This window comes from Coregonus clupeaformis, chromosome 12 (assembly GCF_020615455.1).
Source record: "Coregonus clupeaformis isolate EN_2021a chromosome 12, ASM2061545v1, whole genome shotgun sequence".
Taxonomy (NCBI): domain Eukaryota; kingdom Metazoa; phylum Chordata; class Actinopteri; order Salmoniformes; family Salmonidae; genus Coregonus; species Coregonus clupeaformis.
In genome coordinates, this window is record NC_059203.1 from 29,632,244 (window position 1) to 29,704,332 (window position 72,089).

Here is a 72,089-nt window from a genome sequence, read left to right on the forward strand (position 1 = left end):
ACATAGACACACGGACTTACGAATAGAGTAGAAACACTCTACAGTACTGTGATATGATGTGTTGCCAATATCAATACATTCATTAAACCTAGTGCCATGGTTTATATGTACATTTCTCAGGCCAATTCTTTTTTTTACTACTGTAAATCAAAAGTGTAATTAGCTACAGAAATATCTTCCAATATTCAGACGTACGATTCATCTGAGACCAGGGCCCATATTCAAAAATCGTAGAGTAGGAGTGCTGATCTAGGATCAGGTCCCCCCTGTCAATATATTCATATTCATTATGATGTAAAAGGAAAAACTGATCCCGTGTGGTGCTAGGATAACAACCTCTCCCTCAACGTGATTAAGACAAAGGAGATGATTGTGGACTACAGGGGAAAAAAGAGGACTGAGCATGCCCCCATTCTCATCGACAGGGCTGTAGGGGAACAGCTTGAGAGCTTCAAGTTCCTTGGTGTCCACATCACCAACAAACTATCATGGTCCAAACATACCAGGACAGTCGTGAAGAGGGCACGACAAAGCCTATTCCCCCTCAGGAGACTGAAAAGATTTGGCATGGGTCCTCAAATCCTCAAAAAGTTATACAGCTGCACCATCGAGAGCATCCTGACTGGCTGCATCACCGCCTGGTATGGCAACTGCTCGGCCTCCGACGCAAGGCACTACAGAGGCAGTGTCAGAGGAAGGCCCTAAAAATTGTCAAAGACTCCAGCCACCCTAGTCATAGACTGTTCTCTCTGCTACCGCACAGCAAGCGGTACCGGAGAGCCAAGTCTAGGTCCAAAAGGCTTCTCAACAGCTTCTACCCCCCAAGCCATAAGACTCCTGAACAGCTAATCATGGCTACCCGGACTATTTGCATTGCACTTTTTTTCTTTTCTTTTCTTTTCTTTCTTTAAAAAACTGCATTGTTGGTTACGGGCTTGTAAGTAAGCATTTCACTGTAATGTCTACACCTGTTGTAGTCTGCGCATGTGGCAAATAAAATTTGATTTTGATTTTTGATTTTATTTTTCTGATTTTGATCAGCACTCCTATTCTGAGGTAATTGAAGACACTTCCTCTCATTCCAGGGACTTTCAATACGTTTTTCCCAGAGGGTATAGACAGACTGTGTTCTATAGCCGAGCTGAAGAATGATGCAGGAACAATGCCCTTCTATTAGTTACTGAAAGAATAACAGCAGTTATCAAATCAAATCAAATCAAATTTTATTGGTCACATGCGCCGAATACAACAGGTGCAGACATTACAGTGAAATGCTTACTTACAGCCCTTAACCAACAGTGCATTTATTTTAAACAAAAAAAGTAAGAATAAAACAACAACAAAAAAAGTGTTGAGAAAAAAAAGAGCAGAAGTAAAATAAAGTGACAGTAGGGAGGCTATATATACAGGGGGGTACCGTTGCAGAGTCAATGTGCGGGGGCACCGGCTAGTTGAGGTAGTTGAGGTAATATGTACATGTGGGTAGAGTTAAAGTGACTATGCATAAATACTTAACAGAGTAGCAGCAGCGTAAAAAGGAGGGGGTGGGGTGGCAGTGCAAATAGTCCGGGTAGCCATGATTAGCTGTTCAGGAGTCTTATGGCTTGGGGGTAGAAGCTGTTGAGAAGTCTTTTGGACCTAGACTTGGCACTCCGGTACCGCTTGCCGTGCGGTAGCAGAGAGAACAGTCTATGACTAGGGTGGCTGGAGTCTTTGACAATTTTGAGGGCCTTCCTCTGACACCGCCTGGTATAGAGGTCCTGGATGGCAGGAAGCTTTGCCCCAGTGATGTACTGGGCCGTACGCACTACAATCTGTAGTGCCTTGCGGTCGGAGGCCAAGCAGTTGCCATACCAGGCGGTGATGCAACCAGTCAGGATGCTCTCGATGGTGCAGCTGTATAATTTTTTGAGGATCTGAGGACCCATGCCAAATCTTTTTAGTCTCCTGAGGGGGAATAGGCTTTGTCGTGCCCTCTTCACGACTGTCTTGGTGTGTTTGGACCATGATAGTTCGTTGGTGATGTGGACACCAAGGAACTTGAAGCTCTCAACCTGTTCCACTACAGCCCCGTCGATGAGAATGGGGGCGTGCTCAGTCCTCTTTTTTTTCCTGTAGTCCACAATCATCTCCTTTGTCTTGGTCACGTTGAGGGGAGAGGTTGTTGTCCTGGCACCACACGGCCAGATCTCTGACCTCCTCCCTATAGGCTGTCTCATCGTTGTCGGTGATCAGGCCTACCACTGTTGTGTCGTCGGCAAACTTAATGATGGTGTTGGAGTCGTGCCTGGCCATGCAGTCATGGGTGAACAGAGAGTACAGGAGGGGACTGAGCACGCACCCCTGAGGGGCCCCCGTGTTGAGGATCAGTGTGGCAGATGTGTTGTTACCTACCCTTACCACCTGGGGGCGGCCCGTCAGGAAGTCCAGGATCCAGTTGCAGAGGGAGGTGTTTAGTCCCAGGATCCTTAGCTTAGTGATGAGCTTAGAGGGCACTATGGTGTTGAATGCTGAGCTGTAGTCAATGAATAGCATTCTCACGTAGGTGTTCCTCTTGTCCAGGTGGGAAAGGGCAGTGTGGAGTGCAATAGAGATTGCATCATCTGTGGATCTGTTGGGGCGGTATGCAAATTGGAGTGGGTCTAGGGTTTCTGGGATAATGTTGTTGATGTGAGCCATGACCAGCCTTTCAAAGCACTTCATGGCTACAGACGTCAGTGCTACGGGTCGGTAGTCATTTAGGCAGGTTATCTTAGAGTCCTTGGGCACGGGGACTATGGTGGTCTGCTTGAAACATGTTGGTATTACAGACTCAGTCAGGGACATGTTGAAAATGTCAGTAAAGACACTTGCCAGTTGGTCAGCACATGCTCGGAGTACACGTCCTGGTAATCCGTCTGGCCCTGCGGCCTTGTGAATGTTGACCTGCTTAAAAGTCTTACTCACATCGGCTACGGAGAGCGTGATCACATAGTCATCCGGAACAGCTGGTGCTCTCATGCATGCTTCAGTGTTGCTTGCCTCGAAGCGAGCATAGAAGTGGTTTAGCTCATCTGGTAGGCTTGTGTCACTGGGCAGCTCGCGGCTGTGCTTCCCTTTGTAGTCTGCAATAGTTTTCAAGCCCTGCCACATCCGACGAGCGTCAGAGCCAGTGTAGTATGATTCAATCTTAGACCTGTATTGACTCTTTGCCTGTTTGATGGTTCGTCGGAGGTCATAGCGGGATTTCTTATAAGCGTCCGGGTTAGAGTCCCGTTCCTTGAAAGCGGCAGCTCTACCCTTTAGCTCAGTGCGGATGTTTCCTGTAATCCATGGCTTCTGTTTGGGGTATGTACGTACGGTCACTGTGGGGACGACATCATCGATGCACTTATTGATGAAGCCAGTGACTGATGTGGTGTACTCCTCAATGCTGTCTGAAGAATCCCAGAACATGTTCCAGTCTGTGCTAGCAAAACAGTCCTGTAGCTTAGCATCTGCGTCATCTGACCACTTTTTTATTAACCGAGTCACTGGTGCTTCCTGCTTTAGTTTTTGCTTATAAGCAGGAATCAGGAGGATAGAGTTATGGTCAGATTTGCCAAATGGAGGGCGAGGGAGAGCTTTGTATGCGTCTCTGTGTGTGGAGTAAAGGTGGTCTAGAGTTTTTTTCCCTCTGGTTGCACATTTAACATGCTGGTAGAAATTAGGTAGAACGGATTTAAGTTTCCCTGCATTAAAGTCCCCGGCCACTAGGAGCGCTGCATCTGGATGAGCGTTTTCCTGTTGATTAATGGCCTTGTACAACTCATTCAGTGCAATCTTAATGCCAGCATTGGTTTGTGGTGGTAAATAGACAGCTATGAAAAATATAGATGAAAACTCTCTTGGTAAATAGTGTGGTCTACAGCTTATCATAAGATACTCTACCTCAGGCGAGCAAAACCTCGAGACTTCCTTAGTATTTGATTTTGTGCACCAGCTGTTGTTTACAAATATACACATACCGCCACCCCTTGTCTTACCGGAGTCAGCCGTTCTGTCCTGCCGATGTAGCGTATAGCCTGCTAGCTGAATGTTATCATTGTTGTCGTTCAGCCACGACTCCGTGAAACATAAGATATTACAGTTTTTAATGTCCCGTTGGTAGGATAACCGTAATCTTAAATCGTCCACTTTATTTTCAAAAGATTGAACGTTGGCTAATAGGATTGATGGAAGAGGCAGTTTACTCGCTCGCCGTCGGATCCTTACAAGGCACCCGGATCTACGTCCGCGATATCTCCGTCTCTTCCTCACGCGAATGACGGGGATTTGGGCCTTGTCGGGTGTCTGTATGATATCCTTCGCGGCCGCCTCGTTGAAGAAAAAATCTTCGTCCAATACGAGGTGAGTAATCGCTGTCCTGATATCCAGAAGCTCTTTTTGGTTATAAGAGACGATGGCAGAAACATTATGTACAAAATAAATTACAAATAACGCGGAAAAACACACATAATAGTACAATTGGTTAGAGGGCTGTAAAACGGCAGCCATCTTCTCCGGCGCTGATTTTTATCCTTTTTTTATCAGTAACTGCCAGTTCAGGCTATACCAACACAGAGCACACCTGCACCTGCATTTTGTGTCTGAGGTGAATTTAGCCTGATATGAAAATGAATTCATGAAGCTTTAGATGGTTGTTTGTACAAGATCTATATTCATCCTTCAATTAAGTATTATGGGTTGTATTACAGTGTACAAAAGGATCTGATGATTGCTGACCAAGGAGGTGGGAGCTCTAGCTCTATTATCCCTCTGATGACAGTTTGTGTTTTTTTGTTCATAGATACCATAACGACCCTCAGTGTAGCAGGTTAGGGTGATATGTGTTTCAAGATGTGGGCATATTATTGTTTTTCTCATGATCATGATCAGTTTTGTCATGGATTCAGCCGAGGCTGCCCCTCCTCCTTGCTCGGGCAGGCTTCTGCGTTCGTCGTCACCGGAATACTAGCTAATACCGATCCATGTATCTATGTTCGACTTGTTTTGTCTTAATTGGTCACACCTGTTTCCCATTATGTAGTTATGTCTTCCCTATTTAACCCTCTGTCTCACACTGTGTGTTGTGCGTGTTTGTTCATGTTTTGGTTGTCGTTAGTGTGCGGGTTTGTTCCCTCCCTGCGTGGAGGTTGTTGTTCGTTCTTTTACCTACGAGTAAAGTACGCCTTTTGATGAGCTCTGTGTCCTGCGCCTGACTTCGCCTACCGCATTACACTGACGCCTTGACAGAAACATGCACCATCTACATGGAGTCAGCAGGTACAGCTATGCCAGCCGGATCGATGGAGGAACGCGTCCAACAACAAGCGGCCATGATCCAGGCTCTCGGCACCGCTATGGATCGAGTAGTGAATACTATGGAGCGATGGGAGAGAGGAGGTATCCCTATACCTCCTCCGATTACACCACCACCTACACCGATGTCCATCGCTTCACCCTCTGGGTCCAGTGGGATTCGGCTCTCGCTCCCGAGGGCTTATGACAGTACAGCTGCCGGGTGTCAGGGTTTTCTGCTCCAGGTAGAGCTCTACCTGGCAACCATCCACCCGGCTCCCTCGGGATACGAGAGCGTGTCCGCCCTCATCTCCTGTCTGTCCGGTAAAGCGCTGGAGTAGGCCAACGCAGAGTGGGGGGAAATAGACACTGCAACTGTAAGCTATGCAGAGTTTACCCGCCGCTTTAGGGCGGTATTCGATCATCCACCAGAGGGGAGAGCGGCGGGTGAGCATATATTCCACCTCAGACAGGGGAAGAGGAGCGCGCAGGAATTTGCACTGGACTTTCGGACTCTGGCTGCCAGCGCAGGATGGAATGAGAGGGCCCTCATCGACCACTACCGTTGCAGCTTAAGGGAGGACGTTCGTCGGGTATTGGCCTGCAGGGACACCAACCTAAACCTGGACCAACTGGTGGATATGTCAGTTCGACTGGATAACCTGTTGGCCACCCGCGGACGTCCGGATCAGGGGCCGTCCATTCCATCCCCCAGCACCTCCGACCCTACCCCTATGGAGCTCGGAGGTGCTGCTATGAGGGAGACCGGTAGAGGGGCCGTCCCCTGCACCAACTGTGGCCGCAGAAGAGTCGAGGCAGTAGGCAGCGCACTGGTGAACCGTTTCAGGTGAGTAGGCACCCAACTCACCCAGAGCCCCCTGTTGCGCATATGTGTATTAATGTTGTATTTCCAGAGTTTTCTTCTCATTCCCACCATAAGGCGCTAGTAGATTCAGGCGCAGCTGGGAACTTTATTGATCGTCAGTTTACCCGTAGGTTAGGGATTCCTATTGTGCCAGTCGATGTGCCCTTCCCTATACATGCCCTAGATAGTCGCCCTTTAGGGTCAGGTCTGATTAGGGAGGTCACAGGAGGGGCATGAGGAAATAATTAGTCTATATCTGATTGATTCTCCTGCGTTTCCAGTGGTGTTGGGGCTTCCCTGGTTAACTTCTCATGACCCCACTATTTCATGGCAACAGAGGGCTCTCAAGGGATGGTCAAGTCAGTGCTTGGGGAGGTGGGTAGGTGTTTCCGTAGGGGCAACTACGGTGGAAAGTCCAAACCAGGTTCCCACCATGCACATTCCACCTGAATATGCCGATTTGGCTCTTGCCTTCTGTAAAAAGAAGGCGACTCAATTACCACACCATCGACAGGGGGATTGTGCGATAAACCTCCAGGTAGGCGCTGCGCTTCCCCGGAGTCACGTGTATCCTCTGTCACAGGAAGAGACGGCAGCTATGGAAACATATGTCACCGAATCTCTGAGACAAGGATACATTCGGCCGTCCACTTCCCCTGTGTCATCGAGTTTCTTTTTTGTGAAGAAGAAGGATGGTGGCTTATGCCCGTGCATTGACTACTGTGGTCTAAATCAGATCACTGTAAAATACAGCTATCCATTACCTCTGATTGCGAGTATGACGGAGTCATTGCACGGGGCTCGCTTCTTCACGAAATTGGATCTCAGGAGCACGTACAACCTGGTGCGTATCCGGGAGGGAGATGAGTGGAAGACGGCATTTAGTACTACCTCGGGACACTATGAGTACCTCGTCATGCCATACGGTTTGATGAATGCTCCTTCAGTCTTCCAATCTTTTGTTGATGAGATTTTCAGGGACCTGCATGGACAGGGTGTAGTGGTGTATATTGATGACATTCTCATGTACTGGTGCATCAGGTGCTTGGTAGACTGTTGGAGCATGACCTGCATGTGAAGGCAGAGAAATGTCTGTTCTTCCAAGAGTCCATCTCCTTCCTAGGACACCGCCTGTCCGCATCAGGTGTGGAGATGGAGATTGATCGCATTTCGGCCGTGCGTAATTGGCCGACTCGAACCACGGTGAAGGAGGTGCAGCGATTCTTGGGTTTTGCCATTTACTACCGGAGGTTTATCCGGGGCTTTGGTCAGGTAGCGGCTCCCATTACCTCCTTTATAAAGGGAGGACCGGTGCGTCTGCAGTGGTCAGCTGAGGCGGACAGGGCTTTTGGGCATCTGAAGGACCTGTTTACTTCGGCTCCGGTGCTGGCTCATCCGGATCCTTTCTTGGCATTCCAGGTTGAGGTGGATGCGTCCGAGGCTGGGATTGGAGCTATACTGTCTCAGCGCTCGGGTACGCCACCAAAACTCTGCCCCTGTGCTTTCTTTTCTAAGAAGCTCAGTCCGGTGGAGCGCAATTATGATGTGGGGTACCGGGAGCTGTTAGCTGTGGTTCAAGCTCTGAAAGTGTGGAGGCATTGGCTTGAGGGGGCTAAACACCCTTTTCTCATTTTGACTGACCATCGTAATCTGGAGTACATCCGGGCAGCGAGGAGGCTGAACCCTCGTCAGGCAAGGTGGGCCATGTTCTTCACTCGTTTTGTGTTTACTCTCACTTACAGACCAGGTTCCCAGAACGATAAGGCAGACGCCCTGTCCCGACTGTATGACACAGAGGAGAGGTCCATTGAGCCCACTCCCATACTCCCGGCGTCGTGTCTGGTGGCACCGGTGGTGTGGGAGGTTGACGCGGACATCGAGCAGGCGTTACGTACCGAGCCCACTCCCCCCCCAGTGTCCAGAGGGTCGGATGTACGTGCCGCTCGAGGTTTGTGATCGATTGATCTATTGGGCTCACACGTCACCCTCCACTGGTCATCCTGGCATCGGTCGGACAGTGCACTGTCTTAGTGGGAAGTACTGGTGGCCCACTTTAGCCAAGGACGTGAGAGTTTATGTTTCCTCCTGCTCGGTGTGCGCCCAGTGTAAGGCACCTAGACACCTGCCCAGAGGAAATTACAACCCCTACCCGTTCCACAACGGTCCCACCTATCGTGGTCCCACCTATCGGTGGATTTTGTGACGGACCTTCCCCCCTCACAAGGGAACACCACGATCCTGCCGTCTCATTCCTATGCCAGGTCTCCCTACAGCCCTACAAACTGCTGAGGCCCTGTTTACACACGTCTTCCGTCACTACGGGGTACCTGAGGATATTGTGTCGGATCGGGGTCCCCAGTTCACCTCAAGGGTCTGGAGGGCGTTCATGGATCGTCTGGGGGTCTCGTTTAGCCTTACCTCAGGTTTTCACCCTGAGAGTAATGGGCAGGTGGAGAGAGTTAACCAGGATGTGGGTAGGTTTCTGAGGTCCTATTGCTAGGACCAGCAGGGGGAGTGGTCAGGTTATATCCCCTGGGCAGAGATAGCCCAAAACTCACTCTGCCACTCCTCTACTAACCTTACGCCTTTCCAGTGTGTGTTAGGTTATCAGCCGGCCCTGGCACCTTGGCATCAGAGCCAGATCGAGGCTCCTGCGGTGGATGAGTGGTTTCGGCACTCGGAAGAGACCTGGAACGCTGCTCATGTACACCTGCAGCGGGAAATCAGGCGACAAAAGGTGAGCGCCGATCACCACCGCAGTGAGGCCGGGTCTGGCTCTCGACCCGAAACCTACCCCTTCGCCTGCCCTGCCGGAAGCTGGGTCGGTGGTTTGTGGGGCCATTTAATGTCCTGAGGAGATTGAACGAGGTTTGTTATAGGTTACAACTTCCTATTAATTACCGTATTAACCCCTCGTTCCATGTGTCTCTCCTCAGGCTGGTAGTAGCTGGTCCACTCCAGGAGTCTGAGTTACGGGAGGTTCCTCATCCCCCACTGGACATCGAGGGGGCTCCGGCGTACTCAGTCCGTTCCATCTTGGATTCGAGGCGTCAGGTGGGGGGCCTGCAGTATCTCGTGGAGTGGGAGGGGTATGGTCCATCCTCGATCCCTCCATGTTGAGGGATTTCCACCAGAGTCATCCGACCCGCCCTGCTCCGCGTCCTCCTGGCCATCCCCGAGGCCGGGGTCGGCGCACGGCTGGAGCCGCGCGTCACGGGGGGGTACTGTCACGGATTCAGCCGAGGCTGCCCCTCCTCCTTGCTCGGGCAGGCTTCGGCGTTCGTTGTCACCGGAGTACTAGCTGCTAACGATCCATGTATCTATGTTTGACTTGTTTTGTCTTAATTGGTCACACCTGTTTCCCATTATGTAGTTATGTCTTCCCTATTTAACCCTCTGTCTTACACTGTGTGTTGTGCGTGTTTGTTCATGTTTTGGTTGTTGTTAGTGTGCGGGTTTGTTCCCTCCCTGCGTGGAGGTTGTTGTTCATTCTTTTACCTATGAGTAAAGTACGCCTTTTGATTAGCTCTGTGTCCTGCGCTTTACCTATGAGTAAAGTGCGCCTTTTGATTAGCTCTGTGTCCTGCGCCTGACTTCGCCTACCACATTACACTGACGCCTTGACAAGTTTACACAAATCCCCAACTGCTTATGATGTATTCCTCTAGTATTTGACATTGTGGTGCAGTGATTGGTTGTGTCACTCCACATAACCCTGTGTCTGGCTACCATCTGGTGTGCTTCAGCAAATTGTAATACTATCAAAAAGTAAGGAGGACCAAGGCACTCTTCATATAATTAAATGCCTTTATTTGTATGGCATATGGAACATATATGGAACATCAATGGAACAAAGATTAAAAAACGGACACATTTGAAGCAGCATGGCCTTCATCAGGGAGTACAAAGATACAATGTCTTCTATTGAACAAACCATGTTCCAATCACCCTGATTGAAGAGGAAGTGGTTAGGGAATGGTTAATAGTCATACAAAGTAGTTCTACCCTTGAAAGGGAGTCAGTTTTTACATCTTTGTTCCACTGAACATGCTATACAAATAAAGGCATTTGAATTACATGAAGAGTGCCTTAGTCCTCTTTGCTTTTTGATGACCAATTTACCCCTTTTACCAAAGAGCACCTTCTATCTACAAAGACCTACTATTGTGTACACTAGCAGTGCTTCCCTTCCTTCTTTTTTTTCTACAAGTTGTAACAGAGATGTTAGACAGACTTGTAAAAGGCTCTGGTTCTAACCACTGAGTTTAAAGACGAACTCATTAAGGGTTTCAAGTGTTTTCAAGGAAACAAGTTGAATGGTAACTTATGAATTCACACAACATATTATGTCCGGTTTCCCAGAATCTCTATTGAAAATGCCTTTTAGCGCTGGGTTAGGCTTAATCTGTGTCTGGGAAACTGGCTCATTATGTCCTACCTTTTTAATACTGATTAGACATGTGAAAGAGTAGCCATTCCAAGGAGAGACTGACAAGACATGATGCCAAAGTCACCTTACCATAAACAAACATTTGAAAGGTTCCCTCGTTGCCCCCTTACGCTATTGCATTACAGTAAATAAAGAAGAACAGAATAAAACCTGAATATTGTCTGCTCCTTGCATTTCAAGGTAACACTTTATTTGGATAGTTCATCTGTAGATGCTCTACAGACTATCAGTAACATTTCAACTATCTACTAACCCTAACCTTAGCCCTAACCCTAACCTTTATTATCTTAACCCTGAACTTCACCCTTATACTAAACCTAGCTCTAAGCCTAAACTTAACCCTTACCCTAACCCTTATTGCTTTTATGACAGATAGTTTGTTGATAGAATGACCATCTGTAGAGCATCTACAGATGGACTATCCAAATAAAGTGTGACCCAATTCAAATATGAAATTGACAAGTTTGTTGTTGTGTGTAAGGTAAGACAGAATGTCTATTAAATGTGTGCCAGTTATCAGGTTGTACTGTACAACATGCCTATGCGGTAACATGAGATCACTCTGTTAGAGTGTGCCTGTTATGAGTGACTGTCACGAATTCAGCCGAGGCTGCCCCTCCTCCTTGCTCGTGCAGGTTTCGGCGTTTGTCGTCACCGGCTTACTAGCCACTATCGCTCCATTTATCATCACTCCATTTGTCTTGTATTGTCTTGTCTTGTCAATCACACACACCTGGTACTCATTCCCTCATTAGTCTGTGTATAAGTGTTCCCTCTGCCCCCTTGTCCTTTGTGAGTGATTGTTCGTTGTGAGAGTGAGTAGAGCTACTCTTTACTTGTATGCAGCCATGGTTGATTTTCCCTTGTGCTAGTTTCGTTCTGTCGCTATATGCGCTACATTATTGTACACTGAATAAACTCTTGATTTCGGTGTTTTACCTCCTGCGCCTGACTCCGTCATTCACACCTCATCACAGTGACAAGTTGTACTTTATACTATTGCCTACTGCATTCATATGTCAAATGTCAATGCCCCCTTTCCGTATGTGACATTTCAGGCAAGAAGAGAAGAGGGCTGACAGCTAGTGCCTGAGTATAAGAGTGCAACCCTTATTTCCACTTGTTTGACAGCTCAAGTAATATAGCAATTTCGTTTTTTATTTTTTATTGTTTTAAAATCATGATATTACCTAACTCATACAGCATTTTGTTTAAATGAGGGTACGAAAGTACAATTTCAAGTTACGTTTACAGCAATTTGATATTGGTGCTTTATGACTGGGGTTTCCTATGTTCCTTTTCAAGTTAGGTTATCTTTAAATGCAGGAGGTCTATTTTATGTTTACCCATAGAAGGACGTCATCATGATCCTCTGACTGAAAATTACCATGGAGATCCAGTCACTTGTTTCACTAATGTCCCGTGGTAGATAAATAATATGCATCACTAACAGTCCAGTTGTGGTAGGGCAGGCCAATGCAAACTAAAAATGTAATCTCTAATGCCTGCATTTGCAAATTTACTAGAGATAGAGTGAATACTAAAGGGATACTTCGGGATTTTTGTTCCTCAGAGTCATGTACTCATGGATACCATTTTAATCTCTCTGTGTCCTGTATGAAGGAAGTTAGAGCTAGTTTCACAAGCCAGTGCTAACTAGCGTTAGCGCAATGATTAATGCTAATTAGCAATTGCGCTAGCGCTAGTTAGCAACTTCCTTCAAACATAAAGAGACATAAAAATTGTATCCACGAGTTTATCTGACTCATTGCCAAAATGAGTATCCCTTTAATAATTGGTTGATACACAGATTCAATACCATCTGTGTCATGTTTATAACACTTACAGCAGGTTCTGTACAGTATGTGGTATACAGTATTATAACACTAAATAGTGTTGGGTACAGGCATACATTTTAAATTAAACAGATACGTTTCAATAAAAAATAAAAAAGCATACACACACAAGGAGTCAATGGCTTCTTTTTATATTGAGGGCATAAGCCTCCCTTCTTTTGTTTCACAATGATAAAATCATTAAGACAACCAAGGGCAGATGTCCAACGAATGTAAAAAACAAATGTACAAATAATTAAAGCCCAGATTTTATCCAAGGCGTCATTGAGTGTTATTGTTCATAAAAAGACAACATCGGTGGTTTTACAATCTTAGCTGAAGATCGAGGTGCATCCTTGTCCATAATTTAACACTATTTTATTAAAAGGAAATAAGACGAGTCAGACAGTACAGTCACCCATTCCAGGACTGGGGAGGAAGAGAACTACGAGACTAGAACCTTTTTTGTAATTACAGGGAGACCTTGGTCCCAGCATGACTTCCTGTCAAAATAAAGTTTAAATAAAAACCTGCCTTAGTTATTATCAGTCACATAATCCAAATTCAAACAGTGTACAGTGAAAAAAGCATTTGTCCAGGAGAGAATGCAAGGTTGAAGTCAGAGAGGACTGGACAGCAGCTTGGAAAGCTGAGACTTAAAGCTTCATTATTGGAGTTGCTTTGATTTGGGCAAACACAGAACAGTATGTAGCATCTGTAGCGTGCAAGGGTCTATCTGGGATGAGTCTGTACTTGTTAATTCTCCATGTTCAAGAGTAAAGAGTGGGGGGTTCTTCAGCCTGTGCAAATATACAGTATGACTCATTGTCTGAACATAAGTAGTCTTCTGGGACTGTGGGTGTTATGACAACTAGGTGACGATGATGCCAGCTGTTTTGTCTGTTATAGTGGCACAGCGTCACACCACTTCCACATGGTCAAATTATGTATATTGAGGATTCCAAATGTGACTGTAAGCACAAGGTGCAGGGCAACCCCAGCCATCCCAACCAATAGATTGAAGCTACCAAAATAGAATGATACCTGTTGTTCATCTGTATTGTGCAAAACGAGACAATGCAATGCTAAAATTATATTTGATTATCAACATCAGAATGCAGACTGTGGGTTTGAGTTAAGTTGAGGTGTGCATTTGGAGGCAAGATGCAACGCAAGAACTCGCGCCACCTGTCTGTCATGCAGGGGACAGCACACATGGTGGCGGGTAGGTAGGGGAATATGAGGTCAGGGTGGAGGGGTGTGGTCCAGCCCCATCTGGTCCCTGCCCCTGTGTGGGTAGGTGGGTAGCGAGGGGAGACCTGCCCCCCTGGCCTCCTCTGGAGCATCAGGGACAGTCCTGGCCGTGGTCCTGATTCCTGCGGCATCTCTTAGTGGCCACTTGATGGTTCTCGTTCATCACTCCACTGTCCTCCGCCTTCCTCCTCTTCCCTTTCCCTGCCTGTTGAGCACACAGATACAAAGGAGAGGGACTTTTAAATGGAAGTCATGTTTAGATTTCTTCCATTGTGCAAAAATAAATCACTTTTTATACATTTTGTTTTGCAATATTAATTAGTATAATATTTATATTAATGAAGACACAAACTATAATCGATTATGGAGTAAAAGGAAGCATCAAGTGGTAATGAGTGGTCCTCTGTAGCTCAGTTTGTAAGAGCACGGCTCTTACAACGCCAGGATAGTGTGTTCGATTTAGAAGACCACCCATACGTAGAAAATGCATGCATGAGTCGCTTGTTCTTTTGATAAAAGCGTCTGCAATATGGCATATACCATAACGCGAGAACTAAAGTTCAAATAAAGTAGCTATTCAGTACTACCACTAGATGTCAGCCTACTACCACTAAATGTGACTCTCTAAAGCAGCGATTCTCAACTGGTGGGTCATGACCCAAAATGGTGTGTTTGAGTGAAAAACAAAAACGTTTAATTGTAAAAGAAAATCGTACAAAATAATGGATTATTTCCACATGAAATAAATATTAACGTCTGAACATAAATGACTAAAACCAGATAGAAAGTGTGTAGAAATGATAATGGACCTATAATTTGACAGGTCAAATCTGGGTCCCGAAGAACAACCAGTTGAGAACCACTGCTCTAAACCATGAACGATGGACCACAGTCGGTCAGCAGCACAGCACAGACTATTGAAATAGATAAACATGTCATTTCACATGTATCAAATTACTCAAACAGTGAACCAGGTCAGATTGTACAACTGATTACTCATCCAGATTACATCCCAAACGGTACCCTATTCCCAATATAGTGCACTACATTTGACCAGGGCCGATTGCACTCTGTTCAAAAGTACTGCACTATATAGGGAATAACTTGTCATTTGGGACGAAGTCAATCCATCCAGACTGTGAAAGACTTTGTTACAGACCTTGACGTCATGTTCAGCAAACTTCTGGAACATGTTGGCATAGATCTTCTTGTCCCTTTCATTGTGTTCCCGGATTTTGTGTTGACAGATGGAGACTTGGCCGAGTGCCGCCCGGTTAGAGGGGTTGACCTGCAGCACCAGTTTAAAGTCAGACATGGCCAGGCTGAACTCGTTACGGAAGAGACGAGCCTCCCCACGCCGGTACAGAGCCTTCTCATTCTTCCCATCCAGCTCTATCACCTACGAGATACACACAGACACACAACTACATTGGTAACATTTTGCATTAAGGTATACCTACAGGGATTTATAAAGGGCTTTATAAATAGTTTTAAACAGCAAATTATTAGTTTATAAAGCTGTTTAAAAAATTGTAACAGAATGGTTGGAATTGTGTGATTATTATTTGAATGCTTACTAAACAGATTAATACATACCCTACATTACCAAAGTATGTGGACACCTGCTTGTCGAACATCTCATTCCAGAATCATGGGCATTAATATGGAGCTAGTCCCCCCTTTGCTGCTTGCTACAACAGCCTCAACTCTTCTCGGAAGGCTTTCCACTAGATGTTGGAATATTGCTGCGGGGACTTGCTTCCATTCAGCCACAAGAACATTAGTGAGGTTGGGCACCGATGTTGGGCGATTAGGCCTGGCTCACAGTCGGCGTTCCAATTCATACCAAAGGTGTTCGATGGGGTTGAGGTCAAGGCTCTGTGCAGGCCAGTCAAGTTCTTCCACACTTATCTCGACAAATCATTTCTGTATGGACCTTGCTTTGTGCACGGGGGCATTGTCATGCTGAAACATAAAGGGGCCTTCCCCAAACTGTTGCCACAAAGTTGGAAGCACAGAATCGTTTAGAATGTAATTGTATGCTGTAGCGTTAATATTTCCCTTCACTGGAACTAAGGGGCCTAGCCCGAACCATGAAAAACAGCCCCAGACCATTACTCCTCATCCACCAAACTTTACAGTTGGCACTATGCATTGGGGCAGGTAGCATTCTCCTGGCATCCGCCAAACCCAGATTAGACTGTCAGACAGCCAGATTAGTCTGTCACGCCAGAGAACGCGTTTCCACTGCTCCAGAATCCAATGGCAGTGAGCTTTACACCACTCCAGCTGACGCTTTGCATTGAGCATGGTGATCTTAGGCTTGTGTGCGGCTGCTCGGCAATGGAAACCCATTTCATGAAGCTCCCGACTAACAGATATTTTGCTGACGTTGCTTCCAGAGGCAGTTTGGAAATCGGTAGTGAATGTTGCAACCGAGGGCAGACAATTTTTACGCGCTTCAGCACTCGGCGGTCCTGTTCTGTGACCTTGTGTGGCCTACCACTTCACGGCTGAGCAGTTGTTGCTCCTAGATGTTTCCACTTCACAATAACAGCATTTACAGATGGCCGGGGCAGCTCCAGCAGGGCAGAAATTTGCTGAACTGACTTGTTGGAAAGTTGGCATCCTATGATTGTGCCATGTTGTAAGTCACTGAGCTATTCGGCAAGGGCATTCTACTGCCAATGTTTGTCTATGGAGATTGCATGGCGGTGTGCTCGATTTTATACACCTGTCAGCAACGGGTGTGGCTGAAATAGAAGAATCCACTAATTTCAAGGGGTTCCACATACTTTTGTATATATACAGTGAGGGAAAAAAGTATTTGATCCCCTGCTGATTTTGTACATTTGCCCACTGACAAAGAAATTATCAGTCTATAATTTTAATGATAGGTTTATTTGAACAGTGAGAGACAGAAAAACAAAACAAAAATCCAGAAAAACGCATGTCAAAAATGTTATAAATTGATTAGCATTTTAATGAGGGAAATAAGTATTTGACCCCCTCTCAATCAGAAAGATTTCTGGCTCCCAGGTGTCTTTTATACAGGTAACGAGCTGAGATTAGGAGCACACTCTTAAAGCGAGTGCTCCTAATCTCAGCTTGTTACCTGTATAAAAGACACCTGTCCACAGAAGCAATCAATCAGATTCCAAACTCTCCACCATGGCCAAGACCAAAGAGTTCTCCAAGGATGTCAGGGACAAGATTGTAGACCGACACAAGGCTGGAATGGGCTACAAGACCATCGCCAAGCAGCTTGGTGAGAAGGTGACAACAGTTGGTGCGATTATTCGCAAATGGAAGAAACACAAAATAACTGTCAATCTCCCTCGGCCTGGGGCTCCATGCAAGATCTCACCTCGTGGAGTTGCAATTATCATGAGAACAGTGAGGAATCAGCCCAGAACCACACGGGAGGATCTTGTCAATGATCTCAAGGCAGCTGGGACCATAGTCACCAAGAAAACAATTGGTAACACATTACGCCGTGAAGGACTGAAATCCTGCAGTGCCCGCAAGGTCCCCCTGCTCAAGAAAGCACATATACAGGGCCGTCAGAAGTTTGCCAATGAACATCTGAATGATTCAGAGGAGAACTGGGTGAAAGTGTTGTGGTCAGATGAGACCAAAATGGAGCTCTTTGGCATCAACTCAACTCGCCGTGTTTGGAGGAGGAGGAACGCTGCCTATGACCCCAAGAACACCATCCCCACCGTCAAACATGGAGGTGGAAACATTATGCTTTGGGGGTGTTTTTCTGGTAAGGGGACAGGACAACATCACTGCATCAAAGGGATGACGGACAGGGCCATGTACCGTCAAATCCTTCCCTCAGCCAGGGCATTGAAAATGGGTCGTGGATGGGTATTCCAGCATGACAATGACCCAAAACACACGGACAAGGCAACAAAGGAGTGGCTCAAGAAGAAGCACATTAAGGTCCTGGAGTGGCCTAGCCAGTCTCCAGACCTTAATCCCATAGGAAATCTGTGGAGGGAGCTGAAGGTTCGAGTTGCCAAACGTCAGCCTCGAAACCTTAATGACTTGGAGAAGATCTGCAAAGAGGAGTGGGACAAAATCCCTCCTGAGATGTGTGCAAACCTGGTGGCCAACTAAAAGAAACGTCTGACCTCTGTGATTGCCAACAAGGGTTTTGCCACCAAGTACTAAGTCATGTTTTGCAGAGGGGTCAAATACTTATTTCCCTCATTAAAATGCAAATCAATTTATAAAATTTTTGACATGCGTTTTTCTGGATTTTTTTGTTGTTATTCTGTCTCTCACTGTTCAAATAAACCTACCATTAAAATAATAGACTGATCATGTCTTTGTCAGTGGGCAAACGTACAAAATCAGCAGGGGATCAAATACTTTCTTCCCTCACTGTATAAATATACAGTTGAAGTCGGAAGTTTACATACACCTTAGCCAAATACATTTAAACTCAGTTTTTCACAATTCCTGACATTTAAGCCTAGTAAAAATTACCTGTCTTAGGTCAGTTAAGATCACCACTTTATTTTAAGAATGTGAAATGTCAGAAAAATAGTAGAGAGAATGATTTATTTCAGCTTTTATTGCTTTCATCACATTCAGTCAGAAGTTTACATACACTCAATTAGTATTTGGTAACATTGCCTTTAAATAGTTTATCTTGGGTCAAACGTTTCGTGTAGCCTTCCACAAGCTTCCCACAATAAGTTGGGTAAATTTTGGCCCATTCCTCCTGACAGAGCTGGTGTAACTGAGTCAGGTTTGTAGGCCTACTTGCTCGCACACACTTTTTCAGTTCTGCCCACATATTTTCTATAGGGTTGAGGTCAGGGCTTTGTGATAGCCACTCCAATACCTTTACTTTGTTGTCCTTAAGCCATTTTGCCACAACTTTGGAAGTATGCTTGGGGTCATTGTCCATTTGGAAGACCAATTGGGACCAAGCTTTAACTTCCTGACTGATGTCTTGAGATGTTGCTTCAATATATCCACATAATTTTCCTTCCTCATGATGCCATCTATTTTGTGAAGTGCACCAGTCCCTCCTGCAGCAAAGCACCCCCACAGCATGATGCTGCCACCCCCGTTCTTCACGGTTGGGATGGTGTTCTTCGGCTTGCAAGTACCCCCTTTTTCCTCCAAACATAACGATGGTCATTATGGCCAAACAGTTCTATTTTTGTTTCACCAGACCAAAAAGTACGATCTTTGTCCCCATGTGCAGTTGCAAACTGTAGTCTGGCTTTTTTATGGCGGTTTTGGAGCAGTGGCTTCTTCCTTGCTGAGCGGCCTTTCAGGTTATGTCGATATAGGACTCGTTTTACTGTGGATATAGATACTTCTGTACCTGTTTCCTCCAGCATCTTCACAATGTCCTTTGCTGTTGTTCTGGGATTGATTTGCACTTTTCACACCAAAGTACGTTCATCTCTAGGAGACAGAATGCGTCTCCTTCCTGAGCGGTATGACGACTGCGTGTTCCCATGGTGTTTATACTTGCGTACTATTGTTTGTACAGATGAACGTGGTACCTTCAGGCATTTGGAAATTGCTCCCAAGGATGAACCAGACTTGTGGAGGTCTACAATTTTTTTTACGAGGTCTTGGCTGATTTATTTTGATTTTCCCATGATGTCAAGCAAAGAGGCACTGAGTTTGAAGGTAGGCCTTGAAATACATCCACAGGTACACCTCCAATTGACTCAAATGATGTTAATTAGCCTATCAGAAGCTTCTAAAGCCATGACGTCATTTTCTGGAATTTTCCAAGCTATTTAAAGGCACAGTCAACTTAGTGTATGTAAACTTCTGACCCACTGGAATTGTGATACAGTGAATTATAAGTGAAATAATCTGTCTGTAAACAATTGTTGGAAAGATTACTTGTGTCATGTACAAAGTAGATGTCCAAACCGACTTGCCAAAACTATAGATTGTTAACAAGAAATTTGTGGAGTGGTTAAAAAACAAGTTTTAATGACTCCAACCTAAGTGTATGTAAACTTCCGACTTCAACTGTACATACAGGACCAGTCAAAAGTTTGGACACACCTACTCATTCCAGGGTTTGTCTTTATTTTTACTATTTTCTACTTTGTAGAATAATAGTGAAGACATCAAAACTTTGAAATAACACATATGGAATCATGTAGTAACCAAAAAAGTGTTAAACATAAACAATATATTTTATATTTGAGATTCTTCAAAGTAGCCACCCTTTTCCTTGATGACAGCATTGCACACTCTTGGCATTCTCTCAACCAGCTTCATGAGGTAGTCCCCTGGAATGCATTTCAATTAACAGGTGTCATCAAGGCAAAGTGTGGCTACTTTGAAGAATCTCCAATATTACATATATTTTGATTAGTTTAACACTTTTTTGGTTACTACATGATTCCATATGTGTTATTTCATTGTTTTGATGTCTTCACTATAATTCTACAATATAGAAAATAGTCAAAATAAAGAAAAACCCTTGAATGAGTAGGTGTGTCCAAACTTTTGACTGGTACTGTATGTATACCACCCCACTGACCCAGAGCAAATAGTTAAAGACACAAACAATTGTATGCTATTCCATGCACAGGCACTAGCTGCATGCTGTGTGTGGCTTCAGTATATGGTATACATGTATATGTGTGTGGGGATCCCATGCGTGCAGCCAGGTATGCATTGAGAGTGTACCTTGTTACAGTTCTCCACAACCAGTGCATACTCTCTCAGCCTCAGGTAGCACATTGCCAGGTTGAGCTGGGAGACCAGTAGGAAGTTCTGGATCGTCTGCTGCTGCTCCTTCCCTACACCAAACTCCATCTCAAGCCACGAAACAATGCGCTGGTACTGGACCACCGCCTGCAGGAATCGCCCCGCCTAGAACCAGGGACAACACATGGACTAGGTTTTGCAGGTCTCTCATGCAAAATAGATTATAAGCAACATTTTCATATCGTAAAAGAAATGTGCAAAGCAGGCACGTGCACAGATAGGGCTCTACCTACAGTGGCTTGCAAAAGTATTCACCCCCCTTGGCATTCTTCCTATTTTGTTGCCTTAAACCTGGAATTAAAATTGATTTTTTGGTGGTTTGTATAATTTGAATTACACAACTTTATGTATTTAACTAGGCAAGTCAGTTAAGAACAAATTCATATTTACAATGACGGCCTACACCGGCCAAACCCGGACAATGCTGGGCCAATCATGTGCCGCCCAATCACAGCCGGTTGTGATACAGCCTGGAATCGAACCAGGGTGTCTGTAGTGACACCTCACGCACTGAGATGCAGTGCCTTAGACCACTGCGCCACTCGGGAGCCCAACTTGCCTACCACTTTGAAGATGCAAAATTTGTTTTATTGTGAAACAAACACGAAATAAGACAAAAAAACTGAGAGCCACCTTTTGCAGCAATTACAGCTGCAAGTCTCTTGGGGTATATCTCTATAAGCTTGGCACATCTAACCACTGGAATTTTTGCCCGTTCTTCAAGGCAAAACTGCTCCAGCTCCTTCAAGTTGGATGGGTTCTGCTGGTGTACAGCAATCTTTAAGTCATACCACAGATTCTCAATTGGATTTAGGTCTGGGCTTTGACTACGCCATTCCAAGACATTTAAATGTTTCCCCTTAAACCACTCGAGTGTTGCTTTAGCAGTATGCTTAGGGTCATTGTCCTGCTGGAAGGTGAACCTCCGTCCCAGTCTCAAATCTCTGGAACACTGAAACAGGTTTTCCTCAAGAATGTCCCTGTATTTAGCGCCATCCATCATTCCTTCAATTCTGACCAGTTTCCCAGTCCCTGCCGATGAAAAACATCCCCACAGCATGATGCTGCCACCACCATGCTTCACTGTGGGGATGGTGTTCTCGGGGTGATGAGAGGTGTTGGGTTTGCGCCAGACATAGCGTTTTCCTTGATGGCCAAAAAGCTCAACTTTAGTCTAATCTGACCAGAGTACTTTCTTCCATATGTTTGGGGAGTCTCCCACATGCCTTTTGGCGAACACCAAACGTGTTTGCTTATTTTATTCTTTAAGCAATGGCTTTTTTCTGGCAACTCTTCTGAAAAGCCCAGCTCTGTGGAGTGTACGGCTTAAAGTGGTCCTATGGACAGATACGCCAATCTCCGCTGTGGAGCTTTGCAGCTCCTTCAGGGTTATCTTTGGTCTCTTTGTTGCCTCTCTGATGAATGCCCCCCTTGCCTGGTCCGTGAGTTTTGGTAGGGGGCCCTCTCTTGGCAGGTTTGTTGTGGTGCCATATTCTTTCCATTTTTTAATAATGGATTTAATGGTGCTCCGTGGGATGTTCAAAGTTTCCGATCTGATCTGCACTTCTCCACAACTTTGTCCCTGACCTGTTTGGAGAGCTCCTTGATCTTCATGGTGCCGCTTGCTTGGTGGTGCCCCTTGCTTGGTGGTGTTGCAGACTCTGGGGCCTTTCAGAACAGGTGTATATATACTGAGATCATGTGACAGATCATGTGACACTTAGATTGCACACAGGTGGACTTTATTTAACTAATTATGTGACTTCTGAAGGTAATTGGTTGCACCAGATCTTATTTATGGGCTTCATAGCAAAGGGGGTGAATACATATGCACGCACCACTTTTACGTTATTTATTTTTTATAATTTTTTTAAATTTTTCATTTCACTTCACCAATTTGGACTATTTTTTGTATGTCCCTTACATGAAATACAAATACAAATCCATTTAAATTACAGGTTGTAACGCAACAAAATAGAAAAAACACCAAGGGGGATGAATACTTTTGCAAGGCACTGTATGCAGAGCACCTGCCTCTTTGCCCGTCCAATCTCTGAAGTTCACTTTTGTACTGGGTTAAAATATATCATATGTCATCAAGGCAAAGGGTGGCTATTTGATGAATCTCAAATCTCAAATATATTTTGATTTGTTTAACACTTTTTTGGTTACTACATGATTCCATTGTGTTATTTCATAGTTTTGATGTCTTCACTATTATTCTACAATGTAGAAAATAGTAAAAATAAAGAAAAACCCTTGAATGAGTAGGTGTTCTAAAACTTTTGACCGGTAGTCTATATATATACACTGAGTGTACAAAACATCATGAACACCTGCTCTTTCCATGACATAAACTGACCAGGTGAAAGGAAGCAATAGTCCCTTATTGATGTCACTTGTTAAATCCACTTCAATCAGTGTAGATGATGGGGAGGAGACAGGTTAAAGAAGGATTTTTAAGCCAGTTGAGACAATTGAGACATGGTGTAACGATCCCGGCTGTCTGAGTCGGGTCCTGTCTGGTGACTAGTGTTCCGGTTCGTAATCTCCAGTTTCCCGAGGGTTCGGGAACGCTCCGGGGAGCGCTCTTGTTTTCCGCACCTGCATCCCATCAGCAATCTGCACACCTGGTCCTGATCATCACCCTTCTTAGGCTCTGGCCTAACATCCAGTTCCTGCCGGATCGTTAGCTATGAACAGTATGTTTGTCAGCGTATCAGCCTCTGAGCCATTAGTGTTAGTTTTGTTGTTTTGCACCTTGTGACTTGCTGTGTACTGACCTCCGTTTTTGTTCTGTCTGCAGTCTCTCACCCGGAACCTTCACCCAACCTCTGCCTGATGGTCGGCGGCTGCCGAGCCAGTACCCGGACCAACCACTGCACCCTCAACAACCCATCCACGCCACCCGCTCTGTTCCCTGGATTATTCAGCCTCACTCGGAATCTATTAAATAAACACTCACCTTTCTCTCAACGTACCTTGTCCTGGTCTGCTTCTGGGTTCTGGCATAGTAAACCGTGACAGAACGATCCGGCCAGTAATGAACCCAGCGGACCTGGACTCTGTTCGCCATGCTATTACCCAGCAGGAGAAGATGTTGGGCCATCATAGCACGGTACTACAGGAGATCGCGTTGTCAGTTCGGAACCTTTCTACCGGTCTGACGGAGGTCCAGAACCAACGTAAGTGTCCGGTGGAGGATCCACTACCGGTTTCACCCATCTCGCCTGCCGCTTCTGAAGCTGTGTCCATCCGTGAGCCCAAGGTTCCGACGCCGGATAAATATGAGGGGGAGCTGGGAAGATGCCGTTCCTTCCTTATGCAGTGTGGATTAGTGTTCGATCTACAGCCCTACTCTTATGCCACAGACAAGGCTAGGATAGCCTTTGTGATTGAGTTGCTGCGTGGTCGAGCGCTGGAGTGGGCTTCAGCCGTTTGGGAACGACAGGATCCCTGCATGGCTTCATACCAGGGGTTCACGGCCGAGATGAGGAAGCTCTTCGACCATTCCGTCCGAGGGAGGGACGCAGCTAGGCGCCTGTTTTCGCTTCGCCAAGGAACTCGCAGCGTGGCCGACTTCGTGATCGAGTTCAAGACGTTGGCTGTGGAGAGTGGGTGGAACGAGGAGTCTCTGCAAGCGGCCTTTTACCAGGGTCTGTCGGAGCAGCTCAAGGATGAGTTGATCTCCTATCCGGAGCCTAGTGACCTGGACAGCTTGGTAGCCTTGTCTATTCGGGTAGATAATCGAGTCCGAGAGCGAAGGAGGGAGAAGCAATGGGGTCCGTCCAATCGATCAGCTTCTCAGTTCCCAGTCGGGTCGGGTGGTGGACCAGAACACGTCGATCATTCTCCACCACAATGGATTAGTGGAGAGGTCCTCTCTCCCGATTCTGAACCCATGCAAGTGGGGCGGCACGGGTTAACCAAGGAGGAGCGTCAACATAGACGTAAGACCAACTGCTGCCTCTACTGTGGTAGCTCGGGACATTACATCTCCACTTGTTCCCGGCGGTCGTCAAACTGCCCGGCTCGCTAAAGTTGGGAGGACTTTTAGCGAGCCAGTTTCAACCTCTCAGTACCTCTGTCAGACCCCGTTTCCCGGCTACCCTTGTGAACAGGAATCAGAGCTTAGCGCTTAACGCTTTTATCGATTCAGGTGCCGATGGAAGCTTTCTTGATGCCGAGTTGGTGGAACAGCTGGGGCTTTCCAAGGAGCAATTGCCGGAAGCCATTGAAGCGACCACTCTGAACGGCAGTAGTCTGGCACGTATCACGATGAGGACTGAACCGGTTAAGATGCGGTTGTCGGGGAATCATTCTGAGATGATTTCATTCTTCATTCTGCCGTCTTCCCATGTTCCTCTGGTCCTTGGATACCCCTGGCTGAAGGAACACAATCCCACGTTCGATTGGGTGACGGGCAAGGTAACGAGTTGGAGCCTTGATTGTCATGCTAACTGTCTCAAGACTGCCTGCCCCCATTCGGTTCCCAGTCAGGTGATTGAGGCTAAACCCCCAGATTTGTCCCTGGTTCCCGAGACATATCACGATTTGGGGGAAGTTTTCAGTAAGCAGAAGGCTCTGTCACTCCCTCCCCACCGACCATATGATTGTGCCATCAACCTGGTTCCTGGAGCTGTCTACCCCAAGGGAAGGTTATACAGTATCTCCCGACCTGAACGTGAGGCGTTGGAGACCTACATCAAGGAGTCCCTAGCTGCTGGTCTCGTTCGTCCCTCGTCATCACCCCTGGGGGGCAGGATTCTTCTTTGTGGGTAAGAAGGATGGCTCTCTTCGACCGTGTATTGATTATCGGGGGGTTGAATGACATCACGGTCAAGAACAAGTATCCCCTGCCCTTGATGAGTTCTGCCTTCGACTCCTTACAGGGTGCTACGGTGTTCACCAAGCTAGACCTACGCAATGCGTATCACCTGGTCCGGATCAGAGAGGGGGACGAGTGGTTGACGGGTTTCAATACACCGATGGGTCACTTCGAGTATCAGGTGATGCCGTTTGGACTGACCAATGCTCCAGCGGTATTCCAGAGTATGGTGAACGACGTCCTGAGAGATATGATCGGTCTTTTTGTGTTTGTTTACCTGGATGACATTCTGATCTTCTCGAAGGAACCTTCCGACCACGTCCAGCATGTCCGGCAGGTTCTGCAGCGATTGTTGGAGAATCGCCTGTTCGTGAAGGCCGAGAAGTGCGAGTTTCACGCCCACACGACATCCTTTCTCGGGTACATCATCTCCAGGGGAGAGATTAGGATGGACCAGGAGAAGGTTAGAGCGGTTCTGGAATGGGCCCAGCCCGGTACGAGATTGCAGCTCCAGAGATTTTTGGGGTTTGCGAATTTCTACCGCAGATTCATCCGGGATTACAGCCGTGTGGCCGCTCCGTTAACTGCCTTGACTTCCAGTATCAGGACCTTCAAGTGGAATCCGGAGGCGGATCGAGCGTTTCTGGATTTGAAGAGGCGATTCACCAACGCACCGATTCTCTCTCAACCGGACACGGCCCGTCAGTTCGTCGTTGAAGTGGACGCGTCTGATGTGGGAGTTGGCGCCATCCTGTCGCAGCGATGCTCCACGGACAGTAAACTCCATCCCTGCGCCTACTACTCTCGTCGCCTTTCGCCTGCGGAGAGGAATTACGATGTGGGTAACCGGGAGCTTCTCGCGGTGAAACTTGCCTTGGAGGAGTGGCGCCACTGGTTGGAGGGGGCGGAGCAACCGTTTATTGTCTGGACTGACCACAAGAATCTTGCTTACGTGCAATCGGCTAAACGTCTCAACTCCCGTCAGGCCAGGTGGGCGTTGTTTTTCGGACGATTCAAGTTTGCCCTGACGTTCCGACCTGGATCTAAGAACGGCAAGGCGGACGCCTTGTCCCGGATGTTCTCCAAGACGGAGGAGAGTGGGTCCAAGACCGAGACAATCCTCCCCGGAACTGCGTCGTGGGAGCAGTTATGTGGAAGATTGAGGAGGAGGTGCTGGCGGCCCTTCGGACTCAGCCCGGTCCCGTAACGGTCCACCCGGTCGGTTGTTTGTGCCTGAGTCGGTTCGTCCTGCTGTCCTCAAATGGTCCCACGCCAGCAAGATGGCTTGTCACCCTGGCGTGGCTCGGACAATGGCGTTTCTTCGCAGACGCTTTTTGGTGGCCTGCCATGGCCGAGGATACTCGGGGTTTTGTTGCTGCCTGTCCAGTGTGTGCGCAGAATAAGAGTACCAATCGGCCCAGCTCTGGACTACTTCACCCCCTTCCTGTTCCCCGGCGACCATGGTCGCATCTGGCCCTGGACTTCGTCACTGGGTTGCCCGCTTCTGAGGGGAACACGGTCGTTCTGACTATCGTGGACAGATTCAGCAAGTTCGCCCACTTTGTGCCTATTGCCAAGCTTCCCTCTGCCTCGGAGACGTCCGAGATCCTGGTTAGGGGAGGTTTTCAGGGTCCACGGTTTGCCCAGTGATATCGTTTCCGACCGTGGCCCTCAGTTTACCTCTGCTGTCTGGAAGTCCTTCTGTTTGGCCATTGGAGCTACAGTCAGTCTCACATCTGGTTTTCACCCCCAATCCAATGGTCAGGCGGAGAGAGCCAACCAGAAGATGGAATCCACGCTACGCTGTCTGGTCTCGTCCAACCCCACCTCCTGGGTCTCTCAGTTGCCTTGGGTTGAGTATGCCCACAATACTCTTCCTACATCTGCCACTGGGATGTCTCCCTTCCAGTGCCTGTATGGCTACCAACCTCCCCTGTTTCCTTCTCAGGAGAAGGAGCTCTCAGTGCCTTCTGTTCAGGCCCATATTCGTCGTTGCCACCGGACCTGGCATCGGGCCAGAAAGGCACTCCTTAGAGTTTCGGACCGGTATCAGCTCCAGGCGAATCGTCGCCGGATCCCCGCTCCCACCTATACCATCGGAGATAGGGTTTGGTTGGCCACACGGGATCTTCCGTTACGGACTGAGTCTAGGAAGTTGTTACCGAAGTTCATTGGTCCGTTTGTGGTGGAGAAGGTGATCAATCCAGTGGCAGTTCGACTCAAACTACCGAGGACGCTCAGAGTCCATCCCACCTTTCATGTCTCCTGCCTCAAGCCTGTCTTCCTCAGTCCTCTGTTGCCTCCTCCGCCTCCTCCTCCTCCTCCTCGGATGATCGGAGGTGGTCCTGCCTACACGGTGCGTCGCATCATGGATTCCAGACGGCGGGGCCGGGGTTTCCAGTATCTCGTGGACTGGGAGGGGTATGGCCCTGAAGAGAGGAGTTGGATTCCGCGGCGACAGGTCCTAGATGCGGACCTCATCAGTGACTTCTACCGCCTCCATCCTGGCGCTCCGGGGAGTCCGCCCGGTGGCGTTCGTCGGAGGGGGGGTACTGTAACGATCCCGGCTGTCTGAGTCGGGTCCTGTCTGGTGACTAGTGTTCCGGTTCGTAATCTCCAGTTTCCCGAGGGTTCGGGAACGCTCCGGGGAGCGCTCTTGTTTTCCGCACCTGCATCCCATCAGCAATCTGCACACCTGGTCCTGATCATCACCCTTCTTAGGCTCTGGCCTAACATCCAGTTCCTGCCGGATCGTTAGCTATGAACAGTATGTTTGTCAGCGTATCAGCCTCTGAGCCATTAGTGTTAGTTTTGTTGTTTTGCACCTTGTGACTTGCTGTGTACTGACCTCCGTTTTTGTTCTGTCTGCAGTCTCTCACCCGGAACCTTCACCCAACCTCTGCCTGATGGTCGGCGGCTGCCGAGCCAGTACCGGACCAACCACTGCACCCTCAACAACCCATCCACGCCACCCGCTCTGTTCCCTGGATTATTCAGCCTCACTCGGAATCTATTAAATAAACACTCACCTTTCTCTCAACGTACCTTGTCCTGGTCTGCTTCTGGGTTCTGGCATAGTAAACCGTGACACATGGATTGTGTTTGTGTGCCATTCAGAGGGTGAATGGACAAGACAAATGATTGAAGTGCCTTTGAACGGGGTATGGTAGTCGGTGCCAGGCGCAAGAACTGCAACACTGCTGGGTTTTTCACACTCAAAAGTTTCCCGCGTGTATCAAGAATGGTCCACCACCCAAAGGACATCCAGCCAACTTGACACAACTGTGGGAAGCATTGGAGTCAACATGGGCCAGCACCCCTGTGGAACACTTTTGACACCTTGTAGAGTCCATGCCCCGATGCAACTCAACATTAGGAAGGGTTTTTTAATGTTTTGTACACTCAATATATATTGTCTCATTTGCATATTTTGTTACAATATTTCAGAAAAACATTAATACTAAAACATTTGATATTTGTGTCTACATTCAACTGGTAACTGTATACAGTTTTTGTCATTGTTGTTCTGAACCCACTGCCCGCATGTCGTCATTAAATGTGTCATTTTATTAGCCATTAAGATGTGGCCATCTATTGTTTTTATGTAACTAAATAATCAAAGTCATAATTGCTCAATGAGTCTGTGACCGTGGTTGCAGAAAACATTTTTGGGGGGGTTCCCTTTTTTTAGTTTGAGCACCTTCCCCCCAAATGTTTTGTACACAGCCCTGGTGGAAAGCATTATTATAATCTCGCAGTGTGATTTGGTCATTTGACTGCAGGAAAGGGCTTCATAAATGAAAAGTTCAGAAACAGAGGGAAAATCATATTTTTTAAGGTTAAGTTTAGGGTAAGTTTTGGCGTTAACTCAGAATTTTTAAGGTTAGGGTTAAGTTTAGGCATTAACTCAGAAATCTTAAGGTTAGGCATTATCTCTGAATGGATAAGGTAAGAGTTAAGGTTTGGGATAGGCTAAAAACAAAAATCTCAAAAACTGGATTTGAACTTGCAACCTTTGGAATCAGAGGCAGATGCTTTGCCCATCCATGTCCTTGCAAAACCAAAACCTATTTGAAGGTAACAGCGCTCACTGTTTCCCCTAGTGGCCGGTTTCCACAATATCTCCTGATGTCCTCAGACATGGATGGACGTTGAATACTGACTTGTATCACTGGTGACCTGGCTGAAATATTCATACACAGATGCATCACAATGGTCATTACATTTTGTCTATTGTCTGAAAGACAGAGATAGCGCACTATACCTTGAAATATTGGGTCCCTTTCTGTTTGGCTCCAGCAGACAAATCCAGTTTCTCCTTTAGATCTAATTCCCATGATTCTTTGGCCTTGAAAAGAAAACATACTGTTATCAGTTTCAGAGAAGGTCTTGAGAAGAAAATATACTGTTATCAGTTTCAGAGAAGGCCTTGAAAAGAAAACATACTGTTGACAGTTTCAGAGCTAGAGATTTGAAGATGACTTTCAGTGAGATGATGCCTGTTTCTTCCCATTATTTTCTCCAGGGTCACTCTGCCATCATGCAATATCTAACTGAGACCCTCATTGTCTAAACTCCAGCTCAAATAAAAGCAATCTGTTGGAATCTTCCAGGGACACTAATAGGATACTTGAACACATTCCTTTTACCCTATCTTATCCAGCAAGTAGAACTCACCTTCTCAAAGTCATTTAGAGTCACTTCATACATCAGGTCTGAGTTTGGTCCAATCTTATGCTGTGCTCTATCCTCTTTCCCAAAGCCATACCTACAAAAACAAGAGTGAGAGTATTGTACGGCTGATTATTTCTGACACACACCTGTTCCATGAAATGAGTACATTATTTCAAGATTTTTCTATAGAGATGCTTGTTTAAGGTTACAAGTCATTGTTGATGATGACTGAGTAAGCATATTTACTTTGTGTTGCAACAGGTCTACTTCAGCGATAGGGAGTAGAGTAGAGTAGAGTAGAGTAGAGTAGAGTAGAGTAGAGTAAAGGCCCTTACTTGGGTTTTAAGTAGAGCATGCAGCATTCTCCTTTCTGCATCTTCTCCATGGCCCTGTCTACACCCAGAGGAACGCCCATGTCCTCTGACTCGCCCACAACAAAGTGCACTTTCCTGGAGTCAAACAGACGCTCTCCACAGCGACCCTCCAGGTGCACTGTGGGATACAGGAATGCAATTGAAAATATATAGATAATTTTTATGGAAAATATTATCATTTTACTTAATGGGAATGGGCTGTTCAGATAACAAACATAATGTAGGTTTGATTGTTCAAGATGTTCAGTTTGAGTGTTCAATGTTTTTTTGTGTTGTTTGAGACTGTACAAAAATCAAAACAAATGTTGATCACAGTCAATGTGAGACAAAGCCTTTGTACCAAAATCAATAGACATATTGATCACCAAGTTCACAGTTAATGAGATCATAATGAATGTGATAGAGAGTAGGCATGTCCGCCTCACCGTGGACAGTTGATCCATCATTGGGATTATTATAGCCCTCCCCTTTGACCTTTATCCTCCTTGTGATGCCGCCGTCGTCCGTCAGCACCTCCCCTTTGAAGCTCAGCAGCTCTACCTACAGGAAGTGAAGAGACACGTAAGAACAGAAAAAACATTACATCACGTCCATTTGTTGGCACATTTCACCACAATAGTAACCATAAGATTCCATAATGATGAGAATGATTATGTTATTTATGTGTTCTGTTCACAATGCCGAGAGAGAATCTAGGACAATGCACAGTCAGAAAATACAGTATAGGGGAAACCTGTTACTGTATGTGCAGATGAAGGCCTATATACCATCATCACCTTGGAAAACACTCTGCTTTACCTACCTCAAACTGTAGCATGGCATTGGGAGGTATTTTGGGGGGGCATCCAGATGACCCATAGGCATATTCTGGTTTGCAGAGGAGCATGCACACCTCTCCTCTCTGCATAGAGGTCACACCAACATCCAAGCCCTTAATCACCTGACCTGTGGAGTGATATATAAGAAGAGACATGATGAACAGATGTAGGCTACATATGCAGTGACATATAGGCGATATATACGGCGGGTGAATAAAATGTGTTACCACAACCCCCTGGTTTATAAGTACATTAGTAGTACATTATTAATCATTAACAAATTGTGAGCATGCTATGATCAAACATCTTAACATACCCTTTCCCAGATTGAAGGTGAAGGGTTTCTTGCGGTCCATACTGGAGTCAAACTTCTTCCCATTGAGTAGTTTTCCAGTGTAGTGCACTGCTACCTTGTCCCCGATCATGGGTCTGTCCCCATCCTCTCCCTGTTTTTTCACCACCTGTACAAAGAACAGATGTCAGCCCTGAGATCATCTCAGCTCAGCATGCTAGTTAATACTTGTTTTCTATAGCTAGACAGTAGCTAGGTTTCCATCCAATTGGCGACAGATTTCCATGCAAATATTCTAGAATCCACATAAAGAAAATATGCGCATTTTCCCAATTGTGGTGTGTTTCCACAAAATGGACTTGTTGCGGATAAAAATCAGTGCGCAATGAGGTAGTGCACACAAAATGTAATTTTTTGCTTAAGTTTTCATGTACCGAATACAAATCTAACGTTCAATGTGTTTCCATTGCATTTTCAACTCTACCGATAGTTTTGTCACAAAAACAGTTGCATTAAATAGCAAATGTGCCTAACGTTGCTCTGGTCTTGGCACATGCGCTCTAGTCAACAGTTCGCAGACACAGTGCAGGTTGGCTAGTCTACATGATGAGATTATTATGGATAAGAGCAAAAATATTTTTATTTGTCAAATGGTAGTCAAGCATCGATCATCATGTCACCAGAATAAGACCCTTGATATTTATTGGAAAGGAGCATCAAGATCACCGTTCACTTTCACCACCCTGTGAAGTTCATCATAATTTATTTAATCTGTAGCCTAATTAACTGCATGGTTTCCCGAGTTGTAGTGGAAGGACCACACATCATAGCATCGCGTCACTCCAAGTTTTCTTCGATATGATTGTTATTATGTCAATATTTGTGCATAAAGGCGTTTCCACCACCATTTCTAGCATCATTCATTTTACAGACACAAAAAGATCCCACCATGTTGAACGAACAAATGACCTGTCGGCATTTATACAATTGTACCGAAACGTCCTGTTTCCATCACAGCTGTCGTGATTTTTTAAAATATGACTTCATATGCATAAAGACTGTGGATGGAAACGTGGTTTATGATGATTTATTCATGTGAAATATTTATCTTTCATGTACCCCTACTAGTATTTTTCATCCTAACAGTTATGCATTTCTTGCTGTGCTCTGTTCTTGCTGCCACGTTTATTGGTAACTCCTGGACAGGAGGATGTGCTCAAAAACAAAGGAACACTTGAGTGGTGGAAGAATTATGAAAGAAGAGTTTCTCTGAAATCTCTCTGAATACCATACCAAAGGGAACACGTTGTGTGTGTGCTTCAGGCCTGTCTTAAAAGAGGATGTCAACAGTAGAACACATCCTAACACTGAATAGGTCCCTTTCATAACCAACAATCCATGTTTATGGAATGATATGCAAAGCAGATTATGGAAAGTACAGCCGAATCATAATAATAATTTGAGCTGCGCTGCTTTATGTCAAGTCAGAGTTTGTCCCTTACAGAGGATGTTGGGATGAGGTTAAAGCCTACCTTGCGAACTCCCTCGTCTTTGTTAGGAGTGACGTCAATGCCCTTATCGGCAAAGACCACAGCAGGAGACTGGTCATCCATGGACTGGTCCTTATCTGTGGTCATATCTGCACCTGGGAATGCCACTCTAACCCTGCACAAAAGAATCACACACACAAACACACACACACACATTGTTAAAACTGGGATACGCACCAATATAATAACACACTCACAAAACCCCACCAACACACAAAGCCCCCAGTAGAAAGGTATTCCAGAACCACCTGAATCTCACTTTAACTGTAATCAATTATATGCATATGACCTTTAGGTAAGTACATTGTTAGCTATGTAATACAGTATCACTGACATCCTGTGAGTCAGGGAATGGCGTTTCTAACATCTCAACTCTGTTTCTTCTTCATTCTGATAAAATGCATGAACTGATGCACACCCAAAAATGTATGTAGAGGTGCTGACTAATGAAGAATAAACTCTGTGCTGTCCCTCTTTGTGAGACATGCAGCACAGTACGTTCTTGGGAGACTGTTGTCGTTGAAGAGCCAAACAAGTTTTCTGATGATGAGCTATAGAAAGTGCCTCAATGGCTGCCTTATCTCCCAGCCCACAGTACATTGTTTTAACTCATGGTACATCATGTTAACTCATGGTGCATCATGTTAACTCATGGTACATCATGTTAACTCATGGTATATCATGTTAACTCATGGTACATCATGTTAACTCATGGTATATCATGTTAACTCATGGTACATCATGTTAACTCATGGTGCATCATGTTAACTCATGGTATATCATGTTAACTCATGGTATATCATGTTAACTCATGGTATATCATGTTAACTCATGGTATATCATGTTAATTCATGGTACATTATGTTAACTCATGGTACATCATATTAACTCCCAGTACATCATGTTAACTTGCTGCAGTCATACCATCATACTAATGTCAAAACTCCAGAAAATGTACACATGTAGCATCTTAATTTGAGTCAGTTTACTACAGCAGGCAAATAATCCTGCAGCAACAGGAAATGCGAAATTATTATGTGGATTATAATTAATTGTAGGGGTTGATACCTTTTTCGTAAGGGAAAATCAAGTCTGAAATTTCAAAGTGGAAATTACAAACTCCAGATGCCTTTTTAAATCTTAAATACACTACAAGTTAAAAATGTCCTGCATTGCAGGAAAGTTCTCCTGCAACAAGGTGATCAAATTAAGATCCTACATCTGTAGGTCTTCATATACAGTATCTATGCTGTTTCATTGCAGTATACTATGCCCACATTCACTGTTGACAATGCCAAAAGGTTCAATTCAATCAAAACTGCAATGTGGTAAGCTATTTACGCAGTAGATCTTTTTCTTCCAAGGTCAAATAAAATGATATAATATGTTTTTGTTTCTTCTTCATTCTGAAAACTAGCCCCTGATTAATGAAATATGAGATCTGATGGTGCAACAGTGCAGTCACTCTGTCCAGTCCATCTTTGTGAGACTTGCTGCACAGTGTGTTCTTGGGACACTGTTGAAGAGCCAAAAGAGCTTTCTGATGATGAGCTACCGTATAATATTATCCTGATGTCTTTCAATGGCAGCCTTCACGATTCGTATCTCTCAAACCACAGTACATCATGTTAACTCATGGTACATTATGTTAACTATTGGAATTTGCTGCAGTCATACTATAATACTAGCATCAAGTGTGCAAGTGCACATAGTTCTAAACTAACTGTAAAAACTCTTCACATTTACTGAATGAAAATTCCACACACAAAAAAAGACAGGGGGCTGCTGGTGGGTGTGCTACACCAGTGCCTGTTGCATCTTTTCAGATAAGATACAACTTAATTTATGCCTTCAGGGCAATATGACTAGGGCCTGGTCCCATGCCTTAGGACATGAGAAAAGTAGGTAGACGCAATCAGGGTCCCCTGTAGCTCAGTTGGTAGAGCATGGCGCTTGCAACGCCAGGGTTGTGGGTTCGTTTCCCACGGGGGGCCAGTATGAAAATGTATGCACTCACTAACTGTAAGTCGCTCTGGATAAGAGTGTCTACTAAATGACTAAAATGTAAATCATAACTCCAGACTTGAGTTCATGACGCTATGTGTCTGCTATCTAAAGAACACTAAGGTATTAAAATGCTGCTTTGCTGTCATATTTGCCATGTTAATGTGTCAATGTTGATTTTGGAATGTCTTTATCTGATTATAGCTTTAGCCTTCCCGTGAACTACGGACTAACTGTTTAAGCCTCAGGGTTTTCTGTGATGTTGGTTATTATGCCCTATTGACTCTGTTAAATAAATTATTAATAAATGTAACAATTGACTTAACAATTATATCTCTATTGACATATTAAGAAATACTATGGTATAGACAACAATCGTATGTTGAATAACATTTTCAAAATGTGAAAACTATGAAGGGTTGTAATATCAATCAGATTGTGTAGGCTATTTAAAATCAAGGCAGAAACATCTTCCTAGAAATCTCCTCATTGGAAGCAGACTGTGGAAAACGATGAAACAAGCACAGCAGTTGTAGCATTACAGTAACTCTTATTTCTGCACATATTGTAATGCATCATCATTTCACCATTCTTCAGAAAACAGAACAGAAAATAAGAAAACATGACGTAAGCCCAACACTTACCTCAAATATCTAACAGCTATTGAACTACTTGCACCATACAATTAAACAAATGTAAAACAGATTTAAACCATCAACATAACCTTGATGCTTAGCTCATTTGTGCATTCAATGTTCTTTCTGTTGACTTCTCTTGATCAATGAATACAAATAGCTTACTGTAAGATAACATATGAACCATCCCAAATGGGCTTTCTCATATAGTACATCATCAATTGACTATGAGTGGCCCGCCACAGGCATCCACAGTGAAGGAAGTCACACACATAGCCGGTCCCAATAGCGGAGGTGCCTACATGCACTTACCACAAATGCCTTGTTTATACTAAGTTTTCCGTATTGTGCATTGCTCTCTGTTACTCTTGTTTTGTATCGTCATTAGCACATATACAGTACCAGTCAAAAGTTTGGACACACTTACTCATTCAAGAGTTTTTCTTTATTTTTACTATTTTTTACATTGTAGAATAATAGTGAAGACATCAAAACTATGAAATAACACATATGGAATCATGTAGTAACCAAAAAAGTGTTAAACTAATCAAAATATATTTTATATTTGAGATTCTTCAAATAGCCACCCTTTGCCTTGATGACAGCTTTGCACACTCTTGGCATTCTCTCAACCAGCTTCATGAGGTAGTCACCTGGAATGCATTTCAATTAACAGGTGTGCCTTCTTAAAAGTTAATTTGTGGAATTTTTTTCCATCTTAATGCGTTTGAGCCAATCAGTTGTGTTGTGACAAGGTAGGGGGGTATACAGAAGATAGCCCTATTTGGTAAAAGACCAAGTCCATATTATGGCAAGAACAGCTCAAATAAGCAAAGAGAAACAATAGTCCAGCATTACTTTAAGACATGAACATTTCAAGAACTTGGAAAGTTTCTTCAAGTACAGTCGCAAAACCATCAAGCGATAAGATGAAACTGGCTCTCATGAGGACCACCACAGGAAAGGAAGACCCAGAGTCACCTCTGCTGCAGAGGATAAGTTCATTAGAGTTACCAGCCTCAGAAATTGCAGGCCAAATAAATGCTTCACAGAGTTCAAGTAACAGACACATCTCAACATCAACTGTTCAGAGGAGACTGCGTGAATCAGGCCTTCATGGTCGAATTGCTGCAAATAAACCACTACTAAAGGACACCAATAAGAAGAAGAGACTTGCTTGGGGCAAGAAACACGAGCAATGGACATTAGACCTGTGGAAATCTGTCCTTTGGTTTGATGAATCCAAATTTGAGATGTTTGGTTCCTACCACTGTGTCTTTGTGAGACGCAGAGTAGGTGAATGGATGATCTCCGCATGTGTGGTTCCCACCGTCAAGCATGGAGGAGGAGGTGTGATGGTGTGGGGGTGCTTTGCTGGTGACACTGTCTGTGATTTATTTAGTATTCAAGGCACACTTAACCAGCATGGCTACCACAGCATTCTGCAGCGATACGCCATCCCATCTGGTTTGCGTTTAGTGGGACTATCATTTGTATCAAACAGATGAAATATATGGAAACCACATGTTTGACTCCGTTCCATCAATTCCATTCCAGACATTACAATCAGCCCGTCCTCCTATAGCTTCTTCCACCAGCCTCCACTGACACACACACACACACACTCCCGCTCTCATACACACATACTTACACACGTTTGATGCTTAATTTGTTCCCACATATGTCCGAATTATATCAGGAGCCTGTGATCACTTGCCATTGTTGCCGTAAACAACAACAACAATAACCATAGTAATAAAGCTTAAAATGATCATTCTTTCATCATATGGATATCACTTCTAAGAAACGTTGGAACGGAACATCGTGTTCTGGGAGCTGTAACATTATAGCTTTCCACATTGACAGGGCCAAATGCATAAACAAACACATACACACACCAACTAACATGTAAGAACAATTAGTTGATTTAATGATCTAGTAATATAATTATTAAATAAACCTAGAGTGGGGGGGGTGTATGTCTATGTCCACCTCTGTGTCTGTCTGCCTCTGTCCATCTCTGTTTGTGTCCATCTGTGCAGTAGTGTGTGAGTGTGTCTTCCTATGCATCTGTGTCCGCACAGTGTGTGTATGTTTGTGTGTTTGGTTTTACTATCCTTGTGGGAACCAGAAATTAGTAAATCAAGGAACATTTGGACGTGTGGGGATATTTCACCAGTCCCCACAAGGAAAAAGGCTATTTTAGGCTTAGGGGTTAGGTTTAGGGTTAGGGTTAAGATTAGGGTTTGGGTTAGAATTCAGGTTAGGGGTTAGGTTTAGGGTTAGGGGTTAGGGTTAGGTTTAGGGGTTAAGGTGTGTGTGTGTGTGTGTGTGTGTGTGTGTGTGTGTGTGTGTGTGTGTGTGTGTGTGTGTGTGTGTGTGTGTGTGTGTGTGTGTGTGTGTGTGTGTGTGTGTGTGTGTGTGTGTGTGTGTGTGTGTGTGTGTGTGTGTGTGTGTGTGTGTGTGTGTGTGTGTGTAGACTGTGTGTGAAGAATTTGTGTGGGGGAACACTATGTCCCTTCTGTTCCAAGTTCCTGGCACAATCTGATAGTGTTCACCAATCTGAAATTCACTCAGTCACAACACAGCATCAGCTTCGGGTGGCGATATCCAAATAGGCTCCCCGCAACACAAATAGAGACTAACACATATTACGTCTTCTTTTAATGGGGGAAATGCAGGGATTGACGCAGATTAACTAAAAAATCTATAATTTTAATTGCTGAAATGTCAAATCTGAGTTTGGAAGGGGTAAAAGTCTAAATGTCTAAAACTTAGGAGTAGTAAAAATGTTTGGTAACACAGGCTACGGTACTTTAATAGCAGAATGTGTAATGTAACTGTTATTAATTATGTACCACAGTATTTCATCCAAACATCATTAATTCAGAATGCTTGTGCATTTGTCTTTAAGTTCATATTCATGATGAAGAAATGTAAACCATCTCGGTATGAAATTATAAATCTAAGTTACAGCTGTGTTACAGCCGGCAGTGCGTTAGTTTGTCTCGTAGCCCTTTCCTGCAGTCAAATGACCTATTGGCCTCATGGGTGGAATGTTCTTCATATTTTACATAATTTCATAATTAATAAACATGTATTTATTTTTACACCGAAAATCCGATGTTTCTATGTCAAACAATTTTGTTATATTTCAGTCTTCTGTGATGTATATAAAGTGTAATATTGGGATGCAAACTCAAAATGTCATACATTTCAACTCTATATCTGACATGGTACATGTCTTCTTTTTTTAAGCCCATAACCATGTGTGTGAGTTGTATACTTTTGTTTCAAAGTAAGACTACCGAGAAACACTCTGTGGGACCCTGATTTAGCCCACTGCAGTAAAAGGTTATTCAGAGACAGCGTGGAACTCAGAGACCCTGTGGAGAAATGCACGGACGGAACACAACAAAGCAGAGAACATTCAGTCCTGAGAGCTCCAGCAGCACAGTCACTCCACAGATGCACACTGTGTCTCCAAGCTCTCTATCACAAGTCAATGCTACACGCTAATCCACATATAAACATGCAGTTAACCATTGTGTGGCCAAGCAGACCTTGGGAGGAAACCTTGGTCTGATAATAGAGGGTGCTGTATGTACACCTAATCCCCCACACATAACAAGCCTGTGCTGCAATAAATGCCTTGGTTGTCTTCAACCTGCAACCTGCAATTTTATCCACATGTGCTGCAATAAATGCCTTGGTTGTCTTCAACCTGCAACCTGCAATTTTATCCAGCAATCGCGACGCAAAGGAAATTACAGATAAACATATTTTTTAACAGTGTCCTACTTTCTATCTGTTCTGCCCAGTCTTCCAGTCAGTAATTAGACTGAAACAATGATTGGATAAAATCATACTGTTTTTAACAAGAGTCACACCTATTATACTATGCTTCACTGCATAAGCAACAGTTCTGGAGAAACATGTTGAATAAACGTCTACCATACAAAGTCTGCTATAGATGAATTGCTATTTCGTAACTACCTCTAATAAGCCTGTAATAAGAAGACATAGGGCTACATATTCATTTTAGGTATATTATCGATTTTCCTTGAATGAAATTGAAAATTGTAATTGTGAGTGAGACATTAAATACATTATTCTCTCTCTCTCTCTCTCTATCTCTCTCTCTCTCTCTCTCGCTCTCTCTCTCTCTCTCTCTCTCTCTCTGTGTGCCTGAAGAGAGAGTGAGAAAGAAAGAAAGAAAGAAAGAAAGAAAGAAAGAAAGAAAGAAAGAAAGAAAGAAAGAAAGAAAGAAAGAAAGAAAGAAAGAAAGAAAGAAAGAAAGAAAGAAAGAAAATCATAAAGAGTAAATCGGTTGCAATAGCATTGGATTACAGCCTTCAATGGATGTAAATTCATCCCACTCGCATTAAAAACATTGACACGTGATAAGTAAAGGAATACAACATGAGCATGAGATCTAGCCTACATGTATCTGGAAAAGAAGCCTAGAACAGAACTTAATAGCACCGAACACTGATTCTATACATTAGCCAAATTACCGGAATCATAAGTATCAAAAACTGGACTTATTAAAAACATATTGCTTATTATCTATTTATTCATCTTATTCTGAGACACCTCTTTTTTCAACAATAGGCTACAATTGGATACAATGTAACTCGATACTCATTGGTCTCGCTTGATGAAACATGCCCAATAGCCATTCAGAAGACAGCAAACCAATTATCCTATCTCCATACAAGACTAAGAAATAAAGCTGTAACTTACCTATTTCTCTTTTGTCTTTTCTCTTCTTTGATTGCTCGTGTGCTGCTTTCGCGCTAACTTCAGCCGGTATATCACCGCTGGCTCTGCAACGCAAGTAAGCACGCAATGCTGCTGATTTGAAACCCGCCCTCTCATAACAAAACAGGGTACTGAATGTTCTGCCGGCAGTTTTTTACACTCAAAACCCCCGACACTAGTGACGATCAAAACGCGAGTGTGAGTCCTATGGAGAGGAGAATTGAAATTACACTAGGAAGAAGGCGGAGGGAACTGCGAGGGGGAGGGCGGTTTAGTGTAAAAAATACGAACAGGTCTTGGAAAGTAGCCACAAAGTAACACAATGTTCCGGCTGTACTGTAGCTGCGCTCTGATGAGGACACAGTGTTCTAGTAGACACCCTGACCCTGTAACCCGTTCTGTTCCGAGCGCGGCCGCAGCTCGCGCAGCGCAACTACCAGGAACAGCCTGTACAGCAGTCCACTCTGTCCTCGAGTACAGCTCAGCTCCAATTAACGGAACAGTAAGTACACAGATGAACTTTGCGTTTCAGAAGGGTTCAATGCTTTATTGGAGGACAGATAGGTAGGCTACGCCATCTGGAATGGAATAATTTATCAAGTGACATACTGGCTGCCTAGGTTAATAATGAGATGTGGAATGAAATGTCATTCAAATTGTTATGTTGGCTAAATTAAAACCAACTGAGTAATTTTTTGGGGTGAATAATATTTACATGGTCATTTTAACATCTTGATCACCATAACAACAAACAGGCTATTTGGAGCATTGATTGCCAGCCACAATTAATTAGGTTAATCAAGCACATGAGACATTTTATATAAGATTCCACAGATTGAAAATGTATTTGGTGGGTTTCTTTTTAGACTATACAGTTTTTCTTTTACAAAGCAGAATCCAGTCACTGATTTAGGCCTCATAATCAAGGGCCTTTGTGTAGACCATGTTTTTGGACTAATAAAAATCAAGTGTACCAAAATATGAATCATATATGAACAATATATCACGTTTATTGTTAGTTTACCTCAGTGCTCCAATCATATAGTCCTATTTTTGTTTCATAAACCAAGATTGGCAGTTTTACCAAGTGTGGTGTAGCCTAATGCACAATATGTTATAGGCCCTAGGCTACAAACTAGTCCTTTAGATACAGTGGGGGGAAAAAGTATTTAGTCAGCCACCAATTGTGCAAGTTCTCCCACTTAAAAAGATGAGAGAGGCCTGTAATTTTCGTCATTGGTACACGTCAACTATGACAGACAAATTGAGACTTTTTTTTCCAGAAAATCACATTGTAGGATTTTTTATGAATTTATTTGCAAATTATGGTGGAAAATAAGTATTTGGTCACCTACAAACAAGCAAGATTTCTGGCCCACACAGACCTGTAACTTCTTCTATAAGAGGCTCCTCTGTCCTCCACTCGTTACCTGTATTAATGGCACCTGTTTGAACTTGTTATCAGTATAAAAGACACCTGTCCACAACCTCAAACAGTCACACTCCAAACTCTACTATGGCCAAGACCAAAGAGCTGTCAAAGGACACCAGAAACAAAATTGTAGACCTGCACCAGGCTGGGAAGACTGAATCTGCAATAGCTTGGTTTGAAGAAATCAACTGTGGGAGCAATTATTAGGAAATGGAAGACATACAAGACCACTGATAATCTCCCTGGATCTGGGGCTCCACGCAAGATCTCACCCCATGGGGTCAAAATGATCACAAGAACGGTGAGCAAAAATCCCAGAACCACACGGGGGGACCTAGTGAATGACCTGCAGAGAGCTGGGACCAAAGTAACAAAGCCTACCATCAGTAACACACTACGCCGCCAGGGACTCAAATCCTGCAGTGCGAGACGTGTCCCCCTGCTTAAGCCAGTACATGTCCAGGCCCGTCTGAAGTTTGCTAGAGTGCATTTGGATGATCCAGAAGAGGATTGGGAGAATGTCATATGGTCAGATGAAACCAAAATAGAACTTTTTGGTAAAAACTCAACTCGCCGTGTTTGGAGGACAAAGAATGCTGAGTTGCATCCAAAGAACACCATACCTACTGTGAAGCATGGGGGTGGAAACATCATGCTTTGGGGCTGTTTTTCTGCAAAGGGACCAGGACGACTGATCCGTGTAAAGGAAAGAATGAATGGGGCCATGTATCGTGAGATTTTGAGTGAAAACCTCCTTCCATCAGCAAGGGCATTGAAGATGAAACGTGGCTGGGTCTTTCAGCATGACAATGATCCCAAACACACCGACCGGGCAACGAAGGAGTGGCTTCTTAAGAAGCATTTCAAGGTCCTGGAGTGGCCTAGCCAGTCTCCAGATCTCAACCCCATAGAAAATCTTTAGAGGGAGTTGAAAGTCCGTGTTGCCCAGCGACAGCCCCAAAACATCACTGCTCTAGAGGAGATCTGCATGGAGGAATGGGCCAAAATACCAGCAACAGTGTGTGAAAACCTTGTGAAGACTTACAGAAAACGTTTGACCTGTGTCATTGCCAACAAAGGGTATATAACAAAGTATTGAGAAACTTTTGTTTTTGACCAAATACTTATTTCCCACCATCATTTGCAAATAAATTCATTACAAATCCTACAATGTGATTTTCTGGATTTCTTTTTGTCATTTTGTCTGTCATAGTTGACGTGTACCTATGATGAAAATTACAGGCCTCTCTCATCTTTTTAAGTGGGAGAACTTGCACAATTGGTGGCTGACTAAATACTTTTTTTCCCCACTGTATGTTGTTGATGTTTTTCTTATTTTTCAAGTATACACACTTACGCTATCAAATCAGGCTCAATAGCTCTCTCAGTAACATTATGTATGTTACTTAAGATTTCAGGTCACAAAATACCACCAATCCTATAGGTTGTCGTCAGTAAGGATGACGTATAGTATGAGCCTACTGTAATAGCCTATGAAATGGATACAATTACATTGTAATACATACAGCATACAATGCATTAAATGCTTGTAATGGACATTTTCATTTCCAAGTTAACTATCAACAACAAGTTCTTAAGCTATTACACTTGAGCAGCCATGACTGTGAATAACATCTATATTTACACTTTATTCTGTGTTGTACAAGGGGACTGACATGTCCTTCTGTTTCTGGAAGTAGGCCTAGTCCTCAATGAGCAGGACAATTCTGTTATGTTGGTTTATGATATTACATAAAGTACCTCATCAGTGCCAAGTCGAAATTCAGATCAGTAGATGTCACTGTGTTCACTATGTTGTGTACATTAACTTTAGTTATCGTCATTGAATACCTACTGTACATTCAATTACATGCAGTAGGATGTATTACATTGACATTTTAGTCATTTAGCCAACACTCTTATCCAGAGTGACTTACAGTTAGTAAGTGTATACATTTTGTTTTGTTTTTTTATTCTTTTTTTTCATACTGGCCCCCCTTGGGAATCGAACCCACAAACCTAGCGTTGCAAGCGCCATGCTCTACCAACTGAGCTACACGGGGCCCGTATCTATTTCAGTTAGGCCCGTGTGAACAACCTTTCAAGACTTGGGGTGATTTAACCTATACAGTGCATTCGGAAAGTATTCAGACCCCTTGACTTTTTCCACATTTTGTTACGTTACAGTCTAATTCTAAAATGGATTAAATTGTTTTTTCCCTTCATCAATCTACATATACCCCATAATGACAAAGCAAAAACAGGTTTTTAGATTTTTTTGCAAATGTATTAAAAATAAAAAACGGAAATATCACATTTACATAAGTATTCAGACCCTTTACTCACTACTTTGTTGAAGCACCTTTGGCAGCGATTACAGCTTTGAGTCTTCTTGGGTATGATGCTACAAGCTTGGCACACCTGTATTTGGGGAGTTTCTCCAATTGTTCTCTGCAGATCCTCTCAAGCTCTGTCAGGTTGAATGGGGAGCGTCGCTGCACAGCTATTTTCAGGTCTCTCCAGAAATGTTAGATAGGGTTCAAGTCCGGCCTCTGGCTGGGCCACTAAAGGACATTCAGAGACTTGTCCCATAGCCACTCCTGCATTGTCTTGGCTGTGTGCTTAGGGTTGTTGTCCTGTTGGAAGGTGAACCTTCGCCCCCGTCTGAGGTCCTGAGCGCTCTGGAGCAGGTTTTCATCAAGGATCTCGCTGTACTTTTCTCCGTTCATCTTTCCCTCGATCCTGACTAGTCTCACAGTCCCTGTCGCTGAAAAACATCCCCACAGCATGATGCTGCCACCACCATGCTTCACCGTAGGGACGGTGCCAGGTTTTCTCCAGATGTGACGCTTGGCATTCAGGCCAAATAGTTCAATCTTGGTTTCATCAGACCAGAGAATCTTGTTTCTCATGGTCTGAGAGTCATTAGGTGCCTTTTGGCAAACTCCAAGCAGGCTGTCAAGTGCCTTTTACTGAGGAGTGGCTTCCATCTGACCATTCTACCATAAAGGCCTGATTGGTGGAGTGCTGCAGAGATGGTTGTCCTTCTGGAAGGTTCTCCTGTCTAAACAGAGGAACTCTGGAGCTCTGTCAGAGTGACCATCGGGTTCTTGGTCACCTTCCTGACCAAGGCCCTTCTCCCCCGATTGCTCAGTTTGGCCCGGGCGGCCAGCTCTAGGAAGAGTCTTGGTGGTTCCAAACTTCTTCCATTTAATAATGGAGGTCACAGTGATCTTGGGGACCTTCAATGCTGCAGACATTTTTTGGTACCCTTCCCCAGATCTGTGCTTCGACACAATCCTGTCTCGGAGCTCTACGGACAATTCATTTACATTTACATTTTAGTCATTTAGCAGACGCTCTTATCCAGAGCGACTTACAGTTAGTGAGTGCATACATTATTTTATTTTTCATACTGGCCCCCCGTGGGAATTGAACCCACAACCCTGGCGTTGCAAACGCCATGCTCTACCAACTGAGCTACATCCCTCCAATTCCTTCGACCTCATGGCTTGGTTTTTACTCTGACATGTACTGTCAAATGTGGGACCTTATATAGACAGGTGTGTGCCTTTCCAAATCATGTCCAATAAATTGAATTTACCACAGGTGGACTCCAATCAAGTTGTAGAAACATCTCAAGGATGATCAATGGAAACAGGATGCACCTGAGCTCAATTTCGATGTATCATAGCAAAGGGTCTGAATACTTATGTAAATAAGCTTTTTGTTGTTGTTTATTTTTAATACATTTTCAAAAAATTATAAAAACCTGTTTTCGCTTTGTCATTATGGTGTATTGTGTGTGTAGATTGATGAGGAAAATGTGTTATTTAATCAATTTTAGTATAAGGCTGTAACGTAACACAATTTGGAAAAAGTCAAGGGGTCTGAATACTTTCCGAAGGCACTGTATTTAGCCTATATATTTAACATATATTTAGCCTTAATATTTCACCTATATTTAGGCTTAGGTCTATTAGGCCTAGGCCATAGCCTAAACGTATGTTATGGGCTAACCTCAGTAGCCTTGTAAACATTTGCCAAATGTTGCCCAAATGATGAAGACCATTTCTATGTAGGCTTTTTCTGCTAATGTTTAACATAGTATTGTTGTTTTCTTATATTGTAATTGCATTGTTTGTCCCCTCTTTAGAAACACAATAAGTGAATCACAGCCATTTTGGTTGTTTACCAATTATGTGTGACCTGTTAAATATTTTTATTGCTGATCACAATTGGCCTTTGATGGTGAGATCTTTGTTTCAATTTGTCTAAATGCTGGTAAGCAGGACTCTAGGGATCAACAAAATATCAGCCTAATATGGATAAATGAGAATCAATCACTATGTTGCTAAAGTATTATAACAACATGTCTTAACCAATGTTTTAAAAACACATTTCTAAAATATGAATTGCCTTACACTATATTTTAGGAGAACCCACAGAATAGAGCCCATTACCAGAGAAAACTTCAATACATTTTTAGAAGTGAAATCGGTAGGCTATTTGAGGAACTACAGAATGACCTGTGATTCAACTGTAACTGGCAGAAGACATTTGTAGCTAGTTTATACTGTAGGTATGTCATGTGGGTAAGTTACAGTATATATCATGTCAGGTTTTCCTCAACTAGGCTACATAATCCAATTAAACATAAATAATTTCAGGTGTGATTTAAAGGTATATACAGTGGGGAGAACAAGTATTTGATGCACTGCCGATGTTGCAGGTTTTCCTACTTACAAAGCATGTAAAGGTCTGTAATTGTTATCATAGGTACACTTCAACTGTGAGAGACGGAATCTAAAACAAAAATCCAGAAAATCACATTGTATGATTTTTATGTAATTAATTTGCATTTTATTGCATGACATAAGTATTTGATCACCTACCAACCAGTAAGAATTCCGGCTCTCACAAACCTGTTAGTTTTTCTTTAAGAAGCCCTCCTGTTCTCCACTCATTACCTGTATTAACTGCACCTGTTTGAACTCGTTACCTGTATAAAAGACACCTGTCCACACACTCAATCAAACAGACTCCAACCTCTCCACAATGGCCAAGACCAGAGAGCTGTGTAAGGACATCAGGGATACAATTGTAGACCTGCACAAGGCTGGGATGGGCTACAGGACAATAGGCAAGCAGCTTGGTGAGAAGGCAACAACTGTTGGCGCAATTATTAGAAAATGGAAGAAGTTCAAGATGACGGTCAATCACCCTCGGTCTGGGGCTCCATGCAAGATCTCACCTCGTGGGGCATCAATGATCATGAGGAAGGTGAGGGATCAGCCCAGAACTACACAGCAGGACCTGGTCAATGACCTGAAGAGAGCTGGGACCACAGTCTCAAAGAAAACCATTAGTAACACACTACGCCGCCATGGATTAAAATCCTGCAGCGCACGCAAGGTCCCCCTGCTCAAGCCAGCGCATGTCCAGGCCCATCTGAAGTTTGCCAATGACCATCTGGATGATCAAGAGGAGGAATGGGAGAAGGTCATGTGGTCTGATGAGACAAAAATAGAGCTTTTTGGTCTAAACTCCACTCGCCGTGTTTGGAGGAAGAAGAAGGATGAGTACAACCCCAAGAACACCATCCCAACCGTGAAGCATGGAGGTGGAAACATAATTCTTTGGGGATGCTTTTCTGCAAAGGGGACAGGACGACTGCACCGTATTGAGGGGAGGATGGATGGGGCCATGTATCGTGAGATCTTGGCCAACAACCTCTTTCCCTCAGTAAGAGCATTGAAGATGGGTCGTGGCTGGGTCTTCCAGCATGACAACAACTCGAAACACACAGCCAGGGCAACTAAGGAGTGGCTCCGTAAGAAGCATCTCAAGGTCCTGGAGTGGCCTAGCCAGTCTCCAGACCTGAACCCAATAGAAAATCTTTGGAGGGAGCTGAAAGTCCGTATAGCCCAGCAACAGCCCCGAAACCTGAAGGATCTGGAGAAGGTCTGTATGGAGGAGTGGGCCAAAACCCTGCTGCAGTGTGTGCAATCCTGGTCAAGACCTACAGGAAACGTATGATCTCTGTAATTGCAAACAAAGGTTTCTGTACCAAATATTAAGTTCTGCTTTTCTGATGTATCAAAAACTTATGTCATGCAATAAAATGCAAATTAATTACTTAAAAATCATACAATGTGATTTTCTGGATTTACAGACCTCTACATGCTTTGTAAGTAGGAAAACCTGCAAAATCGGCAGTGTATCAAATACTTGTTCTCCCCACTGTATCACCTTAACTTAAAATGTGTGAATCTTGTCTTTGGGAGTAGTAATTATCTATAGGCCAGTGGGGACAAAAAAATGTCCATGAGTCTCCCGGTCGCGGCCGGCTGCGACAGAGCCTGGATTCGAACCAGGATCTCTAGTGGCACAGTTAGCACTGTGATGCAGTGCCTTAGACCACTGCGCCACTCAGGAGTCCAAACAAAAGATAACTATTGTAAAATAAGTCCATAAAATATATATAGTATGTATAATATATACACTACCAATCAAAAGTTTGGACACACCTACTCATTCAAGGTTTTTTCTTTGTTTTTACTATTTTTTACATTGTAGAATAATAGTGAAGACATCAAAACAATGAAATAACACATATGGAATCATGTAGTAACCAAAAAAGTGTTAAGCAAATCAAAATATATTTTATATTTGAGATTCTTCAAATAGCCACCCTTTGCCTTGATGACAGCTTTGCACACTCTTGGCATTCTCTCAACCAGCTTCATGAGGTAGTCACCTGGAATGCATTTCAATTAACAGGTGTGCCCTGTTAAAAGTTAATTGGAGGAATTTCTTTCCTTCTTAATGCGTTTGAGCCAATCAGTTGTGTTGTGACAAGGTAGTGGTGGTATACAGAAGATAGCCCTATTTGGTAAAAGACCAAGTCCATATTATGGCAAGAACAGCTCAAATAAGCGAAGAGAAACGACAGTCCATCATTACTTTGAGCCATGAAGGTGAGTCAATACGGAACATTTCAAGAACTTTGAACGTTTCTTCAAGTGCAGTCGCAAAAACCATAGAGCACTATCATGAAACTGGCTCTCATGAGGACCTCCACAGGAATGGAAGACCCAGCGTTACCTCTGCTGCAGAGGATAAGTTCATTAGAGTTACCAGCTTCAGAAATTGCAGCCCAAATAAATGCTTCACAGAGTTCAAGTCACAGACACATCTCAACATCAACTGTTCAGAGGGGACTGTGTTAATCAGGCCTTCATGGTCAAATTGCTGCAAAGAACCACTACTAAAGGACACCAATAAGAAGAAGAGACATGCTTGGGCCGAAACACAAGCAATGGACATTAGACCATAGGAAATTGTCCTTTGGTCTGGAGTCCAAATTGGAGATTTTTGGTTCCAACCGCCGTGTTTTTGTGAGACGAGGTGTGAGTGAACGGATGATCTCCGCATGTGTAGTTTCCACCGTAAAGCCTGGAGGAGGAGGTGTTATGGTGTGGGGGTGTTGCTGGTGACACTGTTTATTTATTTAGAATTCAAGGCACACTTAACCAGCACGGCTACCACAGCATTCTACAACGATACGCCATCCCATCTGGTTTGGGCTTAGTGGGACTATCATTTGTTTTTCAACAGGACAATGACCCAACACACCTCCAGGCTGTGTAAGGGCTATTTTACCAAGAAGGAGAGTGATGGAGTGCTGCATCAGATGACCTGGCCTCCACAATCTCCCGACCTCAACCCAGTTGAGATGGTTTGGGATGAGTCGGACGGCAGAGTGAAGGAAAAGCAGCCAACAAGTGCTCAGCATATGTGGGAACTCCTTCAAGACTGTTGGAAAAGCATTCCAGGTGAAGCTGGTTGAGAGAATGCCAAGAGTGTGCAAAGCTGTCAACAAGGCAAAGGGTGGCTATTTTAAGAATCTAAAATCTATTTTGATTTGTTTAACACTTTTTTGGTTACTACATGATTCCATATGTGTTATTTCATAGTTTTGATGTCTTCACTATTATTCTACAATGTAGAAAATAGTAAAAATAAAGGAAAACCCTTGAATGAGTAGGTGTGTCCAAACCTTTGACTGGTACTACATATTTTATATATATTTTTACAAAAAATAAATATGGGGTATTGGAAATTATGCAGACACTTACATTAATGGATGCCACAATCTATCTGCAATATTAAAGCTGATCTACACCCTAAAAAATTAAAATGTGTACAACTTCCTATGGGATTGGTTTGACGTCACTTGAGGGAAATACTTGCATGAGATCATGCTATAAGGCCTCCCACCCATGACGTAGCCCAACGTCAATGAGCTGCTATTCTGCTGCTTGGAGTTTAGCCTAAATACACATCGCTTTCCCTATCAGATTAATGTCATGGGGATTTTATAACATACAAAATAACACACAGTAATTCACATACATGATAAACTGACCCTTTCAAAGAGTTTTGTTTCACTTTGTAACCATTGTCCTGTTAATCACCTTTCATTGTCATTTGAATATGGTGTAGTTACTGTGTTATTAGTGTTAATAGTGCTATTTAGCCTCAATACACAATACAGCATTGCCGGTGTAATTTGCAAACTCCATCTCATGTACTACAGAAACACTGCTAACCAAACAACAGTGCTAGTTGCCTGCACACTTAAATAAAAGGGTAACCACACTCAAAAATCAAGATTTCTTAGATATTTTCCAGACCTCAAAAGTGGTCTCCTGATGTGGTTTAAACATTGATATGGACTTAGAACATACAATTTTGTTGTTTTTCTGTGAAGAAAGTGTGACTTTGAGAGTAAAAACATGAAAAATGAGGAAACATCTGAAACCTGTTAATTTTTCTGTTTCAACGGTAGGCCTACTATTAGTCTACTTCCACAGTACAGCTTGGGTTGGCCTGACTGTGAAAGGCCAATATGGGATCGATCATTTTAGGTAATTCAGAGTGTATGTCATTGTTTGTCATATAATTTTTCACACAGGGCACCTTTCCTTCACTGGGTGGGAAGTTTGGAAATTTGTAGAACAAATTTGAGTATACCCACTTCTCCAGGCACCACTACACCACTGACAAAAGCTGTCTGTCTAAACAAAATCCTGGTCTGGCAGAGAGTCACAAGTTATTGGATGAAACCTTGTGTTCTTGTTAATTATAACAGTGACATAGCACAAGTGGAAATGACTCGGCACACCAAACCCACAGGGATGTAACCAACACTGTGTACTGTGTGGGGACGGAGCCATCTTACAAGAATATAAAGCGCAGGACGCTATTGCGTTAGTTTTAGATAAACTAGCTTATTTGATATTGTATTTCTTAAATGTTTTAATCCTCAGAGTCATGACTCATTGTTTAATCCATTTGAAGTTGTCATCAATTTTGTGTTCACTGAAAACAGCTAGGATAGAGTGCTACTCAAAATAATTGTTTTAGGCCTACATTGTATCAGATGATTCCTCACGAAACTAGAACAAAAAAGACCATTTGGGGATTTTCACCTAATTTAATCCATAGAAGGGTCCTTTGAAAAAATAATTTTCAACATATATTTAACATTTGTAGCTTAAAGTATAATTGAGAAATCATTAATTGAAGTTGGAATATTTGTGAAATTGTGGGCTTTCCCAGGCCTCCTTTAGGACTCCATCATTATTCATTTGTAGGTGCTACAAAGCAAAAGTTGGTGTCTATTGAAGCTTTACCGCTTTCTCTGGAATATGAGGAGTATTTTGATTTCAATAACAAATGTCTTAATATTCATGTTTATATTTTTCAATATTCATAAATGTTTGTAAGAAATGTGTTAGGCTATTGAAATCAAAATACTACTCATATTACAGAGCAAGCGGTAAAGCTTCATATGATACCGATAATCTCACTGCCTATAGACTGCCAATAGGTACTTATCACAGTGGCAGACCGTTCCTTCTCTTGCTAGAACAAAAGCAGTACCTGCTGCGTGCCGACCCGGTAGCGACGAACCTGACATTTCTACTTGGCCAACAACTTGACTTTGAGCCAATCAAAGAGCACGAGCCTCCACATGGGGGAGTCAACAGGAGTGACAACAAAAAGGAAAAAAGAGGGCATTTTCTCAGTACATCCACGTTAAATGTCATGAGCCAGTCACATTTCATATGGAATGTAGGCTGTGGGATAGTAGCTAGCTAAGTGCACAGATGCAATTCACACAACACTAGGCTACTTCCTCCAAGCTAGCTAACCACTGTAGCTAGTATTGACATTATAATTAAATCACAATGGATTAGTTTCCATGAAACAGCTGCCTGTGTTAGCTGCTTGGTTAGTGCAGTGTCCTAAGCTAGCTAGCTATGTTGTGCTAGCTAGCGAATATGCTAACATTAGCTAGCTAAACATTTGGCTATGGGCTGGCACTGGCAGTATGGGATAATAGAGAGTGAATTAAATTATTTCTTAATCATCTTGCTAGGTAGTTATCTGGCTGTGGCTAGGGCTGTGGCTGTCATGAAATTTTGTCAGCCGGTGATTGTCATTCAAATAACTGCTGGTCTTATGGTAATTGACCATTCATTAACATAAACACGTTTAGCATCTCAGGCTCCCATGCATAGCCTACAAGCCAATGATGCGGACCTTTGGAACATCTACATTGTTTAAAGTTTAATAAATCAATTTAATATAGCCTACACCATCACAATAAATCCATTATTTATTTTAGGCAGGTCTAAAGAAACATGATATGAAGAAAATGTAGCCTATTTCAGAAGAACAGAATAGCATATTCTGAGTCATCCTTATGTTAGGCCCTGATCTGGCTATGCCATATGGCTGTGCGCTACACTAGTTCATTTAGCAGGCAAGATTTGCTCATAATTCCGGTGGCATTATTTTATATTATTTTATAGTAAGAACAATACAATGGAACATAACTTAATGAAATAGAAAGGATATTTTTCCCCAAACAATTTGAGGGAGTGCGCAATGGCGGCTATTGGGTTAAGGGTTAACAAAGTATGCCTAATTTAGAGTTATTCATGCAACTTTAGTTGTGATACAAACTTTAGGCTATATGTTTTGATTTCTTATACATTCTACGCTGCATGATGTGACGAATGAAAAAAGTCGCATGAAAGTGAAGGGCTCTGCTCTTCTTGCACAGGCTGCATACGCTTAATCAGTCTTTCATTCACAATTTGACAAGCACTTGATAATATTCTCAAGCCATGTTCTCAATTTAATCAGTTTTTTACATATAGCCTACTAATATATTATTTTTGATTTAGATTGGCCCACACAAAAAAGTAAAACATTCATAGCCTGCAAAATAGCTAATGGAGGTTATGTGCAGTTACTTTTTTTAAATGCCAATTAGGCTACATCATTTGTAAAGCAGATTAATGTGCTTAATTTTTAAGAATTGACCAATAAATATAAACTCAGCAAAAAAAGAAACGTCCTCTCACTGTCAACTGCGTTTATTTTCAGCAAACTTAACATGTGTAAATATTTGTATGAACATAACAAGATTCAACAACTGAGACATAAACTGAACAAGTTCCACAGACAAGTGACTAACAGAAATTGAATAATGTGTCCCTGAACAAAGGGGGGGTCAAAACCAAAAGTAACAGTCAGTAACTGGTGTGGCCACCAGCTGCATTAAGTACTGCAGTGCATCTCCTCCTCATGGACCAGATTTGCCAGTTCTTGCTGTGAGATGTTACCCCACTCTTCCACCAAGGCACCTGCAAGTTCCCGGACATTTCTGGGGGGAATGGCCCTAGCCCTCACCCTCCGATCCAACAGGTCCCAGACGTGCTCAATGGGATTGAGATCCAGGCTCTTCGCTGGCCATGGCAGAACACTGACATTCCTGTCTTGCAGGAAATCACGCACAGAACGAGCAGTATGGCTGGTGGCATTGTCATGCTGGAGGGTCATGTCAGAATGAGCCTGCAAGAAGGGTACCACATGAGGGAGGAGGATGTCTTCCCTGTAACGCACAGCGTTGAGATTGCCTGCAATGACAACAAGCTCAGTCCGATGATGCTGTGACACACCGCCCCAGACCATGACGGACCCTCCACCTCCAAATCGATCCCGCTCCAGAGTACAGGCATCGGTGTAACGCTCATTCCTTCGACGATAAACGCGAATCCGACCATCACCCCTGGTGAGACAAAACCGCGACTCGTCAGTGAAGAGCACTTTTTGCCAGTCCTGTCTGGTCCAGTGACGGTGGGTTTGTGCCCATAGGCGACGTTGTCATGAGCCTCTCACTCCACCGGGTTACCACCTTTATTTTCTTCCACTCTGCTCACCACTCTCTCTACTCAGCCTAACTAGCTCCACCTGTCCCTGCTCTGCTCGGCTCTAATTACTCTGCCAGCTGCGCTGCATTACCCACTAACCTCTCCCAGTATTTATAGCCCTGTCTTTCAGCTCTCCTGTGTCAGATCGTCTGCAAAGCTCACACCCGGAACCTGTTTGCTCGCGCTTCTGGCTCACCCTGGTTTTGTGACCCCCGGACCTGCCTGGTTTTTGGATACTCTTCTGCCTCAGGAGATCCAGACCTGCTTCTGCCATTACGACTCCTGACTACTCTTCATTCCCGGTAACTCTGACCAGCCTTCTGCCTTGCTACTACGTATTTTGGATTTCCCTTGAACTGTACTGCTGCCTGGTTTCATTCCCGCCCGTTGTGTCTGTGTTTCCTCCCCCCCCCAGGACTTCTGGACCACCAACCACCGGCGTCATCGGACGCATCGCTGCCACTGGGGGGAGGCACAGACCCAGCACATCGGACGGGATAACCCCTGGAGCCTTCACTCACTCCCTACATCCCTTTCCCCTTAAGTTTAAATAAACTTTCTGGTGTGACGCAATTGTGGTCCTCTGGTCGTCTGTCTGAACCGTGACAGTACGATCTGACCATCATGGACTCAGCGCACACTTCCCCCGACATGGAAACCGAAGAGCCTGAGCAACCCACCGCCATGCTACGCCTGGAACACACTGAGAGAGAGCTAGGCCGCATGAGCGGCGTCATCTCCTCTCTGCTTCAGGTCGGCCACCAACAGCATCAGCAGTTCCAGCAGCACCAGCAGCAGTCCCAGCAGCAGCAACAACAACTCGCCATGATCATTCAACTCCTCACCAACCTGACCCCAGCCAGTCTGCCCACCAGCCCTGCCCCCGAGTTACCTGCCCCGGTCATTGCAGCCGCTGCTCCGGAACCCAAGATTGGAAACCCCGAGCGGTTCAACGGCGATTCAACCCAGGTCCGGCCATTCCTGACTAGCTGCCGACTTCAGTTCTCCTTGCAGCCAAGGACCTTCGCCACGGAGGGGGCTAGAGTTGGGTATGCCATCACTCACCTGACGGGCCGAGCTCGACTCTGGGGAACAGCAGAGTTCGAACGTCAAACCCCCGCATGTGCAACCTTCGACCTGTTTGCTGAGGAGATGCTGAAGGTGTTTGACCTGGATTCACCAACCGCAGAGGCGTCTCGTGAACTGTTCAGTATTCGACAAGGCAGACGTACAGTCGCAGACCATTCCATCGACTTCCGAACCCTGGCTAGACGAAGTTCTTGGAACACACCATCGTTGGTGGACGCGTTCTTCCATAGTTTGGCTGACTATATCAAGGACGAGTTGGTCTCCCATGAACTGCCTTCCACTCTTGATGAAGCCATCGCACTGACTGTCAGGATCGACAGAGGGATACAGACCCGTCGTCGTGAGAGGGGGGCGCCAAGGTCCACCTACTACCGGCATTCGGAGAGATCCGACTGGGCTCCTGTCATCTACTGCCACTCACCCAGGTCAGCTTGATCAGTCTGAGCCTATGGAGATTGGGCGAGCCTCTCTCACTCCTGCAGAGCGCCAGCGACACGCTTCACCTCAAACCTCTGTCTCTATTGTGGAGGTGACGGACATCGTGTGGTAACCTGCCCTTTAAAGGGCCGAAGCTCACCGGGCATAGGGGGAGTCCGGTTGAGTTCAATGACCATCCAGTCCTCCGACCGCAAACCCCTGCTGCAAGTTCACCTCCGCCTCTCTGACTCAACTCACACCCTGGCTGCTCTGGTGGATTCTGGCGCCGAAGCCAACATAATGGACATCAAGCTGGCACGCCAACTGGGACTGGAGAACCTCCGTTTGACACCTCCTATTCCTGCCCGGGCACTGGACGGACACTTACTCGGATCGGTCACTCATGTCACGGCCCCGGTCTCGATGGGTCTGTCCGGAAACCATCAAGAAACTATCCAGTTTCACCTGCTCCCCTCTCCAGGCCAACCCCTCATCCTGGGTTACCCATGGCTCCGCCCGGCACAACCCTCAGCTCGACTGGGTGACCGGGGTGATCAGGGAGTGGGGAGAGGACTGCCACCGAACCTGCCTGCTTGCCGCCGCACTACCCCTCGGCCAGTACCTACTAACTCCGCTCCTGACCCTCCAAGGACCCTGTGTCGATTCTGCCAAGTCCCTGCATCGTTGCAGCTCTGACCTGGGCTGTTGAGGAACAGGTGCTGGAGGCTCTCCGTAACCAGCCAGGTCCCAGCACTTGCCCAGCTGACCGCCTTTTTGTCCCCGAAGACCTGAGGTCCCAGGTCGTTCAGTGGGGACATGACTCCCCGCCTAGCTTGTCACCCTGGCTCCACCCGCACTTACAACCTGCTCGCCCAGAGGTTCTGGTGGCCCTCTCTGAGGAAGGATGTACGGGAATTCGTCCCAAGCCTGCCCCATCTGCAACCAACACAAGTCGTCCTGCCAGCCCCCCAGCCGGATTGCTGCAGCCCCTGCCTGTGCCCAGGAGTCCGCTGGTCCCTGCTGCGCCTTGTCCTCCTCCTCCACGGCTCAGTCGATGGTGGTCTGGTTTACACCGTCCGCCGCCTGCTTCGGTCCAGACGGAGGGGTAGGGGTCTCCAGTACCTCATTGACTGGGAGGGCTATGGACCTGAGGAAAGGACCTGGGTGCCAGCTAGTCGGATTGTGGATAGGACTCTCATCACCGCTTTCCACCAACGGCATCCTGATCAACCTGCAATCCGTAGGGGGCCGCCCCAGAGGGGTCTCTAACCGTCCTGCCCGCTCGGCTTCCTGTCCTGTGCCTGATCCGGTCTCGGGACCTGTCCCATCTCCCGACCACGGCCCTCCGGCTTCCTCCGAGGATGAGGACGTTCACTCGGACCGTTCGGAGGAGTTCTAGCCCTCCTCCGGCTCCCCTCCTCCCGCCCGGCGTGGTGTTGCTCTTGGGACTTCTGGGGCCGTCCCTTGGGGGGGGGGTTCTGTCATGAGCCTCTCACTCCACCGGGTTACCACCTTTATTTTCTTCCACTCTGCTCACCACTCTCTCTACTCAGCCTAACTAGCTCCACCTGTCCCTGCTCTGCTCGGCTCTAATTACTCTGCCAGCTGCGCTGCATTACCCACTAACCTCTCCCAGTATTTATAGCCCTGTCTTTCAGCTCTCCTGTGTCAGATCGTCTGCAAAGCTCACACCCGGAACCTGTTTGCTCGCGCTTCTGGCTCACCCTGGTTTTGTGACCCCGGACCTGCCTGGTTTTTGGATACTCTTCTGCCTCAGGAGATCCAGACCTGCTTCTGCCATTACGACTCCTGACTACTCTTCATTCCCGGTAACTCTGACCAGCCTTCTGCCTTGCTACTACGTATTTTGGATTTCCCTTGAACTGTACTGCTGCCTGGTTTCATTCCGCCCCGTTGTGTCTGTGTTTCCTCCCCCCCCCAGGACTTCTGGACCACCAACCACCGGCGTCATCGGACGCATCGCTGCCACTGGGGGGAGGCACAGACCCAGCACATCGGACGGGATAACCCCTGGAGCCTTCACTCACTCCCTACATCCCTTTCCCCTTAAGTTTAAATAAACTTTCTGGTGTGACGCAATTGTGGTCCTCTGGTCGTCTGTCTGAACCGTGACAGACGTTGTTGCCGGTGATGTCTGGTGAGGACCTGCCTTACAACAGGCCTACAAGCCCTCAGTCCAGCCTCTCTCAGCCTATTGCGGACAGTCTGAGCACTGATGGAGGGATTGTGCGTTCCTGGTGTAACTCTGGCAGTTGTTGTTGCCATCCTGTACCTGTCCCGCAGGTGTGATGTTCGGATGTACCGATCCTGTGCAGGTGTTGTTACACGTGGTCTGCCACTGCGAGGATGATCAGCTGTCCGTCCTGTCTCCCTGTAGCGCTGTCTTAGGCGTCTCACAGTACGGACATTGCAATTTATTGCCGTGGCCACATCTGCAGTCCTCATGCCTCCTTGCAGCATGCCTAAGGCACGTTCACGTAGATGAGCAGGGACCCTGGGCATCTTTCTTTTGGTGTTTTTCAGAGTCAGTAGAAAGGCCTTTTAAGTGTCCTAAGTTTTCATAACTGTGACCTTAATTGCCTACCGTCTGTAAGCTGTTAGTGACTTAACGACCGTTCCACAGGTCATGTTCATTAATTGTTTATGGTTATTTGAACAAGCATGGGAAACAGTGTTTAAACCCTTTACAATTAAGATCTGTGAAGTTATTTGGAATTTTACGAATTATCTTTGAAAGACAGGGTCCTGAAAAAGGGACGTTTCTTTTTTTGCTGAGTTTAGCAGCACTGTAACGTATTGGGAGTCGGAAAGCAAGTGCAGGTGGTGTGTTTGATAGTAAACAGAACATAGAACAATATAACAAACACGAGTAGCGTATAGACACATAAACAATACTGACTGGGGAAAGAACCTAAGGGAGTGCCAGATATAGGGGAGGAATTAAGTGAGGTAATAAGTGAGGTAATGGAGTCCAGGTGTTTCTGATGATGACGTGCAGGTTGGCGTAATGATGAACCCAGGTGTGCGTAATGATGGATCCCAGGACCCGTGGTTAGTATACCGGCGACGTTGAACGCCGGAGGGGAGGAGCGGGAGTAGACGTCACAAGCACGAGAAAGCTGTGATCTGCTTTTAAATAGTGGCCAGTCAAAACTCTGTTTTCACACGTGATTGCGCAATGACTGGGCTTATAAAAACACGTTTAACTAGGCTCTGTAGCCGATGGGCTCTCCAACCATGTTCCAAGGGTCTTTGGCCTATAGGCTACGTTTGGAGTTATTTGGACACTTTATTTGTGTTACAAACCTTAGCAAAACATATAGGCCTGTGGGCTAGGCTACATGATGCATGCGACTATGATTTGAAAAAGTCGAGAGAGAAAAAAGGCATGCGCTGTCCATCATTCACAAGTGATAATATTCTTACCATTCAGACTATTCTCAATTTAATCTTGTTTTTGCATATACTAAATAATATGTGTGAAATTAGTTCTGATTTAGAATGGGCCAGTATCATGCACCTGTCGGAACAGCGGCAGGGTAAAAAAAGACGTCATCCATATGCACTTGAATAGCAAATGGAGGACGCTTTTTCCGCGGTTAATTTTCATGCCAGCCAGGTAGGCTCCTCTATAGGCCTAGCCTATAGAAAGCTCATGAGATCCTCCTCTTTTTAATAGAAGTCATCACACTGTTTTCTCACGCAATTGAATAGCATAGCCTATATAAATGTTGCGCAACAGAAACACTTATTTGATTACATGCATCAACGAGCTATAAGGAGCTGGCTCTCGCTGCACAACAGGTGATGGATCGTATTCCACTCAAACTCTGAATGACATGCTGTCATTAAGTTTTGGATTTGATTTTTGATTGTGTTTGCATTGATGTCAGACTGATCATTAGAGGGACAATAGAGCGCTGAGTACCAGCCATTAGTGACTGGCCATTAGCAAGTTTGGTAGGCTACTAAGAACATCAGAGGCATCAGACCACAGTTGTGGAGAAGCCGTGACTCAATGGTCACGTGGAATTTGACTGCGGTCATGACTCCTGACTGCTGGTGCGGCGGTAATGTCACCATAACAGGTCTAGCTGTGGCCATCTGGCTAGTATCAACAAGGGCTTTCTACAAAATAGCAACATTAGTGCAGCTAGCTAGCTAACATTGGAATCTAGACCATAAACTAAGCAACACACAAGGACATGCATTGCCAAACAACGCTACTGCCACCTTCTGGTTTGGAGTATTTTAACAAGGCTGAGTGGCTGACGACTTCAGAGGTCTTTGCTGTGTGAACACAAAAGAGATTGACTGCCAACAATCTGTTCAGAGGTGATAAGTATTGTCGGCAGGCAAACGTTTGACAATCCTATGGGTGTGTCTGAGCTATTAAAGCAGGCCTGGGTAAGGCCAAAATGTCACAAATATTCCAACTTCAATTCCTTATTTCTCAATTATGCTTTAAGATATAAATGTCAAATATATGTCAACAATCCTTCCACCAAAGGACCCTTCTGTGGATTAAATGTAGTGAAAATAAAAATATATACAGTACCAGTCAAAAAATCAATTTTAATTCCAGGTTTAAGGCAACAAAATAGGAAAAATGGCAAGGGGGGTGAATACTTTTGCAAGCCACTGTAGGTAGAGCCCTATCTGTGCACGTGCCTGCTTTGCACATTTATTTTACGATATGAAAATGTTGCTTATAATCTCTTTTGCATGAGAGACCTGCAAAACCTAGTCCATGTGTTGTCCCTGGTTCTAGGCGGGGCGTTTCCTGCAGGCGGTGGTCCAGTACCAGCGCATTGTTTCGTGGCTTGAGATGGAGTTTGGTGTAGGGAAGGAGCAGCAGCAGACGATCCAGAACTTCCTACTGGTCTCCCAGCTCAACCTGGCAATGTGCTACCTGAGGCTGAGAGAGAATGCACTGGTTGTGGAGAACTGCAACAAGGTACACTCTCAATGCATACCTGGCTGCACGCATGGGATCCCCACACACATATACATGTATACCATATACTGAAGCCACACACAGCATGCAGCTAGTGCCTGTGCATGGAATAGCATACAGTTGTTTGTGTCTTTAACTATTTGCTCTGGGTCAGTGGGGTGGTATACATACAGTACCAGTCAAAAGTTTGGACACACCTACTCATTCAAGGGTTTTTCTTTATTTTGACTATTTTCTATATTGTAGAATAATAGTGAAGACATCAAAACTATGAAATAACACATATGGAATCATGTAGTAACCAAAAATGTGTTAATCAAATCAAAATATATGTTATATTTGAGATTCTTCAAAGTAGCCACCCTTTGCCTTGATGACAGCTTTGCACACTCTTGGCATTCTCTCAACCAGCTTCATGAGGTAGTCACCTGGAATGCATTTCAATTAACAGGTGTGCCTTGTTAAAAGTTCATTTGTGGAATTGCTTTCCTTCTTGATGCGTTTGAGCCAATCAGTTGTGTTGTGACAAGGTAGGGGTGGTATACAGAAGATAGCCCTATTTGGTAAAATACCAAGTCCCTATTATGTCAAGAACAGCTCAAATAAGCAAAGAGAAACGACAGTCCATCATTACTTTATGACATGAAGGTAAATTAATCCGGAAAATTTCAAGAACTTCAAGTGCAGTCGCAAAAAACATCAAAGCGCTATGATGAAGCTGACTCTCATGAGGACCGCCACAGGAAAGGAAGACCCAGAGTTACCTGTGCTGCAGAGGATAAGTTCATTAGAGTTAACTGCACCTCAGATTGCAGCCCAAATAAATGCTTCACAGAGTTCAAGTAACAGACACATCTCAACATCAACTGTTCAGAGGAGACTGCGTGAATCAGGCCTTCATGGTCGAATTGCTGCAAAGAAACCACCACTAACTTCAATAAGAAGAAGAGACTTGCTTGGGCCAAGAAACACGAGCAATGGACATTAGACCTGTGGAAATCTGTCCTTTGGTCTGATGAGTCCAAATTTGAGATTTTTGGTTCCAACCGCCGTGTCTTTGTGAGACGCAGAGTAGGTGAACGGATGATCTCCGCATGTTTATTTAGAATTCAAGGCACACTTAACCAGCATGGCTACCACAGCATTCTGCAGCGATACGCCATCCCATCTGGTTTGCGCTTAGTGGGACTATCATTTGTTTTTCAACAGGACAATGACCCAAAACCCACCTCCAGGCTGTGTAAGGGCTATTTGACCAAGAAGGAGAGTGATAGAGTGCTGCATCAGATGACCTGGCCTCCACAATCACCCGACCTCAACCCAATTGAGATGGTTTGTATGATTGGCTCAAACGCATTAAGAAGGGAAGAAATTCCACAAATTAACTTTTAACAAAGCACACCTGTTAATTTAAATGATTTCCATGTGACTACCTCATGAAGCTGGTTGAGAGAATGCCAAGAGTGTGCAAAGCTGTCATCAAGGCAAAGGGTGGCTGCTTTGAAGAATCTAAAATATAACATATATTTTGATTTGTTTAACACTTTTCTGGTTACTACCAAATGCGTTATTTCATAGTTTTGATGTCTTCACTATTATTCTACAATGTAGGAAATAGTAAAAATAAAGAAAAACCCTTGAATGAGTAGGTGTGTCCAAACTTTTGACTGGTACTGTATATGTTTTTTATTGTTATTGTTTCATGAGGAATCACTAAGCTACATGCTATCCTATAATGAGCGCATTTTGGTTTCTGATTAAAAATATATGTATATATATATAATTTATTATGAGTATTAATCATAATCCTCTGGCACTATTCCTACGAGTTTTTCCCATCCATCATAGTCACTGTCACTTCATATGTTGGAAAGTAAGTTAATTGAGCATGATCATATTCTGTTGCTCTACTAAAACACATTCAACAATTTACTGGACTAGGTAACATCAGGAAAGCCTAATTCTAAGGGATATACTTCATCTGTTTCATATCCCTCAGGTAAAAGGAGTCAGGGCATTAGACAGTCAGTCCAATAAAGTAAGTGCTTTATTGCCCATGTCCTGTTCTGTTTTTGTTTTTGTTCTGCAATGCCTACTGCTGGTTTAGTTTCCTAGTTAACACTACGCCTGTACACAAATGTTGACGTTGCGCATTGCTCACCAGAACTCATTCCAAAAAATTACTTTGATGCTCACATAGTTTTGGGGTGTTCGGGATGGTTTTTCCAAACACAGCAGAAATGCATTTTTTAGGATGTGCAATTGTGAATCTATATGTATTTATACAAAAGTATAATTATACTTATTTGTTTAGATTTTAAGGAATTATTGTATTATTGCTGAACTATCATTTTGCTTATCTTCAGCAACAATACTTGTTCTGAAAATAATATGCGTTCTCTTCCAAACAGACTCTAGAATTCAATGCCACTATTATCAGAAAGAGAGAGAGTGTGTGTGTGTGTCTGTCTGTCTGTGTGCTGCTTTCAGGGAACAGAACGTGATGCGCGTGTGTGTCTCTGTGTTGTGTGTGCGTGCGTGCATGTGTGTGTGTGCGGTAACTGCAAGCACGAGGGCGGGTTCATGCAAGGATACCGAGTCATCAGGAAGTGAAACAGAACAGAATGTGCTGCACTAATCTGTTTGAAAAACTGAGTGGTCAGAAGAAAGAAGAAAAAAATACAATGTTTTATTTAAGCTAAAAGATAATTCTGTGTCATATGCGAAGAAGAGCAACAACAATAAAAACAACAAAACATTTGAACCACAGACACAAGACATTTTGTTTGATTGTGTCAGCCCATAGTGTGAGAAAAGTTGCCTAGTGCACTCTCACTCAAACATGAACACCGCGACGAAAATAAAGCTGAGCAACATAATGCTCTTTGTTTGTTAGCGAGACATGTGTTACGCAACCCCATCAGTTTAATCTCCTGTCCTAACCCTTTTTAGCTGTGGACTTTTGGCCTCCGGGGGTCAGAGGGGTTGATAGTTGAGGAACATGAAAGTCGTCTGGCTGAACCGCGCTGTGCTCTAATTCATACATTCCGTTAGATATTGTTTCAGAGCTTAGAGTGCTGAGCTGTGGGCCAGAGTCAACTACTAAACCCTGTTTTTTGAATGAATGGAGCAAAGCCAAGCACAGTGTTTGTGGTATAAATAAGGTAGATGGAGGGACCTGGCTGTAGGAGAGGGGGATGAGTGAAAAGAAGAAAGGGATTATGTTTTATTGGAAGGCAAAGACAGAGGAATGTTTGTAATTAGAAACTAGGTCAAACAGTCTGAACTTAACCAAAGCCTATAGGCTACTGGTGGTGACGCTTGTTGGGGTTCCATGACTCCTAATTGTCCCACTCGATGAAATCGGCAGGGGGACTATGGATCTGTCACCGTCCATATGTTAGTACGTCGTTACTAGCTATATCTCAGACACCACTGACGCGATTTTTATAAAACTTGGGTGAACAAGCATATCTCCTGCCCTGTTTTCCCATATTGACGAATCTTGGATGAATGATGCTTCTTGCCATCAACATCCAGCATTTACAAAATTACACGAATTGGACCAAGGGTAGAGCTATAGTAACACCAACACTTGATTGTTTGTTTCTCTCTCTCATTAACCCACCCAACATACATTTGAATAATTGTCACTAATTGCCCCAAGGGGGGTGCTGTATCATTCGTTTATAATTAGCATTATCAAATATAATCTCATATTGCGGTGTTAAAGTAACTGTTCAGTGAAAATCTCACTTTTAAAAGTCCATATTCTATTAACTCATACCCAAATAATGTTGTTGACTCATCCCATACTCGTATTTGTGGCCAAAGCATAAATTGCAGGACCGAGTTCGGGAAACCCTGTCATAAATGCTAGATAAACAATACTAATTTATTCTGCATTACGTACTGTGCAATATAAGGAAATCAGTCAATTGGGCTGGCGTGGTTACTTGTGCTTGTGAGGCCGGTTGGACGTATTGCCAAATTCCCTAAAACAACGTTGGAGGCGGCTTATGGTAGAGAAATGAACATTCAATTCTCTGGAAACAGTCCTGGTGGACATTCCTGCAGTCAGCATGCCAATTGAATGCTCACTCAAAACATGAGACATCTGTGTTATTGTGTTGTCTGACAAAATTGCACATTTTAGAGTGGCATTTTTTTGGGTCCCCAGCACAAGGTGCACCTGTGTAATGATCATGTTGTTTAATCAGCTTCTTGATATGCCACACCTGCCAGGTGGATGGATTATCTTGGTAAAAGATAAATGCCCACCAACAGGGATGCTTTTTGTGCATATGGAAAATGTCTGGGATATTTCATTTCAGCTCATGAAATATGGGACCAACACTTTACATGTTGCGTTAAAATGTTTGCTCAGTATACATAATTGGTCTCTCTACACAGCACTTTTATTGAAGAAAAAAATACTTGCCCATGTAGTCATACCAGAGGAGATAGAGTCATACTACTCCACTCCAGTAGACGGCGATATGCTAGGGGTAGAGCACTTTCTTTACTAACCTCAGCAGAGATACTTTTGAGGAGATGGGAAATTCCATTGAAATCGTATTAACGCCCATTGTGTACGTTGCCGATGCGTTGTCAATGGGCCGACGCATTGTGGGCGACTATGAGACAAGGCGCGCTCTCCTTCAAGTAGTGAATGGGAGTCAATGGGGCGCTAGCTCAAAAACCCAACATTAGTATGAATTTCGTCAACAAGAAGTACAACATTACAAATCTTTTCCGAGATGTGAGATAATTAACTTATTCTCTGTAATATCATATAACTTTGGATTCGTGACATTACGTACTTCTGAAGACAATAGGCAGGTTTCTCGACTCATACTCTTACTTTGAGAAGGGATTGCGTGACGATTATCTTAGCATCCGCGTGACGCAGAATGACAACGTCACCGCGATTGGGCGACTGTCTGCTGGATAAGGCCTTGTAATTTTCCACAGTCGTGTGACGATTATTTTAGCAACCGCGTGACGCAGCATGACAACGTCACCGCGATTGGTCGACTGTCTGCTGGATAAGGCCTTGTACTTTACCACAGTCGTTATTCATGGAATTCCTATCTCCTACTTTCTCTAATATTTCTGCCCCAAACTGGCTAGGTATTTATTTCCGGTCAACGCCATTTTCGAACGCCTTGTGGACTTCTTCTGCTGCTAGCAAAGATTCTTCGGCGCCGTAATTGGAGAATTTTGCGAATACATAACTGGTAACATTTCGATTAATGGAACTGGGAATTAAAACAATTTAAGATTTAACAACATGCGCTGTAAAACTGTTTTACAGACGAATAGTTCAATTGAACCGTCAACAAAAGCCAGCTAGCTAATAGCTAGCTAACCCCGATGCGCCTCCACAGCTAATGGTTGCTAACTAATGGAAGCTAACAATAAACAGCATTGGCTTGCTAGAGTGATACAATTAATACTTTTTGTTGTGTACTAACTGTCTGTCATTTGTAAATGCATGTACTTATACACTTGTTGCTTAAAGGTGTAACTATCGATCGTATTAAGCTCAATTAAATCAATCTCATTGTTTTGTTAACTACTTAGTTGGCAAGTTCGAAACCTAACGTTAATATTAGCTAACGTTGGCTAAGCATTATAACTTGTTCGGTAACGTTACCTAGCTAACTAATCAAGTTACCCTCTTTTGTTCCAGTTATTGATTGGTTATTTCGTCAGCCCTTCAAAGGAAACCAGGATCCGTCTAGATGGGAGGTAATTAGCTATGCATCCATCGTCTTTCCCGGTCTACTCACCTGTAGACCTCCTAACACTAACAGCGTTGTCACAAATTACCATATATGGATTTTATAATGAATGTAATTGTGCATGACTGGATGTCATCTAGATTATTTTATTTTCCTCTTTTACCTTTCACTCTCAGAACCTGCTCATCTCAGAGATTGTCCTCTGGATTGCAAGGTGTATGTTGGGAACTTGGGAAACAGTGGAAACAAGACTGAGTTGGAGAGGGCGTTTGGGTACTATGGCCCACTGCGGAGTGTGTGGGTGGCCAGGAACCCCCCAGGCTTTGCCTTTGTCGAATTTGAGGATCCCAGAGATGCAACCGATGCTGTGAGAGAACTGGATGGACGGTAGGCCTCAAGGGGAAATTCACTTGAATATTTGGATCGTAGCTCATGACATACAAACATTGAAAGAGTATTCAGGTTTAACTTGTGTTATTCTGCTATTGATCTATGTGAACAGGACGCTGTGTGGCTGCAGAGTGAGAGTTGAGTTGTCTAATGGGGAGAAACGCTCGAGGAGCCGTGGACCTCCCCCCTCCTGGAGCCGTCGCCCTGGACGTGAAGACTACAGCAGCAGGCGCCGTGGGAGCCCGCCTGTCAGACGCCGGTATAATATATCGTCTTTCACCTACACTTATTCTCACCCACCTTTTAACATGTACTCCTACACATGTTTATGACCTACCTACCTTGCCAGCCAACCCCACACTCTTCCATCACATCTCCCTCACTTCCAACTGTTCCATATGTACTATCATTTCAATTTAGATGCCTGGACCTGACACACACACTCCTGCACTGTAGGTTGGTTAGTGCAGTGATACATGTTTTACTATGGACACAATCAGAGCTGGGAAATTTTAATTTACTCATCACAGGGACTGGGTCCCTTTTCCCAGTGACAATTTTGGTGATTTTGAAAGGTTTAATTCAGTCATCATTTGTTTTGATCTAGGCAATACATTTTTGAAGTGACATTCTTTTAGATAATTGGAACAATTATCAAATTTTGATAAAGGGGGCACTTGTTTGATCATTTGAGTACTATATGGATGTTAGTTGCATTTTTCTCAGTTTGATTTTTTTCTATCTATATTAATAAAAATGAACCCCGTTGCAGAGTCATCACCATGCCTCTTCTCACCACCCTCTCAGACAGTCAACTAGTCCTCTTACAGCATCATGTGACCACTGACCAGCGGCAGCACCGTGCCCCACCCAATCAGCTTGGCTGGTGCCGTGTCACATGACCCAGGCATGGCCAGTCATGTTCCGCTCCAGCCTATTGGTTCCTGAGCATGCAGCTCTCAGCCTCCTCCTCCTCCAACCTTAACCCAATCGGCATCGTCGCAGCCCACCTCACAATTCTGACCAATCAGCGATTTAACTCCTTTCCCCAATTATCAACACAACTACCTACAAGCAGCACAGCAGCCCTCGGCTAACCCCAAAAAGACAGGGAAAATCTACATCTACTGTACCCCCTCCAGCCAACCAACTTCATATCTCCAACAATTGCAACTTGTGGCAAATCCTCTCTGCAAATTCTACCTCCCTCGCCATCAGTCTGGCTTCCTTGTGTCATTTCTATCTTGTGTCCAAACCCCCAAAAATAGTAAGTTCCTTTTCTCCTGCTTTTTGTAGTGTCATGCTTACCACAGGTTTGGTTTTACAGCTGCTTGACGGTATGAAACTGGCAGTCAGGGAAATTGTGAATTTAGTTTCAAACATCAACTTGTGAGTACAATAATAATAAGAATCTTGAATCTCCCTCCCATAGATCACAAATGAAAAGCTTTTATCCTTAAACTCAAAAGTTGTGTGTTCTTGGAGCTGCCCTGGTTAGCATGAACTGTGTGAGGTCCAATATTGGTAGTGTGCCCTATGTACATCTGTACAACAAAACAGTACAGTATGTAGCTTATAAGTCTGCATACCTGTACTTAAAAATGTTCTATATCTCTAATTCATTGTCTCACTTTGTTTTATAAGAGGTCTCATTTTGACCTCAGGTGGTTGTCCTGGCATTCTGTCCTCTAGCAGGGGTGCAGAGGATGCCCTGTTCTGATCTGGCGGCAGAAAGAGGAAGGCTGTGTGGTATTGTGTAATGATTGGAATGACGTTTCTTCAGGGATAAGGAATGCAATATTTGACTTGAGTTGATGCGTTTATGCACTGTATTAACTGTTTTTCCTGCTCCATCCACCTCCAGCTCTCCTAGGAGGAGGAGCTTCAGCCGCAGTCGCAGCAGGTGAGCCTAAATGCCACTTTACCCCAGCCTCCACAACTTAATCAGTGTTGTGGTAACTAACTATAGTCTTCCTAAAAAACATGAATAGATCTGCCCCCAATAGTAGATCGGTCTAGTACACATTCGGGGTGTAACAGTACACCAAACCCATGGTTCGGTACATATTGCAGTTTTGGGGTCACTGTTTGGTTTCGGTACAGCGGGAAAATGAAATGCCAACAGTTACTGTAGTAAATGTTTGTTAAGAAAATGCAAAGTGTTGATCATACATGAAAAAAGGAATACCATGAGTCCTATAATGTCTGATGAAAGCACAATCAGGAATACCAACACTTTGTATATTTTATTTTTATGAACACATGATTACATTTACGTCATTTAGCAGATGCTCTTATCCAGAGCGACTTACTCAACAACACTAAAATAAACCGCAATATGTGTGTGTGAAATCGATGTAAACATGGCTCAGACATTGTATAGGCCTATGCTATAATGTTTTCTTACAAAGAGTAGCACACTACTCGTCATTTCCCACTCCTGGGTAATGTAATGGGCTGTCACTGTTAAGTAGCTCTGGAGGTCCATCCATCTGTAGTAAACGCAACAGCATTGGCCAATTCATTGACAACTTCGGCTTTTAGCTTGCTTATATACAAGCTGTTTGCTAAAATGGGTGCGAGAGGGCGAAGTTCGGAACGTGGCTCGAGCACTTTAGAGGTGCTGAAACCCCCTATTCTTAACCACAGAGAATGGGCGCATATCCGCGGCTATAAACATACCTATCACTCTTGTAATTTCTTTGGCCCGGTCAGAATCTCGACTGCGCCTCACAAAATATTGAAATTTTTATTACAACTTGTGCATAGGCTCAAGTTCTTTGTTGTATTTTACCCCCTTTTTCTCCCCAATTTCGTGTTATCCAATTACGATCTTGTCTCATCGCTGTAACTCCCCAACTGGCTCGGGAGAGGTTAAGGTTGAGCCATGCGTCCTCCGAAACATGACCTGCCAAACCGCGCTTCTAAACACCTGCCCGCTTAACCTGGAAGCCAGCCGCACCAATGTGTAGGAGGAAACACAGTTCAACTGACGACCAAAGTCAGCCTGCAGGTGCACGGCCTGCCACAAGGAGTCGCTAGAGCGCGATGAGACAAGTAAAGCACCCCCGGCCAAACCCTCCCCTAACTCGGACGACGCTGGGCCAATTGTGCGCCGCCCTATGGGAGTCACGGCTAGTTGTGACACAGCCTGGGATCGAACCCGGGTCTGTAGTAATGCAGTGCCTTAGACCGCTGCGCCACTCGGTAGGCCCCATAGGCACTAGTTTTAATGGAAAAGCCGCAAATATTTTTTCAGGTCATATTTACTCGAGGGGCATAGGCCTGCAACGCAGCGTACGCATAGCCTATAGGCCTAGTGTTTATTTAATTTATTAATTCGGGTTCACAGTGTGGACCGAACAGAGGTTCCCGACTAAGTGTACAGTTACACCCCTAGTACACTTGGTTCTCACATCATTGATTCTAATTGGTGCTGTCTAGTTTCAAGGGACCATTGTTCAAATGTAATAATCCTGATGGGCATCTGAATACATGTGAGTACATTGGAAACACTCTAATTTACTTGTTCTTCTACTAGGTCTCTGTCAAGAGACAGAAGAAGAGAGAGGTCTATCTCCAGAGACAGGAACCATAAACCTTCAAGATCCTTCTCAAGGTCCCGGAGGTAAATGTGTGTGCGAGTGTTCACTGGCCGTATTTTTAGGCCTATGGGCAATGTATTGTAGTAATTCACTGTGCAAGTTTTCTTGTTTCTGACAACTTCTGTGTATATTTTTTTTCAGCCGCTCCAGGACCGCTGAGAGAAAGTGAGTGTCTGACAGTCTGAACTCTCAGTCCAAACCTGAGGATGTCTTGTATAGAATCAGGTTCTGGATGAGTGCATTTTATTTTTAAATGATTAACCTTTTTAGGTTTTGGTTTAGGTGAGACGGCCATGTCTGTCCATCTCTGAAACAATTCTGTCTTTGCAAGCTGTATAGTCCACAATTTACTGTCTTTATTCTACCAAATGTGTCCCGTTTTCACTTGTTTAAGCATACACATGACTGACTTACTGTCCGACTACACCTAATGCATTGTCCAGTAGGGGAAGGGATTGGTTTTGAACATTCAGTCCAGCCTGAATATAGGGAGTATTTGTCAATGTGGGAATAATATAACTACTTTGTATTTGTTTCTGTTAAACTATTTGAAGTGATTGAATTAAACATTTGGTAACATGTTTCCCTGGGCATAACTTTTTGGATTATTGATTAGAATTATGTTGAATTACTTTTGCTTCTGATTGTGACACACTGAATGTTACATTCTTGGATGGGAGATGGAAGGGTTGAAGTCTAACTCAAAACCTTTGTCATTAAATTGTTCTTAAGATGGACATTTGTCTGACTCTGGTTGAGTACATTACCCATTTTAACTTCTCCATATTTAATTGATTCTGACGGATTTGTTGAACTCTTATCTGCATTGCAAGAACAGTGCATTCGTAAAGTATTCAGACCCCTGGACTTATTCCACATTTTGTTACTTTACAGCCTTATTCTAAAATTGATCAAATCGTTTTTTTCTCCTCACTCTACACCCAATACCCCACAATGACAAAGCATAAACAAGCTTCGAATTTCTTTCAAATGTATTAAACATAAGTAAATGAGATCAGGTTTTTTAAGTTTTCAGACCTTTACTTTGTTGATGCAGCGATTACAGCCTCGAGTCTTCTTGGGTATGAAGCTACAAGCTTGGCACGCCTGTATTCTCTGCAGATCCTCAAGCTCTGTCCGGTTTGATGAGCATCGCTGCACAGCTATTTTCAAAATTAAATCAATATAATTCCACTTTGACATTATGGGGTATTGTGTGTAGGCCAGTGACACATCTAAATGTAATATTTCAAATTCAAGCTGTAACACAACAATGTGGAAAAAGTAAAGGGGTATGAATCCATTCTGAAGGCATTGTACATCACAATAATGGTTGCACAAACCCAGGAAGCAACAGTCATGTTGGTTACAAAAAGAGAAATTGTTGAGTTTTACCTTACCTATATCATATTTACAGTGATGTTCTCATGACCAGAGATGTCTCAAAGCTGTAAGTTAAGCATTTTCCGGGAAGGAGCATTTTTGCACAGTTCTTTGTTTCGACATAAGTGTTGGTGTTAATTGCACAGGAAGTCTTTGGTCACGGTTGCAGAAATAGGAAAAAGTTTCAGCAGAAGAATGAAACATGACATGCTATAGTTCTAGCCAGCACTTGACATCATACAGCTTATTGGGAGGAGGTAAAGGATTTCCTGAACATTTCATATGAAGTTTAGTCGCAAGTGGACTCTAGAGGTGAGTACATTAATTTTGTATTATGGTAAGAGTA

General features: G+C 44.2%; 2 protein-coding genes across 3 annotated transcripts; one reads left to right on the plus strand and one right to left on the minus strand.

Annotated features, from left to right (window-relative positions):
• Positions 1-12,584: 12,584 nt before the first annotated feature.
• Positions 12,585-40,593, minus strand: LOC121578173 (peptidyl-prolyl cis-trans isomerase FKBP5). Its single transcript, XM_041892337.2, has 11 exons — positions 40,392-40,593; positions 32,989-33,121; positions 31,481-31,625; positions 31,149-31,291; positions 30,772-30,886; positions 30,308-30,464; positions 29,976-30,066; positions 29,563-29,646; positions 20,390-20,575; positions 14,862-15,101; positions 12,585-13,907 (listed from the first exon to the last, which is right to left on the minus strand). Exons 2-11 carry the CDS (start codon positions 33,091-33,093, stop codon positions 13,794-13,796), a joined length of 1,380 nt encoding a protein of 459 aa, XP_041748271.1. The 5' UTR covers positions 33,094-33,121; positions 40,392-40,593; the 3' UTR covers positions 12,585-13,793.
• Positions 40,594-65,718: 25,125 nt separating this feature from the next.
• On the plus strand, positions 65,719-70,943 carry LOC121578174 (serine/arginine-rich splicing factor 3). Of its 2 annotated transcripts, XM_041892338.2 has the most exons (7): positions 65,738-65,858; positions 66,314-66,372; positions 66,542-66,752; positions 66,868-67,014; positions 68,620-68,658; positions 70,297-70,383; positions 70,502-70,943. In XM_041892338.2, exons 2-7 carry the CDS (start codon positions 66,366-66,368, stop codon positions 70,527-70,529), a joined length of 519 nt encoding a protein of 172 aa, XP_041748272.1. In that variant the 5' UTR covers positions 65,738-65,858; positions 66,314-66,365; the 3' UTR covers positions 70,530-70,943. The 2 variants fall into 2 exon arrangements, 1 of the variants encoding a protein (XP_041748272.1); XR_006002743.2 differs by lacking the exon at positions 70,502-70,943 and having other exon boundaries at positions 65,719-65,858; positions 67,528-68,658; positions 70,297-70,356.
• Positions 70,944-72,089: the final 1,146 nt, after the last annotated feature.

Excerpts from the sequence above, each read along its gene's own strand:
- LOC121578173 (XM_041892337.2), bottom strand. The coding sequence starts at position 33,093 with ATGACCACAGATAAGGACCAGTCCATGGATGACCAGTCTCCTGCTGTG. Across the intron at positions 30,887-31,148 it reads ATGCCATGCTACAGTTTGAG|GTAGAGCTGCTGAGCTTCAA; the intron begins GTAGGTAAAGCA and ends CACTTCCTGTAG. Across the intron at positions 30,067-30,307 it reads ATGCTCTACTTAAAACCCAA|GTATGGCTTTGGGAAAGAGG; the intron begins GTAAGGGCCTTT and ends TTGTTTTTGTAG.
- LOC121578174 (XM_041892338.2), top strand. Across the intron at positions 66,753-66,867 it reads GTGAGAGAACTGGATGGACG|GACGCTGTGTGGCTGCAGAG; the intron begins GTAGGCCTCAAG and ends CTATGTGAACAG. Across the intron at positions 68,659-70,296 it reads TTCAGCCGCAGTCGCAGCAG|GTCTCTGTCAAGAGACAGAA; the intron begins GTGAGCCTAAAT and ends TTCTTCTACTAG.